Below are 69454 nucleotides of genomic sequence, written 5' to 3'. Positions count from 1 at the left end.
TCAATGACATTTTCCACAGAACTGGAACAGAAAATTTTAAAATTTTGTGCATGGAAACATAAAAGATTCTGAATAGCCAAAGCAATCTTGAGAAAGAAGAATGGAACTGGAGGAATCAAGCTCCCTGACTTCAGACTATACTACAAAGCTATAGTAATGAAAACAGTATGATACTGGCACAAAAATAGATACATAGATCAACAGAACAGGATAGAAAGTCCAGAAATAAAGCCACACATTTATGGTCAATTAACCTACGGCAAAGGAGGCAAGCATATACAATGGAGAAAAGATAGTCTCTTCAATAAGTGATGCTGGGAAAGCTGGACAGCTATCTATAAAAGAATGAAATTAGAAATTCTCTAACACCATATACAAAAATGAACTCAAATTGGATTAAAGACTTAAATGTAAGACCAGGTACTATAAAGCTCCTAGAGGAAAACACAGGCAGAACACTCTTTGACATAAATCACAGCAATAGAAATAAAAGCAAAAATAAACAAATGGGACCTAATTAAACTTAAAACCTTTTTCACAGCTAAGGGTACCATCAATAAAACAAAAAGACAACCAACAGAATGGGAAAAAATATTTGCAAATGATGCCACCAACAAGGGACTAATTTCCAAAATATACAAACAGCTCATACAGCTTAATGTAAACAACAACAACAACAAAAGCAAACAAAAAAACCCCAAGCAACACAATCAAAAAATGAGCAGAAGACCTAAATAGACAACTCTCCAAAGAAGACATCCAGATGGCCAACAGGCACATGAAAAGATGTTCAACATCGCTAATTATTAGAGAAATGCAAATCAAAACTACAGAGTGAGGTATCACCTCACACCTGTCAGAATGGCCATCAGTAAAATGTCTATAAATAATGAATGCTGGAGAGGGTGTGGAGAAAAAGGAAACTTCCTACACTATCAGTGGGAATGTAAATTGGAGAAGCCACTATAGAGGACAGTATGAAGTTTCCTTAAAAAACTAAAAATAGACTTACCATATGATCCAGTAATCTCACTCCTGAGCATATACACAGAAAAGACAAAAACTCTAATTCAAGAAGATACATACATACCCATGTTCATAGCAGCACTATTTGCAATAGCCAAGACATGGAAGCAACCTAAAAGTCCATTGACAGATGATTAAATAAAGAAATTGTGGTATATATACACAATGGAATACTACTCAGCCATAAAAAAGAAATAAATTAATGCCATTCGCAGCAACATGGATGGACCTGGAGATCGTCATTCTAAGTGAAGTAAGCCACAAAATGAAAGAAAAATACCATATGATATCACTCATATGTGGAATATAAAAAAAGTAAAAAGAAGACACTAATGAATTTATTTACAAAACAGAAACAGACTCACAGACATAGTAAACAAACTTATGGTTACCACGGGGAAAGAGGATGGGAAGGGATAAATTGAGAGTTCAAGATTTGCAAATATTAACTAGTATATATATGTGTGTGTGTGTGTGTATATATATACATATATATATAAAATAAACAAAAAGTTTCTTCTGTACAGCACAGGGAACTATATTCAATTTCTTGTAGTAACCTATAATGAAGAAGAATATGAAAAGGAATATATGTATGTATATGTATGACAGAAACATTTTGCTGTACACCAGAAACTGACAAAACATTGTAAACTGACTATATACTTCAATTCTAGAAAAAGGTTAAATTAAAAAATAAGCATTCACTTGGCATTTACTATGTGCCAGGTACTGTTGTATGTGCTTTACAGATATTACCTTGTTTTGTCCTCATACCTGTCCCATGAAGTAGATACTATTGCTATCCACAGTTTACAGATGAGGGAACTGAGGCACAGAGAGGTCAGAAGCTTACTCAAGATCACACAGCCAGGAAGTGGCAGAGTCAGGATTCAAATCAAGGCTGGGTTCAGAGCCCCTGCTTTCAGCCATGTACTTTGCTGCCTTCTTTAAATCTAAGCCTGGCTAAATAAACTGTTCTCACTCAAAAACAAAGACATTTGTAATTATAAATTTGTATTGTCCTTATATACCTTGGCTCTTCTAGAACCATAGAGAAAGAACTTTGTTATGTGCCCGTACCCTCCTCGTGAGCTGCTCAAGGTAGAGTTCACATGTCATGCGCTGGGGTCCTGGTGCTCACCATGGGCTTTGACACTCAGTAGGAGACCCAAAAATGTTTGTTAAATAACATCTAACTCACACAATCTCGTTGGATCAACTTTATTTGCCCTCCAATACATGTAACATGTCAACACGGCCATAAACACAAACAGGAGCAGTAACACAAGTGAACCTCTCCAAACGTCTGTAGGAGAGGTGCCTGAACTCACGCAGCCAACATAGAACCATTTTAGCCCATGGGTGACTTTAAAAAGTCACATTTTTTTCATGAAAATCAGGTCAATGCTGTGAAAGAACAAAATAATGGCAAGAGAGTTCCTCATAGAATGAGCAGGCTGAGCCAGTGTCCTCCAAGTGCTGGGGGGACAGCAGTAGCATTTACTAACCAGGCACAATAGGAAGGCAGTTAAACTTGGGGTGGAGGGATGGAGTATGCTACAGTACTCTGATGGTTACAGAAGTGTGAGACCGAGCCCTTTCTTAACTCAAATTTTTACACATCCAATTGCTTTAAATGTAATCCAAATAAGCTGATTTTTGCCATTTAGAGCCTACCTTCTGTGCTCACTTCGGCAGCACATATACACATATATTAAAATTAGAGCCTGCCTTCTTTGCATACCTTGCAAAAGTGTACCCAATACCTGGGGGTGGGGGCATAAAGAAGATAATCCTGGGGCTGTAAGACATCAAGCCACTGCTATCTTTTGGAGTTCTCTGACCCAGAGATTTCCCCACTGTGTTGATGAGTGACTTCACTGTCTAATTTCCCTATTCTCTGGGACTTCCCTTGTGTCTTCCCCTTCTGGATAGTGAGCCTTTGCCATTATCTCTGCAAGGTCTCTTGCTGTGTGGGACTTCCCTTCACTTGCCCTCATGTCAAAGTGCTGCCCATATAAAGCTTGTGGCATGTGGCTGCGATGTCATGGTCGTAATCAGCCCCTAAATCCTCAGACTCACCAACATTTATGTATGAAAGACTAGAATCAGCTTTAAAATAACACATACCAGATTGTTAATTGTGGTCATTTCTGAAGATGGGGCTGAATTTTGAAGAAACTTTGTAAAGGGAGAATTATGATTTGCCTGAAGTTTTAGAATTTTCTGCATGAAGGATACATGCACTATCACCACTGTAATTAAAATTCTTGTGGAACTAACAGAAATAGTAGCTGTGTATTAGTCAGCTAAAGTAGCTGCTCATTGACGCAACAGGCAAGTGTGAAATTTGAACAGCTTAATACAACAGAAGTTTATTTGTTTGTGCATATAACCTCTGACGGGTTTTGGTAGGGGCTCTCTGTTCTCAGAGGATCCAAGTTTCCAGGCTACTTCCATTTTCAAGCTCCACCATGGATTTGCCATGTTTGCTGCTGAGTGAAAGAGAAAGCAGAGAAGTGGCATACTGGCTCTGGATGTGACAATGCTTCTGCTTATATCTCAGTGGCAATGGCGAGTCACATGACTCATCCCAACTATGAGTGGACTGGCAATGTTGTGTCCCCTGTGTCCAGGAGGGAGGGAAAGGAAGACAAGATGTGGACAAGCATTTTTAGTCTCTCCCATACATTGTTACATAGTAGGGGCTCAATTAACAGTGACCATTATTTTTTATGACATTAGCCTTCTTCATTTCTTAGAGGAGCTTCTGAGAAGGTCAAATTTGACTTGATATCCTCTAAAATTCAAGTGCCTACTATATGATAGATGTTCTCAAACAAATATCACATCTAATTTTAAGAGGATCATGTAAATGTCAGCAGGGTGGATTTGCACTTCATCAACAGCACCTTCCTGCACTTCCCTTTGCAATACTGTCTATAGTACTGACTGTAATGTCAGTCGGCTGAGAATGTTCTCCTTCCTTTTGATGCATGGGTAAAATCTTAACCAGTGAGTCTCTGCTACCCTCCACACAACTGAACTGCCTGAACTGACTGTCTGAAGACCTGCACAGGTGCCCTTAGGCACACTGAGAGCCAGGACTTTCCTGTGGGGCAGGTGCACAGACAAGAGACAGTAGGAGGATGGTTAATTATTTTTTTCTTTGAAAATCTGAGCTAACATGTCCACCAAAGAACTATTTTTCACCTCCTAGGAGGATCACAGCATTTTCAAGAGTTCAACCTCAGTAGATGTTAGCTCCACAGTGATTTCCATGGTCCTTCCTCATCTACTACTTATGAGGGAGACTCTGGGTTTTGACCTCGTAGGTAAGCTTGTTCATCTGTACATGTGTTCAGTGGTCAGTTTCAAATAACATACACCCATTAAAATCCTACTGCAAATGTCAGAGAGGTTTCAGAAACCCTCTCTCTAATTTCAGGGTTCTATCCAAAGAACCAGTCAATTATCTGGCAAATCATGGGGGGAAGGGTATAGCTAGTGGTGGAGCACATGCTTAGCATGCATGAGGTTCTGGGTTCAATCCCCAGTAACTCCATTAAAATTTTTTTAAAAATAAATAAGCCTAGTTACCCCCCCCCAAAAAAAACAAAACAAAACAAAACAAAAATTATGTGGCAAATCAAGCTACTCACAAACGCCAATTGGAAAACATTTTGAGAATGTGTTGAAGTTGCCCAGATTACCAGGTGTCTAAAGGTTACTATCCAGTCAAAGGGGCTGCAAGTATCAGAGTTCCAGAGTGACAGATGGGACAGTCAGAGGACTTATGCAGGGAGAAGAAATGCTGTGTGTCAAGGAAAGGACAGGAGATCTTGTGCAGCCTTCAGAAGGGGCAGCAGTGATGACCAAGTCAGCAGGTCAGGTTCGAGTTGGCCAGGAGGGCCCCGAGGAAGGAGGAGACCAGGGCAGGGTGCTGTCGTGTGGGATAAGGGCTGGGACTGGACAGCAGTGCCACCACCTGGCAGGGTCAGCTCTCAAGAAACCGCAGACAGTCCTCACCCTGGCTTTGATTGTCACAGTCACCTTCCTTTCTTGGTCCAGCTTTTACTACCTGGGCCTCAGGATCCTACTTTCTGTCACCCGACAGACTCCATGAGGACACTGAGGAGACAAGTGGACTCTGGGTCAGGAGGCGGGCCGCAGGCTGCGATGGGTGGGCGCAGCGTGGGCTCTAGATGAATTCAGACCAGGGGTCTCGGCCCCACCCCGTCACTTACTAGCACGTGATCCTGGGAAGGTTCCCGAGCCCCACGACCCCAGGGTCTTCATCTGTGCAGTGGGCGGGTGTGAGGAGGCCCGGCCCGCAGGACTGCAGGGGTGCGTGCGATGTGCGCCAAGCACCTCGCGCGGGGCGCGCTGCCTGTTGGAACCGCGATGATTGGCAGTTGCTTCTGATTTTCTTTGGCCCCAGACCCTTCTGCTCTCCCTCTGGGATTTTGCTTTTATTGTCCTATTCAACGTAGTCTTTAGTCTCCCGCAGAGGTCTCTCATACTTTGCTGTTTAGCTTTTGCTGTTGATATCGTGTGTGTTTTAAAATGAGTTTCATTTTCCCTTCTCTAGTTTTTCAGGGTTGACTTTGGGAGCAGAAGACAGCAGCCTACACTTCACTGTCATCTTAGCAGCTATAGGTAAGGCACTAAATCTATAAATAATTTAAGCAGAATCAACATCTTTACATTTTGTTCCCCATAATTGACTATGGTATACTACTCGATTTATTTGGAACTTTTTTTTTTTAACCTAAATCTATCAGTAAATTTGCATAGTAGCCTCCATTAAGATTTTGTATATTTTTGTTAGGTAATTTTTGGATTTTGTTGCTGTTGTGACTGAGGTATTTTCTATTATATCTTCTAAATAGTTATTGCTTTGTGTGTGTGTGTGTGTGTGTGTGTGTGTGTGTGTGTGTGTGACTAGGCTCTTGATTTTGCTGTAGTGATCTTCTGTACACTATTTTTCTGGTCTCTTATTAATTTGAATACTCCATATACCTAGTTATTTGAATTCTCTACATAGATGACCATACTGTCACACAGTAGTATCTCTTTTTCAGTTTTCACACTTATTTATTTTGATATGCATAGTCCTGACTCTGTTTCAGTGCACTTTTTAATTGTAGAGGGGAGAGCATACATCTATGTCTTGTCCTTGTCTTTAATGGGAATGCATCTAACATTTCACAATTAAGGATGTTTGCTGTAGATGTTAGGAAATGGAAGTTCCCTTCTAATCTTAATTTTCTAAAAGTTTTTACCTTGTAAAAATGATGGGTCAATCTGATGGTGGCTGGAGTCATGGAGAACATGTTACCATTGAAGGAGAAGCCACTTGATGCAGAGGAAGAAGGAGAAAATCTCTGACTTTTCTGTCTTCCAGGGTTCTAATCTCTTGCTGGTGTTTCTAGGTAGCTGGATCAAAATGGCAGCCCTTGGCTACATTGGCTAGTTGCAGCCTGCAAGGGTCAACCCTTGTATAATTTAGAGCAGAGCAGGGAGGAATGAGGCACAGATCTGGGGTTGAGTAGGCCCAGAATTGCTTTATTACATTAACAGATTGAGAAAAATCAGATGTAAATTGATACAGAAAATTATCTAATGAAAATCAACATCCATTCATCATAAAAAAATGTGTTAATCCAAAGTATTCAACTGGGATTGTGGATTTGGGGGAGGAAGATCAAAGAGATAAAGCAGCATTCTTATCACATCATATCAAGGGCACATGTTATCAACATGATTTAGCACTGTTGATATTGACCTTGATCACCCAGCTGAGGTCGTGTTTGTCAGACTTCTTCCTCTCTTGATCTCAGATGCAGAGGTAAGGAAGGGAGGGAAGAGAGGAATCTGGCACTTGGATCATTTTCTAAATAACTAGCCCAGGAATCAATCCTAACTATGGCTAACTTGTCACACAGATTAAAACCTAACAAAAAAATTCAGCCCTACTTCCTGCAGTGTAACAGAAGTCTTTCAGCGTGGAAAACAGCAATTGGGATCATGGTGTGTATAGAGAAGAGTCCCTCTTAGTTGGGAGTCCAACTAAGAGGGGCCCTGAGTGTCAGAGTAAGGGGTGCAGACTTTATTTTATGGGTGGTGGAGAATTATGCAATAAAGTGACGTCATCACATCTGGGCTCTTCTCATCCTTCTCAGTTCCTTTTGGGAGTGAGGGTTGGATCTATTTTCTCATATACTGCCTCTCCACCCACCTCCTTTACTGGGTGTTAGAAAGGGTTAAAAAACTTCGGTTTGAGATGTACTCATGAATACCTCAAAATAAGGGTGTCATTTAAATTCCCATCTGAGAATAATACTTTGCTCACTTTGAGATCAAGGTGTTTTGATAAGAAACACATTCAATCCACGTGTTCACTTTATTGTTTCAGGTCAAGCTCCATCCGGTGGCTGCTCCACATAATGGCCCCAAACCCAGGAAAGCATGAAGTCTTGATGAGGAGCTAAAAGCACCAGCTGAGCTTCCTCATTGTGTATTATGAATTTTCTAGCCCATGGTCATGTACACAATTATATTTCCATCTGAATTTTGATTGTAGGCTTTTTTTTTTTTTTTTTTTTTGCTTGGATATCTCCTTACTGTCTTGACCTCTCTGTCGCTAGAACAGTGGAGTTGCTAACCAAACACAAAGTCTTAGGTCCTTTTGACTTAAGCAAAAGTGAAACTAAACTACTAAATATTGTTTTGCACACTCCCTTCTCTGTACTAGTGATCAGAATGGAAGGTTCGGAACTGGGACTGTGGAGGCCCTTGTTTCCTGAGTACTGACATTTAACATGCACACTAGTTGGGAGGGGCCAGAATGTTTATCCCGTTAGGAAGACAGTTAAAGGTCTCTGTCTTTTGAATGTGCCAGAGGTCTTGGTTTTATACTTCTGGAACCCTTCAGAATATTGTACCCCCACCCCCGCCGGCCAAACCTAAATTGCCTTCCTATTGTGCCTGGTTGGTCACTTCTTCCTAAATGCTACCACTGTCCCCCCAGCACTTGGAGGGCACTGGCTCAGCCTGCTCATTCTGTGAGGAGCTCTCTCTTGCCATTATTTTGTTCTTCCACAGCATTGACCTGATTTTCATGAAAAATGTGACTTTTTAAAGTTACTCATGGGCTAAAATGGTTCTATGTTGGCTGTGTGAGTTTAAGCATCTCACCTACAGACGCTTGGAGAGGTGCACTTGTGTTACTGCTCCTGTTTGTGTTTATGGCCGTGTTGACATGTTACATGTATTGGAGGGCAAATAAACTTGATCCAACGAGATCGTCTAATGTTATTTAACAAACATTTTAGGGTCTCCTACTGAATGTCAAAGCCCATGGTGGGCACCAGGACCATAGAGCATGACATGTGACCCTTACCCCCATGGAGGAGCTCACAGTCTTGGTGGCTTGGTTGCTGCAAACCTTTGACAGTTTTCCAGAGTTCTGACAAAGTTGGTTCTGACAGTTCCTGCTTGATTTTTTGATCTTTCTGTGCCCCTAAAGCTTTCCTTTTTAGAAAATTTTAAAGTATGATATCCATTCTTGAATAGTTGTACTACTATTCAGGTTATGAATTTCATCTAGGGTGAGCTGGATAATTTCTGAATTTTGAGAAGCTGTACAATTCCATTGAAGTTCTTGAATTTACATACATAGATTAGTTCTTAGTGTTTCCTTTTTATCCTTTTAATGTCTTTTGTGTAGGGCTTATAGACTTATAATGATGTTCACTGTTTCATTTCTGATATTGGTAATTTATATCTTCTCTTTTTTTTTAACTCTGGCTAGAGCTTTATCAATTTTATTGATCTTTTCAATGAACCAGTTTTGGTTTCCATGATTTTCTCTATTCTATTTTCTGATTTTAATTTTTTTCTCTGTTTTGTTTGTTTGTTTATTTGTGTGTGTTTGTTTTCTGATTGTTTTGGGTTAAGTTTTTTCTTCCTTTTCTATCTAAGTTAAGGTGGAAACATAGATTATTGATTTGAGGTATTTCTTCTTTCTTAATCTAAGCATTAAATGTTCTAATTTTCCCTCTTAACACTGATTTAGCAGCACCTCATAAATTTTAATATGTTGCACTTTCATTTTAATTCAGTCTAGTGCAGTTTCTATTTCCTTGAGACTCTCTTTGACCTATGGATGGTTTTAGAGTGTGTTGTTTAATTTCCAAGTGTTTTAAGTTTTTTCTTGTCCTTTCATTATTGTTTCATTTCTAGTTTGATTCCTTTATTGTCAGATAACATACTCTGCATCATTTAAATTGTTTTAAATTTGTTCTCATGACACAGGAAATAGTCTATCTTGGTGAATGTTCCACATGAGCTTGAAATAAATATGCATTTTGCTGTGGTTGGTGTAGTGATATTTCGATCTATACTGTTTGTGAATCACTCAGGGACAATTCTGACCCTGGGCAATGCTTCAGTTCGCCAAATTTCTGGTATCCTGTTTATGGTGAGATTCTTGCATACACATCTCAGGTTGAACCCAGGACTTCCTACAACTTGTTGGAATCCCTTGTTTATATTTGCTCCTCTCCACTGTCTCCCTTCATTCTCTGGTTACCAGGAGACTCCCCTTTTGGTCCTCTAACTAGGAGTGGGGCCTTTAGTCTCCCCCCCGTCTTTTGCATACTTCCCTTGAATGGACTTGCCTAGATGGCCAAGTGGTGGGATAATAGAAAAATAGCAAAGCAGTTACCACTTACTTTTCAGACAGAAGTTTTTCTTTACAGAGTGAAGTATTACCCTCCGTCAAAGTTTCAGGTGTCTGCCGTGCTCTTGCTGGGGCTCCCACTGCAGGCTTATAGATTCAGGCCTGTGGCTTTGGCTCCTAACTATGTTATAAATTCCTCAGTGTATTCATGCTATTTTGGTTTACACCAGTGGTCAACAAACTTTTCCCATAAATGGCTAAATTGGAAATATTTTTGGCTTTGTAGGCCATATTTTCTCTGAGATAGATAAATTTTATATTTTATTTTTATATTATAATCATAATAATTTTGTTTAATGTATTTATATTTAACATTTATAATTTATCAGTTAATTGTTCAACTTAATTATTTAATATTTCTAATATTAATTAATTTATATTGTATCTTTTTCTAGTTTTAAATGATTTTTAATTTTGTCCTTTCCAGTTGTTCAAGTGACCTGTATCGCTTCTTTTTTTTATTGAAGTGTAGTTGGTTTACAGTGTTGTGTTAATTTCTGATGTATATTTTATTTTTATATTTAGTTTTTACTTAATGTTCTTTTAAAATTATAAGATCACATCCAGCATACCACATTTCATATAGCTGTCATATTTCCTTAAGCTTTTCTTTGCAGCAACAATTTCTCAAACTTTCCTTTTTTTTTTTTTTTGATGATGTTGGCAATTTTGAGGAGTACTGGTTAAGAATATTGTAAAATATCCCTCTATTCGAAGGACATTGTCTTTTATTTTTCTCATAATTAGACTGTTATGAGTTTTCAGGAGGAAGACCAGGGAGGTGAAGTGTCCTTCTCATGACATCATATATATCAAGGGTACATACTATCAACATCACTCAGCACTACTGATGTTGATCTTGATCACCTGGCTGAGATAGTGTTGGTCAGGCTTCTCCACTGAGTAGTTACTCTCCCCTGCCTCATTTTCATACTCTATTATGTGCAAACCACAGCTAAGGAGTGAGGGTTATGTTCCACTTCCTTGAGTAGGGGAGTATTTACACAAATGATTTGAAACTCTTCAGCACAAAAAATTTGTCTCTTCCCCTCCATTTATGTATTTATTCAGTGCTTATAAAATCTTATTATGGACTCATGGATATTTATTTTATGTTTTAGGTTATAATGCAGTACAATTTTATTTAGTTGCTCAAATAGTTCCAAATTTGACCTTGGGAGCTCTTTCCATGTACTCTTGTGGCCCTTCGACATACCTTACATTGTTTTGTTTGTTTTTGAGCATGTCCTTGCTTTATGGAACAATAAGATGTCCCAGGCTTATCTTCTGTATTTCCTGCCCCAGTCCTAGAATTGTCCATTTCTCTAAGGATCCCTGGTTTCCTTGGGCTCCATTGGGAAATCAGATTAGAAAACAATGCCAGGTATGTCCATTGCTGCTGCCGTGTCCTTGCTTCTAGGCCCTCTCAGCTGACAGAGCAAGGAAATACATGTGTGTATATTCCACTTATTTTTCATAGTTCTCAGGTAACTGCTTCATGCTTTTTCCCCTAAGGTTTACAGTTGCTTTAAGTGGGAGGAACAAGGAAGAGTATGCTTAATCCACCTTGGACCTAGACCATTTACATTTAATGTAATTATTGAAATAGTTGGTTTAAATATACTATTTGCTCACTGTTTTCTATTTGTCAATCTGTTTTTCCTTTTCCAATATTCTTCTAATAAGCTGAGAATTTTTATGATTACATTTTATGCATACTACTGGTTGGTAGTTATGTATCTTTTGTGTTTTTTGTGGTTGCTCTAATGTTTTCAGTATTAAGTTTTACTTATCACAGATTATTTTCAAATAATATTGGACCAACTCAGGTAGAATGTAATATCCTTAAAAGAGGAAACCTCCATTTTCTCCCTCTCACCTTTTGGATTATTGTTATTACAAGTTTTACTTGCATGTATTTTATAAACCTTCAATATATTGCTGCTGTTTTCTCTTTGCACCAGAAGCCAGCACACTTTTCCCACAAAAGGCCACGTAGTAAATATTGTAGGCTTTGTGGACTATACAGTCCATAAAATATATGTCTTTAAAACCATTCTTATTTCAAAGACTGAACACAAACATGCCACAATCCAGATTTGGTGTACAGGCAGTCGTTTGCCAAACTTTACTTTAGACAGTCAATTATTTATTAGGGTGTCTAAATATAAGAAAAAAATATCTTTTATAATTACTCTAATTTTTACCGTTTATATATCCACATTTACACGTATTAGTATACTCCATCTGCATGAAGAACTTTCTTTAAAATTCCTTACAGTACATTGCTGGCAATGAATTTTCTCAGCTCTTGTTTTTCTGTAAAATTCTTTATTTCCCATTCATTTCTGAACAATATTTTCACTAGATATAGAATTCTGGGTTCAGAGGGCTTTTTGTTTTTCTTTTAACACTTTAAAGATCACTCTTTTGTCTTCTGAGACTCTGCTGTAATTCTTTGCTTCTTTGTATATGATTTTCATTTTTCTTCTTGTTGCCCTTCTTGTTTTCTTCTTGTAAATTTCTCTTTATCTTTGTTTTTCAGCAGTTTGGGTATTATGTGTCTTTCTTTTTATCCTGCTTAGTGTTCCATGAACTAATTGAATCTGTGTGTGTATGTTTGTGTATTTTGTCTTTTGCTAATTTTACAAAATTCTTGTCCATCATCTTTTTAAATATATCATCTACTCTGGTCTTTTTCTCTCTCTCTCTGTCTTATTCTAGAATTCCAATAACATACAGGCTAAGTCATTTGATATTGTCCCACCACTCTTGGATGCCCTATGCTGTTTTTCTCCTTTTCTTCTCTTTGTATTTTATCGAATAATTTCTAACCACTTATCTCAAGTTTACTCTACCTTTACTGTGTTCAGTCCGTTTATAATCCTTCTAGCAGGTACTATTTTTTAATTCTAGTATTTTCATTGAATTCTATCATATTGTTTAAATTTCTGTGTTGAAATTACCTATTTCTTTATGCGCATTATTCACTTTTTCCTCTAGATTATTTAATATGTTAATCAGATTAACATAATAAAGTGTCTTCCTAATATAGCTAGCATATAGGTCAACTTGGAATACAGTTCTATTCATTGCTTTTTCTGTTGGCAATGGGTTGACTGTTCTTGATGTTGGAGTGCTGTTTGTTGTAATATTTCTATTGAATTCCAGCCAGACATCATCTGTAGAAGAGCAGCAGAGACTGAGGTAAGTAGCATTTATACCTGGAAATTGACACGCCTCTTCTCTGCTACGTTGCTAGGATGCAGGAAGTAGTAAGTTTAGTCAGTGGTTGAGCTAGGTTTGGGTTTTGTTGTTGCTACCAGCTTCGAAATCTTCCAGTGGTGAGCTGCATGTATCTGTGCTGCCTGTGTGGCTTATGGCACCAGGCTTTTCTCCTCAGAGTCTCTGCTCCTCTTAGTCTTCAGCAGTCTCACCAGGCCTGGGCCATGCAGGGCTTCTCTGTCTGTGCTCTTGCCCCCATCACTTCCATTCTGTGGGGTGTCTTTTCATTTTCTTATTCTTTATTGAATTTCTTTTTTTTTTAACTTTTTATTGAGTTATAGTCATTTTACAATGTTGTGTTAAATACCAGTGTAGAGCACAATTTTTCAGTTATACATGAACATACATAAATTCATTGTCACATTTTTTTTTCTTCGCTGTGAGCTACTACAAGATCTTGTATATATTTACCTGTGCTGTACAGTATAATCTTGTTTATCTATTCTATATATGCCTGTCAGGATCTACAAATTTTGAAATCCCAGTATGTCCCTTCCCACCCCCCACCCCCTTGGAAAACACAACTTTGTATTCTATGTCTATGAGTCTGTTTCTGTTTTGTACTTATGTTCTTTTTCTTTCTTTCTTTCTTTCTTTCTTTCTTTCTTTCTTTCTTTCTTTCTTTCTTTCTTTCTTTCTTTCTTTCTTTCTTTCTTTCTTTCTTTCTTTCTTTCTAGATTCCACAATGAGCGATCTCATATGGTATTTTTCTTTCTCTTTTTTTTTAACATTCTTTATTGATTTGTAATCATTTTACATTGTTGTGTCAAATTCCAGTGTAGAGCACAATTTTTCAGTTATATATTTTTCTTTCTCTTTCTGGCTTACTTCACTTAGAACGACATTCTCCAGGGACATCCATGTTGCTGCAAATGGCATGTATTTCTTATTCATGTGTCATAAAATTTACCATTTTCAAGTGTACAATTCAATGGTTATTAGTATATTCATAGGTTGTGCAACCATTACCATTATCTAGTTCCAGGACATTTTCATTACCCCAAAAAGAAGCCACTCACCCATTAGCAGTGACTTCTCATTCCCCCTTTCTGTAGCATTAAGCAAGCATTAATCTACTATGCATCTCTGTTGACTTGTCTATTTTGGATATTTCATATGAATTCAACAATAAAATTGTGGTCTTTTGTATTTGGTTGCCCTCCCTAAATGTATGGTATTCAAGATTCGTCCATGTAATTCATTTACTTTTACTGGCAAATAATATTACATTGCATGAAAAGACCTTATTTTTATGCATTCATCTGTTCATGGACATTTGGGTTGCTTCCTAATTTTGGTTAGTATGATTAAGTACTGCTGCTATGAACATTTCTGTATAGGTTTTTGCATGGACATGTATTTACATTTTCTTGGATATATACATGGGAGTGGAATAGATCGATCATATAGTTGCACTCTATATTTAACTTTTGGAGAAATAGCTGACTGCTTTACACACTGGTTTTCTGTTCCCACTGGCAATATATGAGGATTCCAGTTTCTCCCTATCATTACCAATACTTGGTATTTTCTATCTTTTTCTTTCAGGAAGTGAATCTGAGGTCCTATCTCACTGCGGTTTTGAGTTGCATTTCCCTAACAATCTGTTGAGCATCTCCTCATGTGCTTATTGGCTACTTATATAGCCTGCTCGGAGAAATGTCTATTCAAATCTTTTCCCCAATTATTTATCTTTTCTCAGTTGAGTTGTAATAATTCTTTATATATTCAGGATACTACACATTTATCACATATATGATTGGAAAGTATTTACTGCCAATCTGGGGGTAGTCTTTCAATTTTCTTGATGATGCCCTTTGAAACACAAACAATTTTTATTTTAATGAAATCCAATTTACTTTTTTCTGCCATTTTTGTATCGGTGTCTGATATGGACTAAACTGTCCACTTCAAATTCCTATGTTGAAAACCTATCCCACAGTGTGATGGTATTTGGAGAGACACTGAAACTTGCCCACATTGACTCTTCCAAACCCCACTAAGACACCACCTCTCCTGAAAGGCAGCTGACACCCTGGAGGAGAGCTGGGATCTAGGATGGGGAGTATGAGGATGGACAAGGTTCCACCAGGACGTGGGGGTTCGAGGATTGGACCCCTGAAAGTGGCTCTTCTGTTCAGGCTCGGGCCCTGCTCTCTCATCCGACTGCCCACTCTGCTCCCCTCTCTCCCAGCTGACGGTGGCCCAGCGTTCTCCTGCAGGATCACTCCTCCAGCAGGCTGAACCTGAGGCAGCCGGCTGGCCAGTAGTTCAAAGCATAGCGACCACGGGGCTGTTGGGCTCTCACTGCATCCACACGAGGGCGAGGATCTGAGCCTCTGGGCCCTTTGGGTGCACCTCCTTCTGGGTGGCTCGAGCCATCAAGGTGGCTTTGCACCTTCATGCTGTCTTGTGAATATCGCTTGGCTTCACTCCCTGCATCACGACACCATCCCAGCCCTATCCTTGTGCCCGGCCCCAGCTCAGGGACCAGGCACAGGGAAACACTTGGGGCCCCTTATTTGCTCACCAAGGCCCCTAGAGCAGCTGCCAGCAAGACGTGCCACAGAGGAGGGTAGGCGAGAGCCAGGCAGGGGGTCTGCCCTTTGCCAAGGAGCCTGAAGTTCAGTGCAGAGTTTGGCTGGGGCGGGGGAACGGGGGCTTCTCAGGGAAGCAGGGCCACAGCTGAGAAAACTCACACCAGACCCCCAGGAGGCAGAATCAGGGCACGTGGAGAATGTCAGACCTTCTCACTGACGGGCAGGGGAGCCCCGGTGTGCTCTGCTCTGCCCTGCCCTGGTCAGGACTGGCTGGGGACCTGGGCGCTGTGGGCTCCTCCAGAGTCTGCTGGGGAGGGTGCTGCCCCCCTGGGAACGCCTCCCTGAGTGGCCCTGGGTGCTCTTGTCTCCCGGCTGCTGGTAGCCAGCCCGCCATAGCCTCCCTGGGCTGGCACTGCCCTCACCAGTCAGCTCACTTCATGAACGAGCACCAAGGGTCCCTCCTTCAACTTGGGTTCCGCACGGGGGTCTGGTCCTGGGACTTGCCCCAAGGGCACCCATTTCTTGATGTGTTCCAGGGCTGAAGCTCACCTCCAGCAGTATTTGCTCCCACATCCCTCCCCTGGCCAGGCAGGGGCAGTTCAGAGGGGATCTGGCAGGTGCTGCTCCTTCTTTGTCTCTGGGGTGGCTGAGCCCCTTCACAGCCTGCATCCCTGGTGCCCCCAAACCCTCTCCTGCCTGGCTCCTTTCCACATCCTCATTTGAATCTGTGAGTATCTGGGGACAGGGGGAGGCTCCTGGTGACCACCTCTGTCATCTGCTACAGCCTTTCCTCTGCTCAAACACCGTGACTGGGGACACCAAGGGTCTGAGCTGGCTCTGTGGGTGGCTGACAAGACAGCCCTCTACCTCTCACACTCAGGCTCAGAAAGCAAAACCTCATAGTCACATTCACAAGACCATCAGTTTAATCAAACATTTGGGCCTTACATGGGGAATTATTTGAAAGTAACTTGTAATCACAGCGATTCGTCCCACACTCACATGGCAATGGTTGTTGTTTACCAGGCACTAGGAGACTCACCCAGGGGCTACATCATGTCCCGTCAGCGCCACCTGAACTGCAGCATCTGTGAAAGGGATGCTCGTCCGGGACTTTCAAATAAAGGTGAATGCGTGAGCCCATCGGGACCAGGGCCTGAGCGGCTCTTACTGGAGGAACAGGCAGGGCAAAACCCCAGGCTGTACAGACTGAGGCCAGGTTCAGGAGAGAGTGGGCAGGGTAGGCAGCAGGGGTGATGGGGACTCGGGACTGGGCCCCACGAGAAGGACACCCCTAACCCCAACAGAGCCACTCGGCAGCTGGCTGCTGCCTTCCTAACAGGCTCATCACACCCTGTGGGGGCTGATGGGCAAAGCTCAGGGGCCTGAGGGTACAGGTGGCTGGAGGGAATTCCCGCAGCCACCTTCCCCTGGGGCAGCCTCTCTTTGGAACTCCTCCAACCCTGCCCAGTGTCTTCAAGGCACAGCGTCTGGCATCTCACATCTAAGGGTCAAAGGTGCAGGACTTAAGTCCCTGGGTGAGGAGACAAGAGTGGTCTGTGTCTGTGTTGTCACGGCCTGAGAGTTAATCCACGGCCCCGGTGCCTCTTCTATACAAATGGCCGTGACAACGACGCTTCTGCTCAAAGTTCAGTGGCAAAGGGCCATCACAGGACCCTTCCTAAGTAAAGAGGACCAGCAGTGCCGTGTCCCCACCTGTCCAGGGAGGAGAGGAAGCCAAGACGCAGACAAGCACCTGACGTCTCTCCAGTTCAACGTGGAGTAGGAGATGCTCAACAAAATGTACCGTTTATAACTTGTTAGGAAAAAAATCCCCTGCATTTCTGGGAGGAGTTTCTGAGCAGGTCAACTCTGCCTTGACATTCTCCATCTTTTTCAAGTGCCCGCCTACTTACTATGTGGCAGGTGCGCCCAATCCAGGATCACATCCAATTTCCACGTGGTTCTATGACTCTCAGCAGGGAAGGCTCGCCCACCCTCTTCATTCCCCAGCACCCGCCTGCACTTCCCATTGCAGTGACCTCGACAGTCTCCTTAGGCTGACAAGTTGCTCCTTCCTCTAGATGCAAGGTCACAGTCTTAACCTGAGAGCCTCTGCTTCTGGCTGCATTCCTCAACATGCCTGAAAACGGGGACACTGGCCAATATTGCATCTTTAGTGGCTGGTAGTTCTTTCTAGTATTATCCTGACCTCAGACCCTGTGCCTCTTGCCTCTGGAAATTGTTTTGTTTCCATGACATCTCAGAGAATTTGCAGCTCAGTAGGAAACTGAATAGAAAATCAGCCAAAATTGCTGTTCTGGGTATTTTCCTCCTAGAAGATATATTATTTAATTTGGGTGTGTGTGGGGGGGGAGGGGGTGACTTCCCCAGCTGGGAGCAGCTCACTCAAAGCTCCCAGAATTCCTTCCCACTTTTGCACCTTCCCTTCATTCAAACCACCTATTTTCATTCATTTCATCCCTCGGAAATCTAGACCTTGCTCACCATTGGCCAAAATAAACTCCAGATGGCTGAAATACATTGTCATATCTATATAGTTGGTACTGGCTTTCCCAGGGCAGGGAGCGGAGTGCAGACCAGTGAATCCTGGGCAGTACTTCAAACAGCAAGACCCTCACTTCTCCGGAAATCCTTGCAGATGACGGGTAGAAGACACCAAATTCTCCACTGTGCTCAACTGCGATGCCACAGAAACCCAGGACACCTTCTTTCCTGCTCCAGGAGGAATCTATCTCTGGTTTAGCCATGATCCAAAAGGATTTCTCAGAGCAATGCCCCAATTCAGACTTTCCTCTCAACCCAAAGACACATCGCCTGCATGTCTGCCTGCCGCCGCCACCACCACCCAGCTACTTTACCATCACCTCCCACAGAGGGACCCCCAGCTTCCCAAAGCCCCCAGCTGCCCTGGCTCCGGGCACTTACACCTGAGTGCTCGCTCCCGGACCCCCACCGCCTCACCCCATTTTCACTTGCTCCGTGGGACTTAGGGAACATCTCACCAACTTCCCGATGTGACTGCGGCTCCTAGACTGTCCTAGGTGTGGGCTGTCCTGCTTTTCCGAGTGTCCCCACTGCTAACACCGAGCCCTCCAGAGAGCAGAGGCTCGGTGAACGTCTGCGGATGAACTGAGATGGTGAGCAGGGATCCTACTGATCCAGGTTGATTTTCTCCTACTTTCTTAAATAGCCCGTGGAAATCAAACTAAACATAGATATTTTAGATTTATAGAAAGACAGAAAAGAAGGGGTAAGAAGCAAGAAAAGACTACTTTTACATTTATTTTTCTAATTCTTGCCCCAATCCATAATACTGCTAAGTACTTTCACATTTCCATAAACATTCTAATTCCAATTCCATGTTATTTTGCTCAGGATCACAAAACAAATGGGAGATTTCCTAATCTCTTTTACAAAATAGCAAAACTCTTGCTCTTAAACTGGATAAAAACACAAACATTGTGATCACCGTCATTCAAACTTAGACACTGAAGCTCGTTACGATTCTACGAAAAGGAACGACATTTGAAAATTTCTTACGGGAAACAACGATCAATTTCCATGTCATCATAAACGACAGGAGGAACCCAGAGATGCTGTACACCGTGTCCCTCAACAGGCCCGGGCTGTCACCACTTAGAAGGCTGACTGCTCGCTCTCCAAACACAGAGTGAAGGATGGACTCACTTCCTGCCCGGCAGGAGAAGCTGCTGGACAGGGGCCTGGAAGGAGCCCAGCCGCAAGCCTGGCTCAGGCCCCCTCTTCCTCATCACTAGCAGCCTCTTCTGACAGGGATGGGACCTGGACCAGGAAGGAACTGGGACCCCTTCGATTGACCCTGAGCAGATACTCCCGGACTTGCAACTTGCTGATCTCCGCGTGGGCCCGGGGGCCCCACAGGAACTCGTAGCGAGCGGGATCGCTGTTGGCCACCTGCTGGTACTCCAGGTACCCCACCCTCACCCACACTTTGGTGATGAGCTCCCTGGGCTCCCCATAGATGTAGTGCTCCCTCCCAGCACGCAGCCCCATCTTGCTCAGTGCTCCCCACACCTCCTCCTCAGGGAGGCGCTCTCCCTCCAGGTGGATCATGCAAAGGAGCATCACCAGGAGGCCGTTCTTGGGCATGCTCTGCCCATCGCCCAGCATCCCATCACAGGTGAGGCCCAGGGTGGGGACCAGGACATACCAGTGCCCCCTTGGGTCCACCTCCTTCACATCCACCCCAAAGACCAGCTGCATGCACTCAGAGGCCTGGCTGAAGACCACAGGGAAGTGGTGCTGGTATGCTCTGAGGAAGATACTCAGCATTTCTGCCCTGGTGGTCAGCTGCTTCCTGCGATACTTGAGGAGCAGGAAGCCCACCAGGTCAGTCATCATCAAATGCCGTGCATCTTGGAGCAGGGACTCGGCACAGGCAGAGTAGGAAGAGGAGACTGAGGAGGAGGAGGACCGGGGGGATGCGGCCCCCTCCTCCATAGCCTCCAACAGCTGCGCATCCACCAGGCCCTGGGCGTCTCTTGGGTCCTGAAGGTCTTCCTCACTCTGGGAGAGCTCACTCATCTGAACCAGAGGCATGATGACTGGTGTCGGGCAGCAGACAGGAGTGTGGACAGGGGTGACAGATGGGGACCCACGGGCCTGGGGGAGAGAGGGAGTGTCAGTGACCCGGGCTGAGAAACCCACCCTGGGGGGCTCTGACAAAGGCCACTTACTGGTCTCCTCTTCAGGGGTGCCCTCGGCCTCACAGGGGCTCTCCTCCTGGTGGACGGTCGTCTGTGAACCTGTCGGGGGAAGTGAGGCGGCTCCTCAGGGTGCAGCCGGCACAGCCCGAGGTTCTGGGGGTGACAGGGGGTGTGTGGAGTGGACACTGGCCTTGTGGGGTCCCCTCTGTTTCGGAAGCCCCCGGGTACACACTCAGGGCCCACACCTCACCTGGCACTGCCGGCCTCCTGTGCTCTGTGACCCGAGGACACGTGTCTCAGACCTAGGCCTTCACCTCCCGGTGTCTGGAGCCCCTGGAAGAGAAAGGAGGGGAGACCTCGGGTCTACACGGTGGCACAGCCCTGGACCCGCGTGCTGGCAGGAGGCCTGGGCTCTGGCAGGTTCCCACTCTTCTAGGGTGGGAGGTCCTCTCCGCACTAGCTCAGGGTCCTCACCTTGACTCCAAGCGGGACCTGGGATTCTGCGCTCCAACGACCTGAAGGGCCCTCCTTACATTAAGTCCCCGGTCTCTCTGAGCCCCGGATGCGGAAGTCGGGACACACCACGTGTGCTCATCCCGCCTGGGGGCCTCCCAGGGCTGACAGCAGGGGCAGGATCGGTTTCGTCCCCTCTGTTCTGGGGTCTCGGGTCCCCTCACTCCTCCCTCGGGTCCTCACCTTGACTCCTGGCAGGACCTGGGATTCCCCTCTCAGCCCACCTGAGGCCCCGCCCGTCATACCAGGACACCAGTCCCCCCGAGACCCTCATTTCAGGAACTGCTGCCTGAGGTCCTCCCGCCCTATGGCCTCCCAGGACTGACTCTGTTCTGGGATGCAGGGTCCCTCAGTGCTTCTTCGGGGTCGTCACCTTCACTCCCAGCAGAACCTGAGATTCTCGCCTCCGCAGACCTGAGCCCCCCGCCCCCGCCCCCACCCCCACCCCCACCCCGCCACTTGCACTAAGTCCCCGGTCTCTCTGAGACCCGGATGCAGAAGTCAGGACACACCTCGTGGGCTCATCCCGCCCTGGGGCCTCAGGACGGGTGAGAGCAGGGGCGCTTTTCTGTGGGATGGGATGGCCTCTTTTCTGGGGTCCCGGGTCCCCTCCGTCCTCCCTCACGGACCTCACTTTGACTCAGGCGGCATGTAGTCTCCCCTCTGCCCACCCGAGGCCCCGCCCCTCATCCCAGGACCCCAGTCCCTCTGAGAGCCCGGATGTCAGGAAATGCCGCCGGTGGTCACCCTGCCCTAAGGTCTCCAAGGTCCAACAGTGTCCCGGGGTGCAGGATCCCTCAGTTCTCCCTCAGGGTCCTCACTTTCACTCAGGCAGCACTGGCCTCCCCTTGGACCACCCGAGGCCCCGCCCCTCATCCCAGGACCCCAGTCCCTCCGAGACCCGGATGTCAGGAAATGCCGCCGGTGCTCATCCCGCCCCATGGCCTCCAAGGTCCGACTATATCCTGGGGTTCTGGAGCCCCTCTTTCCTCCTTCCGGGTCCTCCCTTGACACAGGCGGCATGTGGTCTCCCCGCTGGCCACCCGAGGCCCCACCCCTCATCCCAGGACCCCAGTCCCTCCGAGACCCGGATGTCAGGAAGTCAGGGCCCCACGAGTGCTCATCCCACCCAGGCCCTCCCAGGGCTGACAGCAGGGGCGGGGATCTGTGGGGCTCCTTCTGTCCTCCCTCAGCGTCCTCAGCTTCAGCCCTGGCGGGTCCTGGGACGCCCCCTTGTTGACCCGAGCCCACACCCTCACACCAAGGCCCTCACTGCCCTGACACCCCCAGGGGAGTCTGTGGACGCACATCAGGCCAACAGGCCCAGGGCTTCCCAGGACTGTGGACGCCAGGGGCTGAGATGGATTCCCCGGGGATCCCGCAGCCCTCCCTCTGCTCCCCACCTGGGCTCCAGGCTGGGCCTGGGCCCCTCCCTCTGCCCACCTGAGTTTGATCCCATTGTACTCAGACCCTCCCCAGGCAGGACCCCCGAGAGGGGAGTGGGGATGAGGGGGTGGGGATCTGATCCTCGCAACCCTGCCTGGGGTCTCCCAGGGGTGACCGCAAAACCGACCTGGATGCCTGCCCCCGCCCCCCAAGTCCCCTCACACGGTTTTACCTTGACTCCTGGCAGCGCTGGGCTCCTTCCCAGTGCAGACCTGAAGCCGGCCTCCCTCACCCAGGCGCTCACCTCTCTCACCTCGCAAGGGTGGGGCATCAGTGCACGTGACATCCGGACCCACTGCCCTGGAGTCTCCCAGGGCTGTCGGGGGCGGGTGGGGGTGCCGGAGGTGGATTCCCTGGGGTCCTCAGGCTCCTGTGTCCTCACCTGGACTCCTGACAGGATCTGGGAGCCACCCTCTGCCCTCCTGAGACTGCGTCTCTCAGACCCAGCCTCTGACTCCCCGAGTTCGCTGAGGAGGTGGGGGCCGGGGACTGCTCAGCCTGACAGCCCCGTCCGGGGGCCCCCAGGATTCCCGCGCGGGGCCGATTTGCGTTCTTAGGGTCCCTCTGTTGCGGGGTGGTTGGACCCCTTTGTCCTCATCCAGGAAGGTCCTCAGCCACCCTCGCACACAAAGGCTGCAGTCCCAGCAAAGATGCTGGGGGGGACCTGCCTCCTGGTGACCGTGAAGGGGCAGAGAGCAACACACCTTCCCTCGGGGGCTCCTCGCCAGCCAGCCTGACTTCGGAGACGGTCTGTTCGAAAGACTTACCTTTTCCTGAAGAGGCTGAGCAGTGGCAGGGGAGTTGCGGATCCCTTGCGTTGATGACTAGGTAATAGTACCTGTTCCAGAGCCGTGACTTTCACTTGTTAATTCTCATGCATAGTAAGAACTACATTTCTCATCTGCACCTACTGTGCGTGTATGTATGACACGTGTGCAGGCTGTGTGTGCTTATGTACACGTACATCCACGCACCACCTGTGTACGTACTAGCGCGTGTATCTGGGTGCGTGTTTATATTTTACGAGGGCTCGTATGTACGTGCAGACGGTATACATACCCAAGGCGCAAAAGTGTGCCTGCTATAACCACGTGTGAGGTGCTCTGGTACCGCCACCTTATTGTCCGTCTCTCCCTTACGTTCTGTTTAAGTGATGTGTTTTGCACAGGCCAGTCCTCACGCAGGTTTGATGTCAGGTGGGTATTAGCAGAGACTCAGGAGGGAAATGCCTCAGCTGACCCATCTTTCTTGCTGTCCTGGTAGAGCCCCAGGGCTGAGGCATGTGTGTCCGGGGCCCTGCCCCAGCTGTAGGCACGAAACCGCTCAGAAGCGGGAGATCTTCTCTCCTACCTGTCCTGCCCTCTGCGTCTGTGCGGCCCACAGCCCCTCCCCCACTCCCTGCTGCCCCCCACCCCCACCCCGCAACGGACGAGTCAGCTCCCCAGTCAGCAGTCTTCCCCTCGGGTGTCCTCACGTTTTGTTGTTCACCTAGCGTTGTTCATACCGTGTGTTATTTTAAAGTCTTTATTTTTATAGCACCTTTAGGTGCACAGAACAACAAAGAGAAGGTACAGAGATTTCCCATTTACTTCCCGCCCCCACACCTACGTAGCCTGCCTCCTTATCAGCAACCCACCGGAGTCGTCCATGTGTCAGAATTGATGGACCTACGCTGTCACCTAGAAATTAGAGTTTCCCTTGGGGTTCACTCTTGGTGCTGCACCTTCCCTGGGTTTGGGCAAACGTGTATGACATGCCCTCATCACTGGGGTATCATGCAGACTATTTCACGTCACTAACCACCCTCTGCTGTACAGCGCTTATTCATTCCTCTCCCCACAGCGCCTGCAGACACTCATCTTCTTAGCGTCTCCATCATTTTGCCTTCACAGAATGTCACATAGTTGAAATAATACCGTATGTTGCCTTTTCAGAATCACTCAGTTTGTAATTGCATCGAAGGTTCTTCATGTCTATTCCTTGCTTGATAACTCATTTCTTTTTTGCACTGGGTGATACTCCATTTCCTGCACATACCAAAGTGTATTTATTCACCGACTTAAGGACCTCTTGTTTGCATCTATAGTTTGGCAATTCTAAGTAAAGCTGCTATAAACATCCACGTGTAGGTTTCTGTGCGGACACAAGTTTTCAACTTCTTTGGGTAAATACCCATATGGTTTCTGGATCATACAGTAAGAGTTTGTTTACTTTTATAAGATCCTGCCAAGCTGTTCCAATGTAACTGTACCATCTTGTATTCCCACCAGCAATGAATGGGAGTTCCTGCTGCTCCAAATCCTCCCCAGCATTTGGTGTTGTCACTGTACCAGATTTTCCCAATTGCAATACGTGTCTAGTTACGATGTGTGTGTGTGTGTGTGTGTGTGTGTGTGTGATCATCAAGTGACTCCTCACACCTGTTGATCACTAGGTATCAAGCTGGGAAAGGCACAGTCAAGCTAAAGATTTGGAGAATCCTGCCCAAAGCATCAGGAGGCAGCTTCAGTCACGCTGTGTGTGCGCAAGATTTTGTCCTCTGGACATCATTCCTAGTCCTCTTTCTAGGAGGAAAAGCAGAAGAGGAAACTGGAAAGTTCAGAGGAAAAGAACTTTAGGATGGCTCTAGGTAACTCAGATTGGTTCCCACCTTCAGAGACCGTGTGTGAGCCCAAACGCTTCTGAAGCAACCACGTGGCGGGCACATCCTCCAAGTCCGAGCTGTGACCGGGAGAACTTGGAATGTGGCTCTGGGTGAGGAAACGTTTCCTCGGGGGGCCAGGGGAAAGGCCCACGGCAGAAACTTTCCCTCACACTCAGAGAGTCCCAGAACACCCTCGCTCACAGAGCTCTGTGGTGGGCTGTGTGGATCAGGACGGAGCACGTGCAGAGGTCCTGATGCCTCCTCCCCAGGGCCAAGCCCCTCAGCACAGTCCATTCCCCTGCGCTGGTCCAGGGCCCCTGAGCGTCACCCATGCTGGGTCTAGAACAAGCTATGTCATGTCTAAGCACTTCTGGCACGCGAGGGGTCCCATCCCCAATAACAGAGTGCCGGTGAGAAGAGGAAACCCACCTGAGTCAGTGGACCGGGAGATACACACTGGTTCAGAAGCCCCACAGTGTGGGGAAGGCACATCGTACACGCACAGTGACAACAGCTGCATCTACTGTCCACGTCCTTGGCCCAGACATTGTAGAGACAGGTCGCATCGTGTATAAACTCGCACCGGTGCTTTCAACGGGTACGACTACTATGCCCATTTGACGGGCAGAAATCGAGGCACAGACGGTTTCCATGACTGGCTCAGCTTAGCGGCCGCAGGACACACATTCAGTCTGAGCTTTGTGTGGGTCGAAAGCCCTGTGCCCCACTGGTCTGAGCCGACTCGCCAACACTCACGGGGGCCCCGGCTGTCCTGCACGCTGTCCTACCACCTGGTGCCTCATGCCACGTAGCTGAGAACACAGGGAAGCCAGGCATCGGTGCTCAGGAGAGCCTGACACCGGATTCTGCCCACGTGGCCTGTCCCAGCCCCGCGGGATCACCATCCATCCTGAAATGGAGACGGGGCCCCAGGAGGCGGGTCTGGGTCTAGGAGAGAGGGTGTGAGGATGGAGAAGGCTCCTGGATGTGGGGGTAAAGGCTCGGCCCTCTGAAGTCTGCTCTTCTGTTCGGGCTGGGGCCCTGCTCCCACTTCCTCCTGCCCACTCTGCTCGGCTTCTCTCCCAGCTGACTGGGGGGCCCACGTTCTCCTGCAGGCTCACTGCCCTGGGCAGATGGGGTGTCAGGCAGGCGGCAGGCCTGTAGTTCAAAGCATGGTGCCCTTGGGTCCGGTGGGCTCTCAGGGCTCCCGCAAGGGGGCGGGGATCCGCGCCTCAGGGCCCTGGGCAGGCACCTGTGTCTGGGGACGGCCCAGGTTTCCACATGCGGCACACGTGGCATGTTTGGTCCATGTGTGTGGTGTGTGGATGTACGTGTACATAAGCACATACAGTCTAGACATGTGATACAGATACACGCACAGTAGGTGCAGATGAGAATTGTAGTTCTTACTATGGATGAGAATTGACAAGTGAAAGTCACGGCTCTGGAACAGATACTATTATCTAGTCATCAACGCAAGGGATCCGCAGCTCCCCTGCCACTGCTCAGCCTCTTCAGGAAAAGGTAAGTCTTTGGAACAGACCGTCCCCGAGGTCAGGCTGGTTGTCAGCGAGTCGCCGAGGGAAGGTGTGTTGCTCTCTGCCCCTTCACGGTCACCAGGAGGCAGGTCCCCTCCAGCATCTTTGCTGGGACTGCAGCCTTTGTGTGCGAGGGTGGGTGAGGGCCCTCCAGGGTAAGGACAGAGGGGTCCAACCACCCGACAACACAGGGACCCTAAGAATGCAAATCGGCCCCGTGCGGGAATCCTGGGGGCCCCCGGACGGGGCTGTCAGGCTGAGCAGTCCCCGGCCCCCACTTCCTCAGCGAACTCGGGGAGTCAGAGGCTGGGTGTGAGAGACACACTCTCAGGAGGGCAGAGGGCGAATCCCAAGTCCTGTCAGGAGTCAAGGTGAGGACACAGGAGACTGAGGCCCGCAGGGAATCCACCTCCGGCCCCCCCCGACAGCCCTCGGAAACCCCTGGGCTCAGGGTCCAGATGTGACGGGCACTGATGCCCCACCCTTGGGAGGTGAGAGAGGTGAGGGCCTGGGTGAGGGAGGCCGGCTTCAGGTTTGCACAGGGAAGGAGCCCAGCGTTGCCAGGAGTCAAGGTAGAACCGTGTGTGGGGACTCGGTTTGCAGGCATCCAGGTCGGTTCTGCGGTCACCCCTGGGAGACCCAAGGCAGGGATGCAAGGATCAGATCCCCACCCCCTCATCCCCGCTTCCCTCTCTGGTGTCCTGGCTCTGGAGGGTCCGAGTCCAAGGGGACCAAGCTCAGGTGGGCAGAGGGAGGCACCCAGGCCCAGCCGGGAGCCCAGGTGAGGAGCAGAGGGAGGGCTGAGGGAACCCATGGAATCCATCTCAGCCCCTGGCGTCCACAGTCCTGGGAAGCCCTGGGCCTGGTGGCCTGATGTGAGTCCAGAGGCTCCCCTGGGGGTCTCAGGGCAGTAAGGGCCTTGGTGTGAGGGTGTGGGCTCGGGTCAACAAGGGGGCGTCCCAGGACCTGCCGGGGCTCAAGCTGAGGACGCTGAGGGAGGACCGAAGGGGCCCCACAGATCCCCGCCCCTGCTGCCAGCCCTGGGAGGGCCTGGGTGGGATGAGCACTCGTGGGGTCCTGACTTCCTGACATCCGGGTCTCGGAGGGACTGGGGTCCTGGGATGAGGGGCGGGGCCTCGGGTGGCCAGAGGGGAGACCACATGCCGCCTGAGTCAAGGTGAGGACCCCGAGGGAGAACGGAGGGATCCTGCACCCGGGACAGCGTTGCACCTTGGAGACCATAGGGCAAGGTGACCACTGGCGGCATTTCCTGACATCCGGGTCTCTGAGGGACTGGGGTCCTGGGATGAGGGGTGGGTCCTCGGGTGGCCAGAGGCTAGACGACATGACGCCTAAGTGACGACCCTGAGGGAGAACTGAGGGGACCCCGAACTCGGAAAAGTGGTCATCCAACACAAAGGGGCCCTTGCTAGCTGCTGTCCGGAGGCCCGAGGGCAGGACAGGCCCACGTGTCGTGTCATGACCGCGGCATCCTGGTCTCAGAGAGACCTGGCACTTAGTGTGTGATGGGGGGGGGGGGAAACCCTCAGATCTGCAGAGGAGAGAATCCCAGGTCCCACTGGGAGTGAAGGTGACGACCGCGAGCCAGCAGTGAGGGACCCTGGACCCGAAAACACAGTCGGTCCTGGGACGTGATAGGGCGGCATCACCTCAGGCAGCATTTCCTGACATCCGGGTCTCTGAGGGACTGGGGTCCTGGTTTGAGGGGCGGGGCCTCGGGTGGGCTGAGGAGAGAATCCCAGGTCCTGCCGGGCGTCAAGGTGAGGACCCTGGGGGAGGACTGAGGGGGCCAGAGACCCCAGAACACAGTGGGTCCCGGGAGGTCATGGGGCGGCATCACCTCAGGCAGCATTTCCTGACATCCGGGTCTCAGAGGGACTGGGGACCGGGTTTGAGGGGCGGGGCCTCGGGTGCGCTGAGGAGAGAATCCCGGTTCCTGCCGGGCGTCAAGGCGAGGGCCCTGAGGAAGGACTGGGGACACCCTGGACTCCAGAATCGAGGGGACCCCAAGATATCTACCCCGGCAGGCAGCCCTCGGAGGCCTCAGGCCGGACGAGCCCATGGCAGCGTGCCGGGACTTCCGCGTCCGGGCCTCGGAGGGACTGGGGCGCTGGTGTGGGGAGCGAAGCCTCAGGTTGGGAAACGCGGGGCTGAGGGCCTGTCAGGACAGTAAGCAAGGACTGTGAGGGAGGACTGCGGGACCCTGGACCCCAGTACAGAGTCGGTCCTGGGAGATCATAGGGTGGCATGACCACAGGCACATTTCCTGACATCCGCGTCTCAGAGGGACTGGGGACCGGGTTTGAGGGGCGGGGCCTCAGATGGGCTGAGGTGGGAATCCCCGTTCCTGCCTGGCGCCACGGTGAGGATCCTGAGGGAGGACTGAGGGGACCAGAGACCCCAGATCAGTGGGGACCCGCCGAACCGATCCTGCCCCTGCTTTTCTCCCTGGGAGGCCCCAGGGCGAGATGAGCACACGTTGGTGTCTCGACTTCCCCATCCGGGTCTCAGAGAGACTGGGGCCTTAATATAAGGAGGGGGACCTCAGGTATGCAGAGGAGGGTATCCCCGGTCCCCCCGGTAGTCAAGGTGAGGACCCTGAGGGAGGACTAAGAGACCCTGCACCCCGGAACAGAGTCGGCCATGGGGGGCTAGAGGGCAGGATGGCCAAAGGCAGCATTTCCTGACATCGCGGTCTCAGAGGGGACAGGGATCCTGGTATGAGGGGGCGGGGCGTCAGATGGGCAGAGGACAGAATCCTAAATTACCAGGAGGCAATGTGAGGACCGTGAGGGAGCCTTTGCCCTTGTGCTGGGTCTTGGAGGCCCCAGAGCAGGGTGACCAGGTGAGATGCTTTCTGACCTCTTAACTCAGAGGTCCTTGGGAGGTGAAGTCCCTGGTCTGAGGAGTGTGGCTCAGATGTGCAGAGGGTGGTCTCCCCGGAACCCCCAGTAGGACTGGGCAGACCCCCTCCCCAGGTAGAGGGGGCCTCAACAGAAACTTGCTCCTCTGCTCCTTCCTGGGAGGCCCGGGTGTGAGTCAGGAGGCATCACCTCCCCACTTTATCCTCAAACTCAGTGCGATGGTGGTGTCGGCCTGCAGGGGACAACCTCATGTTAGCTGAGGGGAGGGTCCCAGGACTTGCTGGGAGTAAATGTGAATATCTTGATACTGAGAGTAGAGAGTGAGCCCACAGAATCCGGCCCTGCCCCCTGTCATCCCTGAAGTCCCTGGGCAGGAGTGGCCAGTGGTGCTGCCCCCTCACCTCTGCCCCAGGCTCTCAGGGAATTCAGACCTAGTTCTGAGGTTGGCAGAAGGAGCCACAACCGGTCAGCAGCAGAAGGACTCACAGGATGTGCCAGGACTCAGGAGAAGGACCCTTTGGGTGGATGCAGGGCGTGAGGAGACCCTCACCCCAAAAGAGATGGGAACTTACAGTGTCCGGCTTGAGCTGTTTCAGCCCTAGGAGTCCCCGGTCAGGTCTGGCCGGATGGGGCCTGCCATCACTTCCGTCACGTGGTTGGGGGTGGGGTATCTCAGGGTGTGAGGACCTTGGTCTGAGGGGAAACATCAGGCCAGCAGAGGGAGGAGTCCTAGGATATCCCACGTGTCAAGGCAAGGACTCTTCATGAGGACCAAATGTACCCCGCCATCTCAGGAGAGGAAGGACCCCACCGGCTCCAGCTGACCCCTGTTCCCAGCCCTGGAAGGAACAGTCAGTGGTGGCCCTAAGTGCCGTGCTCACTTCCATCCTGGGTGGGAAGGTGGGAGTCTTCAGGGAGTTGAGGTCTGGGTCTGAAGGGCAGATGTCAACTCATCATCCCAGGTGGGGGCAGGGGGGAAGAGCAGGCCCTGGCGGGAGTAAAGATGCATGGCCTCCAGGCACTGAGGGCACCTCCGCCCAGGGCAGAGGGGCCGATCCCCGCTGCCAGTGCTTCTGGGTTTTTCGGGGGGAGCTGGGGGTGGATGTTGTGTAAATGGATCCTGGGACCAATTTCCACGTAGGGGAGAGGTTCCCCAGACCAACGACAGTTCTCAGACAGCAGCAGAGTGTTCAGGAATTCAACCTGCGTTCTGACACTGTCTAGCCAGAGATGGCATCGGACCCTCTGGTTCAGGCCCAGTCCTCCAAGACTGCCCTCCCCCCACCACTTCAGAAGCCCACCGCAAGGCAAGGTTCTTGCCTGTGCTGCTAAATGGCCAGCTGTAGGTTGGGGATTCCAACTCCCTCCTCCTTGGGTTTCCAACGCTGGTGACAAGTCGAGGCTGTTACGTGTCCTTCTGAAAGACCTGTCCTTCTGAAAGACCTTCAGGGGTTGCCACGCCCTCCTCCTCAGGTTTGGTTGATTTGCTAGAGTGGCTCACAGGTCTCTGACAAACATACTACTTCCTAGATCACCAGCTGAACATAAAGGGCATGAGTCACGAAGAGCCAGATGGAAGAGGTGCTAGGGCCAAGGTGTGCGGGAGCGGGGCCGACTTCCCCGCTCTCTCAGACAGCGCCACTTGCCCCAGCTCTCTACCTGCTCGCCAACCCAGAAGCTCTCCAAACCCATCCTTTTGGGGTTTGACGGAGGCTTCATTACATAAGCACGATTGGTTAAATCATTGGCCACTGGCAATTGAACTCAAATCTCCAGCCTTTCTCCCCTCCCTGGTGGTGCTGGGGAGGGGCCAAAAGATCCAAACTTTTAATCACATGATTGGCTCTTCTGGCAACCAGCCCCATTTTAGGTGCTTTGCAAACACATCTCATTCACATAAAAAACAAAAAAAGCACATTCATCACTCTCAACACTGAGGACATCCCAAGGGCTTTGGGAGCTGTGAACAAGGAACTGTGCCCAGAAACCAAAGTCAATGACCAGAGGTATCCTTGTCCTGAATCACAGCAGGAAAGGGGCCTCCTCTCCTTTCTCTCCCGCCTTTCAGGGAGGTGAGGACCTTGGTGTGAGAGGACGGGTCAGATCATCTGAAGGAACCACGCCTTGGCAACAGAGAGAAGAGTCCCGGGTCCTCCCAGGAGTCAAGGTGAGGGCCCGAGGGAAGGGTGAGGGGACCCGCACGCCCACAACAAAGATGGGACACCAAAGGAAACCTCGTTCAGCCCTAGAAACCCTGGGAAGGTCGATAAGCTTGTCCTCCCACAAGGCCACTGGGTCCCCACCTGTCACCCCGGCCCAGACTCCTGTCAGCTGCCAACACCTGTCATTATGTCCCTGGTTCAGATGAGTGAGCTCCGCCAGGCTGTGGAAGACCTTCAGGACCCAAGAGACGCCCAGGGCCTGGTGGATGTGCAGCAGCTGGAGGCTGAGCAGGAGGGGGCCGCATCCCCCCGGTCCTCCTCGTCCTCCTCGTCCTCCTCCTCCTCAGTCTCCTCTTCCTACTCTGCCGGTGCCGAGTCCCTGCGCCAAGGGGCAGAGCTTTCAATGATGGCTGACCTGGTGAGCTTCCTGCTCCTCAAGTATCGCAGGAAGCAGCCGACCACCAGGGCAGAAATGCTGAGTATCCTCAGAGCATACCAGCACCACTTCCCTGTGGTCTTCAGCCAGGCCTCTGAGTGCATGCAGCTGGTCTTTGGGGTGGATGTGAAGGAGGTGGACCCCAAGGAGCACTTGTACATCCTGGTCCCCACCCTGGGCCTCACCTGTGATGGGATGCAGGGTGATGAGCGGAGCATGCCCAAGAACGGCCTCCTGGTGATACTTCTGGGTGTCATCGTCCTGGGGGGAGAGGGGGCGCCTGAGGAAGAGGTGTGGGGAGCACTCGGTGTCATGGGGGTGCATCCTGGGAGGGAGCACTTCATCTATGGGGAGCCCAGGGAGCTCATCACCAAAGCGTGGGTGCAGGAGGGGTACCTGGAGTACCGGCAGGTGGCCGACAGCGATCCCGCTCGCCACGAGTTCCTGTGGGGGCCCCGGGCCCACGCGGAGACCAGCAAGTTGCAAGTCCTGGAGCATTTGTTTAGACTCAACAGTAAGGGTCCCATTTCCTTCCCGTCCCTGTCTGAGGAGGCCGTGAGCAATGAGGAAGAGGGGGCCTGAGCCAGACTTGCAGCCGCGCTCCTTCCAGGCCCCTGTCCAGCAGCTTCTCCTGCCGGGCAGGAAGGGAGTCCATCCTTCACTCTGTGTTTGCAGAGCGAGCGGTCAGCCTTGGAAGGAGTGAGGGCCCGGGCCAGCTCGGGGGGCACGGCGTACAGCATCTCTGGGCTCCTCCCGTCCTTTATGGTGACGTGGAAATTGATCTTTGTTTCCTGTAGGTGTTTTTCAGTGCTGTTCCTATTAATAGAAGATTTAATAAGCTTCAGTATCTAACTTTGTGAATGACATTGATCACAACGTGTGTGTGCTTATCCAGTTCAAACACAACAGTTTTCCTCTTCTGTAAAGGAGACTGAAATCTCTCTCTTTTTTTTTTTTTTTTTTCCTGTCATCCTGGATGACATAATATGGAATTGCAATTAGAATTGTTCGGGAAATGTGAGAGTAATTAGCAATAATATAGATGAGGGAAGATTTAGAACAATAAAAGTAAAAATATTAACTCGCTTCTTATCCCTTCTTGTTTGTCATTTTATACGTGTAATATCCCTATGTTTAATTGGATTTCCACGGGTTATTTAAGAAAGTAGGAGAAAATCAGTCTGAATCAACAGGATCCCCGCTCACCGTCTCACTTCATCCGCACACATTCACCGAGCCTCTGCTCTCCGGAGGGCTCTGTGTTAGTGGGGACACTAGGAAAAGCAAGACACACCCCACACCTAGAAGGACAGGCTAGGAGCCCAGTCACATCAGGAAGATGGTGACATGTCCCTGAAGTCCCACAGAACAAGGGAAAGAAGCGGCGAGGCGGAGGGGGTCCGGGAGAGAGCACCCAAGTGCAAGTGCGCAGAGCCAGGGCAGGTGGGGGCTTTGGGAAGCTGGGCTTCCTTCTGTGGGAGGTGACGGTAATGAAGCTGGGTGGTGGCGGCAGCCAGACTTGAAGAAGGCGTGTTTTGGGTTTCAGAAGCCACAGTTCGGATGGAAGGGCGGCTGGGAGGGGGCAAAGGTTGTTCCTTGACTCCCTTCCTAGGAGCTCGGTGTTGAGTCCAGCTGGGAACGCTCCCCCACCCCTCAGTGTAACCTAGCCTCTAATCGGGAGAATTTACTTAGTTCCATTTACGAGGCATGCTTTTTGGCTGATTAGCTCTTCCACATCCTACTGAGCTGCGTGTTCTCTAACATGACCTGGATAACAAACCAACCAGCCAAGTCCCAGAGGAGGGAGTGGAAGGGTCTGGGGCCAAAGAAAATCAGAAGCAACTGCCAATCATCGCGGTTCCAACAGGCAGCGCGCCCCGCGCGAGGTGCTTGGCGCACATCGCACGCACCCCTGCAGTCCTGCGGGCCGGGCCTCCTCACACCCGCCCACTGCACAGATGAAGACCCTGGGGTCGTGGGGCTCGGGAACCTTCCCAGGATCACGTGCTAGTAAGTGACGGGGTGGGGCCGAGACCCCTGGTCTGAATTCATCTAGAGCCCACGCTGCGCCCACCCATCGCAGCCTGCGGCCCGCCTCCTGACCCAGAGTCCACTTGTCTCCTCAGTGTCCTCATGGAGTCTGTCGGGTGACAGAAAGTAGGATCCTGAGGCCCAGGTAGTAAAAGCTGGACCAAGAAAGGAAGGTGACTGTGACAATCAAAGCCAGGGTGAGGACTGTCTGCGGTTTCTTGAGAGCTGACCCTGCCAGGTGGTGGCACTGCTGTCCAGTCCCAGCCCTTATCCCACACGACAGCACCCTGCCCTGGTCTCCTCCTTCCTCGGGGCCCTCCTGGCCAACTCGAACCTGACCTGCTGACTTGGTCATCACGGGGGGTGGGGGTGTGGAGAGAGAGAGAGGGAGAGACAGAGACAGAGAGAGAGAGAGACACAGAGAGACGGAGACAGACAGAGACAGAGACAGAGAGACAGTCACGGAGACAGACACAGGGACAGAGCGAGAGCCAGAGCGCGAGACTGGGCTTGAGACTGGGATTGGGATTGTGGTTGACTGCGTCTGGAAGGCCACATTCCTTATGGGATAACATCCCTAACGTAGACTTTTCAGAAGCTGGAGAAAAGGTAACACTAGGGAACATCCTGACACCGTCTCCCCGACCCCAGTGGGGGAGGGGTGCGGCTGTAACAGAGCTTGCCTGGGGCTCCTTTGGAAAGTGCATTGCACCCGACGGCCCCTGTGCCATTTGAGCTTCTAAGGATGGCTTTCCCGGGTCTCCTTGGCCTTGGACAACTACGAAATGAGTCATCACTGGACAAGGAAGACTCCCCTTTGCTGCTGTCCCTGCGGGGTGCAGGTGGCTTCCGGGCAGACACAAGGCCCCCAGTCTGGGCTGAGGCCGTGGGCTCGGGCGTCCGCAGTGGACCACAGGCCGGCTCTACTTCTCCGTCGGGCGGATCCTAGGCCCACGACTCCACCTTCCCCGGCCCGGCCCGGGCCTTCCCTGCCACCTGCCCCGGGTCAGACGGGAAGAGTCCACGGCGCTGCACCGCAGAGCGCTCAGCACCGCCAAGGGAATGCAGGCGCCCTCCCACCTGCTCGAGCTGTCGCAGTGACCGTGCACAGCTGCTTTCAAGGACACTAAAGCCAGCTCCTGGGGGACATACAAATTTGTTCGTTCCAAGATAGGCTGGGGACCCCGTTCACATCCTAGTCTGCTGTCCTCAAGGACCTCTTTCCTGGTCTGGAGGGGGAGGCAGATACACCCAAGGTCTCAGGGAGACAGGAGCACCCCATCTTGGGACTGGACATGCAAGGCGGGCTGTGGGAGCCTTGGGAGGGAGCCTGGGACCGGAGGAAGCCCTGACTGCCGAGGTGGCCTGGAAGCCGGGCCGGCCTTGAAGCCGGGCCCCAACATGCAGAGCGGCCTCTGGATAGAGACGGGCATCGCCACCCGACGAGGCAGCTTGAGGACACGCCCAGACAGGGGAGTTCTTGGCGGGTCCCAGAGCAGCTGGGGACTGGGTGCGGGTCTGGCCCAGGGCCCATGGATGGTGACGGAGAGCGCTTGGGTGGTCCTCTGGGCTGGCGGACACCAGGGGCTAAGGCAGGTGCAGCGGCCGGCGGGCCAGGCTGGGAAAGGCAGGCCTTGGACGTCGTGAGGGCTGGTATCGAGTAACAAGTGTCCTGAGCCATGGCTGAGAGCGACCCCTGGGGCGCTACACGTAGCCACGGCCCAGCCGGCCCCCCCACTGGGGGGGGGCAGGGGTGCGTGGGAGGGAGGGAGGCCGACCTGTGAGGGGGCAGGCCCACCAGACCCAGGGTGTGAGGGAGGGCTGGAAGGAGCGGGCGGCAGGCGAGGCCACAGGGCTGGGATCGGCCCACCGATGTCCCAGCCTTTGGGCCCCCTTCTGAGACGCCCCCATGGCCTCCACTGAAGTTCGAACTCTAAGGACACGTCCCTGCAGGAGGGAGTGACCCGAACAAGTGCTCTGTAAACCTGTTTAGAGGCACAAAGACCTGAGCCCAAGCTCTAGTCTCGGCCTAGGAGCTCCACGAAGGCTGACAGTCCTCAGACTCGAGGGCCCCTTGGGAGAATCTCTTTCGAACCCCTTGCCCTCCCCTTCTGGAACAGGGAGTGGCCCTCAGAGAGGACAGACGCCTCTCCTTAGCGGCAGAGCTGGGATGAGGACCTAGGAGCCTGGCAGACGGGCCTTTCCAGGTCCCATTGTCTCTCCCTGTGCAGTGACTAGGAAGAACAGCCACCACAGCGGCTACAGAACACGTGTCCCCCCAGACCACTGTCCTGTCTGTCCTGCCATCCGTGGTGAAGACGGCTCTCGGGCGGGATTTGTCCCATCCCACACCCAGAGCCTCATCTATTTTCAGTCACACGTGGACGGGCTTTCCGTTGGTCACGTCCAGCTCAACAAGTAGGAATTGTCCTTGGGAGTGAGTCTGTAGAGTAGGCCCCTTGAGAAGTACCGCACCCAGAGCAGGCAAAATTATTCAGTGTACCTGCCACCGAGGTGACGGCGGGACGGGGACCCAGGGCTGGGGGTGGGGCTGGCTCGGGGAAGGCCAGCAGGGCAGGCCTGGGAGCAGACCAGGGAAATGCTTGCTCTCAACACATCAGAATACATGCTGAACCCCCAGATCAAGGACTGCAAAGGGGAAGAAGCAGGGCAGAGCCGAGTTGGAAGCGGAAGGCCAGCAATCTGGCAGGGCAGGAGCCTAACCCCCCCCAGTGACAGAGGGAAGAGGGCCTTAGAGCAGCCTCAGGGGAGGCTGAATCCGAGGTCTGAGGGAGGTGCTCTGGCGCGGACTAAGGCCGGTGTTCTGAAAGTGAGTGCTCTCGGGCCACGAGGAGTTTCTATGGCAAGAAATGGACACTAAAGAGGATCCCATGTGCTCTGGAGAGGGGTGGGGCTGCGGACAGCGGAGCTCAAAAGGAGGCTCCAAAGCACAGGGGAGGATGCGGCCATCCACTCACGCGGCACGGGGGGAACCCTATGTGCCAGGTGCTTTGGTGACACTGAAGTGGGACGTGGGGAGTGCCCCCACACGCTCCCACACACAGCCCCACTCTGGGGACAGCTCGACCCAGGGGCAGGAGAACGGAACACTTCCTTACGGCCCATCAGAGCTGGACCGACCAGCCAGCAGGAACAGCTGGAAGAGACCAAGGCAGGAGCTGGTGGCGGGGTGGGGGGAGGGGGCGCTGCCAGCCAGCCCGGGCCAACCAGCCCACTCGGACCACCACTTCCGGGAGGTGCAGTCGCCCGGGGCCCATCTCACCCCTGCCGCCTTGGTGGTAGCCAAGCCAGGGCCAGCCAGGGCCTGGCCCTTGAACAAATCGGAGGCTGGCAACAGGCCTCCCCAACCTTTGGGGATGGAAACAGGATCATGTCTGTCCGCCCACTCAGGGCCTGGCCCCTGGGAAAAAGGTGCCTGGCAGCAGATGGGAGCCTTCTCCCGGGAACTTGAACATACCTTCCTACACTTTTAGAAAACAGAGAAGCTGGGGGCTCTGTACCCCTCGCCTCCCCTCCCCTCCCCTCCCCTCCCCTCCCCTCGGCCAGGGCTCCCTGTCCAGACCAACTCTGTGACCTCACGTGACACATAAAGAGGACGATGACCAAAGTCGCTGGTTGCCCTGCTACCGAGATTCTAGAATTCTGCGGACACTATTTACTGGGCGTCCCTGCTCAGATTGAAGGCACTTCTGCCCTGAGAGCTCAGTGATCTGGTCTCAGGGAGAGCGTGTGCCTGGTCTAGACTAGCTGCATGGCGAGTCAGAGCCCCGACGAGGAATATACGGCCACGGCGGCCCCCGCAGCTGATGGAGAGCCCCCAGCGGGGGCCCCATCGGGTTCATCCCCGGATCCAAAGGTGGATTCGAGGGAGATTTTGGAGAGGCCCGGCGACCAGGCCGAGAGCCAAGATCCAGGCTCCCAAGACAACCAGCCACCACAGGACCCAAACCCAGGTCCCGCCAACGTGGACGGAACCCATGGTGTTCTTGGGCTCTCCTTCCCGAGAAAGCTCTGGATGATAGTGGAGGACGAGGCCTTCACGTCCGTGCGCTGGAACGACAAGGGAGACATGCTGATCATCGAGGAAGACCTTTTCCAGCGGGAGGTTCTTCGCCGGCGCGGCGCAGACAGGATCTTTGAAACAGACAGCTTGAAGAGCTTCATCCGCCAACTGAACCTCTATGGGTTCAGGAAAATACACCTGCCCGGCACTCTGGGTCGCTCTCCGGGGAAGAAAAGGCTGATGGTAACGTAGACAGCCCTTCCGTCTCCCGAGTTCTCTGTTCCTGGAACAGCTTCCTAGTCCTGAGCGGATGAGTGATGTGCTGGGCGGGGTTCATTCCCGAGGGGGACTTTTTTCCTGTGAGCCAGTACTGAATGAAGGCTGAGGCAGTCCGGCGTGTCATGGAAGGCTCGCCCCTTAGAGATGCCCTGCGGGTGTGACCGAAGACCCAGGGGCCACTTCACGTCAGGGAGCTAGAGTGACACCTCAGCCCAGGCACCACGTAGCTTTAGTGAGCGCACACTCCAGGGCGAAACAAAACTTGCCAGGAATTTAAAAAGACCTTTTCTCCACAGTCAAACAAGACCTTTATGACGGAGGTGGGCGGGGAGGAGTGAATATTTCCCCCGAAATGACGAGAATGATTCTTGTCCTTTCAGATCTACCACAACTGCAACTTTCAGAGAGAGAAGCCCCTGCTGATCGAGAACATGCGGAGAAAAGGTGACCCGAGAGCAACTGCTCGGCCCGCTTCCAGCACAACCACCCCAAAGAGAAAGAAGCAAGCCGTCCCACCTATGAGATGCACCCAATTTTTCCATCAGAATGACTCCACCAATGATGCCGACAGGAAGACCCAGAGGGAAGCCCCCCGTGCTCAGGTGCCCAGCGGCTTCCGGGCCTTCGTGCTCCCTGGCGTCTTGTCTGCCGGCCGGGTGGCCAGGTTGGTGGTAGTGCAGCGTCCCTCCAGCGAGCAGGGCGGCCCGAGTGGGGAGGGCACCTCCAGGAATGTCACGCTAGTGCCCCCGGCTACTGCCGGAAGGGACGGTGCAGGGGAGCTGCCCAGAAGCCCCCCCGTTTGCCCCGATCCCAGCTCGGTGGTGTCCACGTGCAACACGGGTTACTGCATGCTGCTCGCGGCCCTTCTGCTCATGGCCCCCAACCAGGAGGCCCGAGGCCGATGAAGAGCCCGAGGGCTCTTCAGATTACAAGTGTGCTCTCTGCGAACAGTTCCAGAACAACCCAAAGCGCTGAGCTCACAGACCACTAGAGACACACGAAGAGCACCGTCCTGTAACCATGAACATTTTGGGCTTTAATAAAGAAAAGCAAAACTCCCCGGGACTAAATAAACAATCTGCGAGACCCGCGGGTCCGTGTTCTTTCTCGCGTTCGATTCCGCACACCTCTCACCAGATAAGCCCGCGGAGGCTGGAGACCCCGGCCGGGGGCAGGCTTTGGTCCCCATCGGCCTCTTGCATCTGAAGCTGTGGCATCTCGGACACCCGCCCAAGGAGGTGGGGAGCGAGCACTGAGGCGAGCCCAGGAAGGTCTGGTCCGCTGGGCCGGGCCTGCCCGTCAGGGGACAGACAGCCTGGCTTCTGACCTCGGGGGTGTCTCCCCCCCATTACTCATGCATCGCGGAGCAGGAGGATCTTCCTCCTGGGTCCCCCAAGGATGCCAGAAGTTTCTGATCAGCAGCTCAGCGTCTCCAGCTCACGATCCAGGGGCCCCCCACGGAGGCCCGCCGAAAAGTAGGGCCACCCCCTCCACCAAGGGCTGAGAGCACTGCAGCCTGGCTCCGAAGAGACGGGGGGTTGCAGTCAAACGCCTGGGGGGAGGCCCGTCACCCTCGAAGGTAGCAACCACTGGAAACCCTACTCTCAATTGACCAACCCCTCCCCCCCCAACAAATGTATAAAAGATCTCCCACCCAGCGAACACCAGCACTGCTCACTTCCATCAGGGCTGTAGTTAGGACCCTTTCTTGGGACGTGAAGCGGCCGTGCGGCACGTCTAACACACCGGCTCCGTGAGCCAAGGGACACTTTACAACAGGGCGAGAGTCATCTGCGAGGCAGACGGTGCTCTTTCTGAGTCCGACGTCCTCTTGCCCGGGAGTCAGGCCGTCGCTGGCTGGTGACTCCCTGGCAAGCACTCAGCGCCCGCTCCAGCCGTCCCACATCGTCTCCTGGATGCTCTTCAGACCCTCTAGGGGTTTTGACCAGAACAAAGGCGGGGAGAACACTCACCAGCTCTCTCAAAACACATTTCTCTACACAATCCAGAATCAGCAGGGCCAGAATGAGCAGCGGCCTGCAAGGCCGCTTCCCCTTGTCCTAGAGGTCCAAAGTCCTTGAGACTCTGTCACCGAGCCCAGGGAGGCATCTCCCTGCAGGGGTCCCGCTCCCCCGTCCCCGCGTCCCGGTGGACACATCTGTTTCCGGGAACAGCACAGAGTGGGGAGCGCCCTCCAGGGCGGCGCCGATTCAGAGCGAACCAGGGGAGCACGTCCAGGGCGTGACGGCGAGCTGACCGTGCCACGGTTTAGCTTGGTCTCTCGGTCACCTCCTCTCAAGAGCCCACGCTGCTCAGGCCTCTTGCCCAAAGGGGACCAGGTGCTTGGGGACGTCTACCTGGAAGATGCCCTTCCCGCCTCTCCTGGGCACGGGCTCCAGTAACCACCGGGGGTTGGAGAGCGTGGTCAGGTACTTCTGCTGCAGGTTGGTCAGGACGGCTCGATTCTCCAGTTCCACAACCTCCTCGGGACCTAAGTTTTCTGGGCACAGCAAAGTGTCCCCAACGTCAACGAGCCCTGTGCACAAAGAGAGAAGCACACAGATGTCTTCCCTTCCATAAACCAGGCCTGCCCCTAAGAGAACATGGTTATTCAAGGTCACAACCACTAGAGACGGAGGCGATATCAGCACGTGGACCCAGAGTCAACTGGGTCGCGCTGGCTGAGCACTTCCGAGGAACCGACGTCCCTCTTCAGGGCACTTGGGGCGAGGCCGAGGGAGTGACCCCACCCACGTCAGTGCTGAAGGCCGCAAGTCACGATCAGAAGGGGACCCTATGGGCAATCAGGTCCCCAGGCAATCCGCCAGGTGACAGGTGCTGATGCAGGACCACAACCCATGAGGGTTTAGGGGACTGGCTCAGGTGGCTGCAGCGTTAGGGGACTGGCGCAGGAGGCCGCGGGCAGCAGGGGTGGGCCAGGCGTAGGAAGCCTGGAGGGCAGCCTGAGTCCACAGACCCCTGACCTGCTCTGGGTGCTGCGCTGTTCATCACAGTCTCTGCGGTGCGCCCACACATGTGCACTGGCACGCTCACGCTCACACACACACACATGGAAATGGCACACGCAGTCCTGGACCCTCCTCTGCCTCTTAGAGCCCAATGGGAACTGAGGCCCCGAGCAGCGGTGAGGGAACTTCGGCCCGCCAACCGCCAGCCCGTGGACTCTGGCTGCCCCTCTGAAGGTGTCTTGCTCCAAGAAACCGCAGCCCACACACCAAGGTATTTGAAAGAAAACAAGTCACAGAGGCCCTGCGGGAGAGCCTGGGGGCCGCCCTCGGAGGCTCCGGAGCAGGGCTGGGCACACCACCACTTGCCAGCTATGACTCCGCGGCCAAACTTCTCCCCATCCTGAAGCAAGGCCTGGATCTGGGCAGGGGTCATCCCCAGCCTCTCCACCAGCAGTTCCCTCCAGGCAGTGTCCTCCCAGTCCCTGTGTGCGATGTGCACGGCCAGGGTCCGGTGCCGGTGGCCGCTCAGCAGGGGACGCCAACGCGTCTCCAGGGTCTTGACCCCGTTCAGGACGAAACCTGCATAAGGCTGCCGGAAGGAGAGGCAGCTGAACTTCATCTCCTGCAGCTCCCCTGACCTCACGTTGCTGGGGAAACACAGAAGCAAGTGTCAGTAAGCCAGAGGCGCCGGCCCTCTGAGCTCACGGCCCGTGGACCTGACCTCCCCACAATGTGCCCCGGTGCCCTGACCCTCCACTGACCTGGACGGTGGGGGATCAGAGGGCGCTGGCTCCTTCCCTGTGTTCACGCAGTCAGCTCACAGGCCCAAAGGAGGAGCTTGGTCACTCGGAGGATCTGTCCATCAGATGGAGTCTGCGGGGGCTCACAAAGGAGGGTGGGCACAGGGAGAGAAAGGCGTGTGGTCAGTTCTACAACAGAGGTCCCCGAGCCCGGGGAGCACAGAGCAGGTAGAGAGGGCCCCTCGGCTTCACAGCCGTGTGGCCAGGCTCTGGTCCTCTCCCAGCACAGACAGGGACAGTCCTGGGCTTTGCTTCTCTCCCCACCCCCGCCCACCCCCCGCAGCTCCCCGGCCCCAGCATTCCCAGTGCCCTGCAGATGCCCCATTACCACCCTTACCCCTGGGCTGCGGAGCGCAAATCCTTGCTACCAACCTCAGCCCAGCCCTGGGACGCCCTGGATCTCAGGTGTCTCCTCCACACGCCTCTGGGTGCCACCTCCTTCACCCCTTCCGGCACCCCTGCCCTCCACTGTCCACAGATGCCCCCGCCTGGAGCCCAGAGAACCGACAAATGAGAGCAGGAACCACCGGCACTGGTGTAAGCTCCGTCTCCATGCCGGGCCCTGGCACGACCACCATCCACATCCAGGAATCAGAGATATCGATCCTCCAATATCCCAGGAGGGGGCAGTGCTACCGTCACCCCACTCCACAGCTGAGAAGGAGGCGCCGAGGTAGAAAGAGATGGCACGTGACTCCAGAGGGCCTGACCGCATGCACCGCGTCCTCGCCTCCTTGTACCTGGAGGGGAGGATGGCTCCGCCTCCCTGAGGACACAGCTGTGCGGCAGGAGGAGCAGGGCCCCAGGCCCGAACCTCAGCTGGGTCTCGGCACCTGGCGGAGCCCCAGTTTCCACGTGGCTGTGAGGACGGGGCACATGGCCCCAAAGGCACCCAGCCCAGTCCCTTCTAGGGCTTTGCTTCTCCAAGCGGAACAGGGGCCCACGAGGCCCCACATGCTCTGGCTCCTTCCCTGGCTGCCTGCTCTCCTCTCCCCTTTATTTACCCCCTGCAGCCATGAGGGCCTCCCTTCCAGGCCTGGAACATTCCTAGTGTGTTCCTACTCAGTGACTTGGTGGGTTATTATGGGGTACACTGCGTTCCCCGCAAATTCATGTGTTGACGTCCCAATGTCAGGTACCCCAGAGCATGACCTTACAGATAACAGAAAGGGCTTTACAAAGGTCATCATGTTAAAATGACTTCCTCAGGGTAGACCCTCATCTCATAGGCCTGGTGTCCTTATAAAAAGGAGAAATTTAGAGGCAGGCACACACACAGGAGAACTCCACGTGAAGACGAGGCGGGGCTCTACAAGCCAAGGGAGGCCAGCGACTGCCAGCCAACCCCCGGAAGTGCGGGAGGCACGGGACAGATCCTCCCACAGCCCTCAGGAGGGCCAAAAATCGGCCGCCACCTTGATCTCAGGCTTCTAGCCTCCGGAACTGAGAGGGGAGGCATTTTTGCTGTGTAAGCCACCCAGACGGTGGGCCTCTGACACGACTGCCCAGGACAATGGACACCGAGGGTGGGTAACTGTAAAGGGAAGAAGGGGGCGGAGTGCCCTCCTGTTGATGCAGAGGGTACCTGCTTGGCCGCCTCAGGAGGAAATGCTCTTCCACTTGGCTCAGCTTCCTCACCTGCAGGGGACGAGAGAGATAAGGAGAGAAGGTCATCAGCTAGAAGACAGCAACATGAACCACAGTGTCTTCTCCTCAGCAGGGACTGGAGACCACCGGGACCCAGAAGGGCCCGACTGAGGAGAAACACACATGGCATCTCACTCGGGGCTGCTTCTGCTCTTCAGGGCAGTGGGTCTCTCGTCCCCCAGCTGGGTCAGGGTCCCCACGATGCCTCAAGCCCGCAGCAGAGAAAATCACTTCACCTAAGTAGATCATGTTCTCACCGCCCAGCAGACCCTAGATCCAACAGGAGAAGTCGACACCTGAAGGATTTGGGGGCCCCACAACACGTTCCCCTCCATGGAATCCCGGGTGTGCCTTTCCACCGGGAGGGGATGGGAAAGGGCGGCCTCGGCTGCCATGCCGCTCCCAGCCCCACAGCCCGGAAACCAGTGCCCCGAGGAGGTACCATCGGAGGACACGGCGAGTCTCGGCTCCCTCCGGGGCTGGGCGGGATGGGTCCTGGCTCCGTGAGGGCGGCGCGAGTCGCGGGGACTCTGGGACGGCCCGGCGGCGGCCACGCGGCTGGACGGTCTTCCCCGTCCTGGGGACTCCGAAGTACTGACAGGGGACAGCGCCAGCTGGCCCTAACCGCGCTCCGTTCGCAGACTCGCTGACGCCCCTTATTTCCGGGTGTACGGAAGCACGTACCACGTACGCACGCAGCACGCAGGTACGCAGTTACGTAACACGCGCTTAGGAACAAGGACTCGTTCCCACGTAGGCCCCGCCGCTAGGAGGCGCTGTTGGAGCCGCCAGGCCCTGTGGCCCGCGGGACGACCAGGCCTGAAGGAGGTTCGCAATCCAAGGCCGGGAGCGGCACCGGAGGAGGTCAAGGAGGTGGGCGGGGCGGAGAAGGGGCGAGGAGGGGCGAGCCGAGGGGCGGAGCTGCGGGGAGGAGGCGGGGCTGGGAGGAGCTGGGGGAGGAGTATCAGGGGCCGACCTGTGGTAAAGAGCTGGGGAGGAGGAGTTGCGGGAGGGGGAGGCGGAGCCTCGAGAAAGCGACAAGGGAGAAGCCGGGGCGGAGCTGTGAGGAAGCTTGGCGAGGAGGAGCTGTGGGAGGAGATGGGGAGAAGCAGGGCGGAGCTGCGAGGAAGGAGGCGGAGCTGCGGGGAAGGAACTTGGGTTGGAGGAGTTAAGGGAGGCGCCTGTGGGGCAGGTGTTTGAGGAGAGCTGGGTGAAGAGGCAGGCAGAGCCGGGGAGGAGCAGGGCGGGGCTTCCAGGAGGAGGAGCAGCTGAGGGAGGAGAAGGGTGGAGCTGCGGAGGAGTGGGGCGGAGCTGAGGAAACGCTGGGACGCAGTGGGCTGGAGCTGGGAGGAGCTGGGGGAGCAGTTTCTGGGACTGAGACGTGGGAAAGAACTGTGTGAGGAGGCGCTCCTGGAAGAGGCGGCAGAGCCGGGGAGGAGCAGGGCGGAGCTTTCAGGGGGAGGAGCAGCTGAGGGCGGAGCCGAGTGGAGCTGGGGAGGAGTGGAGCGGAGCTGACAGGGATGGAGCTGTGGGTCTTGGGAACCCATGGAGGGTGGGCGGGGACAGGCAGTGCCCTTTTGAGTCTCTTGACATAGGCGTCCAGTCCAGGCCGCAGCAGTCGGCCAGAGTCGCAGTGGCAGCCCCCAGCGTTGTCAGCGACCTCATCGGACCGTCGGAATGGACCTCAGACGACAGGGAGGCGGAGAGAGGGCGGAGCCTCTGGGCTGAGTCCTGCATCTCAGGGCTGAATGCTCAGGCCAGTTCCCCTCCTCCAGGCCGCCCTGGGACTGCTGGCCAAGTCCTGAGGTACAGTCTTGGTCTGGCCTTTCTGCAGGTGAGAAGGAAAATCCCCACACTGTTTCCTGCTGCTCCGCGGACCTGGGGTCCCACACAAAGCCAGCTTCCCTGTCAGAGCCCTTTTCTGTCCTCTTCCTCTCCCCTGGGGGCTCAAGCCACTCGATGCCACCCGCCTGGCTCTGCTCCTTTGGTTCCCTTACCGTCGCCCTCCCTCCCTGTTTCTTTGATGACCAAGTCCTGTGTCCCTGCCTCCCAAGTGACCGATCAGAATAAATGCTTCTCTTCCTGTCCCCACTGCCCCTTCCGGAGTTCAGGCCTCATGGCCGGGGCCTGTGCTATTACCTGAGCCCCCCACCGGCCTGGACGCCTCCTGTCTCTCCTCCTCCAGGGGCTGCTCCACACGTGTCTAACTGCACATGTGTCCTTGTCAGCCCCAGACTGAAAACCCTGCCAAGTCCTCTCTTGTTTAAGCTCCAACACCTCGGGGCCCAGGTAGGGCCTTCCAGTGGCCCCAGCTCTCCCTCCTGGCCACCCAACAGTCTAGGTCACTGGGCTGTCCCTGCACAGTGAGCGCACTTGCCCTACCCCGACTGGAGGCTTTGGCACGCGCGGTTCCACACCTGGAAGGCTGGCTCCTCTTGTCCTGACAAACGCCTGTCCTCCTTCCGGGCGCAACTGGAAGCTCCCCATCTCCGCCCGCCCCCCGGGCGCCAGGCACTCTTGTCTGGGAGTTCTGGTAATGCTGCGCCTTGCTGCTGCCATCCTTCCCTGGGCTTTTCCTCCTGGGTTGTAGCTGCTCTCCAAGAGTCCGTGGCCCGCTCAGCGGCGCTGGGTCCCTTGACGGCGAGGACAGTGTCTTACTCATTTCCCTAAGCTGGGTGCTCCGACACGGTGGGGTGGGTGCTTAGGAAACTTTGGGTCCGCAGAGGACTGCTTTGTCTTCCAGCGAGCTGCACCTGCTCTCTCCTTGCAGAAGCCCGAGGAAGCAGGGATGCTGGCCCTGAGGTGAGGGGGCGGAGGGTTGCCTTCATGGGATTTAGGCCTCCGGGCTGCGGGGGACCTTAACAGTCACCAGATCCAACTCAGCCCATGCCGGCATCCCCTCCTCGGCTTCTTGCGCCCATAGAATGGTTACCAGCTGTGTCCTGACACCCCAGAACCTCCTCCTAGCGGTTTCAAATCATGAGGGACGGTTCCCGGAACGCTGGGCTGCTGCTGGAGCTCCTCCCGAATCTTGCTTGAAGCAAGAGAACTTGCCCAGTGAGCCGGAGACGTTTGATATGTGGCTGCTGGTGGGGAACAGCTGTGATGGTGCTGCGTAAGGACCCCCTTTTCTGGCCCTCCCCTCTATGCTGAGAAGCAGGGTGCCCCAGGTCCCCGAGGAGGGGAACAGGAAAGGGAGGAGTGTGGTCTGATGTGGGGACAGTTGCAACGGTAGTGGCTGCCGGGCCGGTTCTCTGCCGGGTGTGTGGGCCCAGGAAGAGTGGCCTGGCCCTGTCGCAGGTGGGCGTGGGCTAGTATTCGGCTGTCCCTGTGAAAGGCACCCGACTGCAACTCAGTTTTGATTTTCCGTACAAGTCAGTGGGCGCCGATCCTTACTACAATCTGATGTCTGACTTCCCGGTGAGTTTCTTCACCTGCTCCTTCCCGTGTCCTCCACAAATGAAGTCCTGGAAGAGCGGGCCTCCTCCCCCTCCCTCTCTGGTCATCAGGGTGAGTCAGCCTTCCCTCCCAGACTGGGCCTCCCGGCCTCCCCCTGCTTGCGGATCCTGCTCCCTCCCTGCCACTGCCCCTGGACCGCACCCCACGGGACAGGAGCGAGTCCCCTCCTCAAGCTCTGCTTCTTCCCCAGATGCACCCAGTCTTCCCTGTTGGACGTCCTTGCTGTTTTTGCCATTGCCCTTTGGGGGTGACAGTGGCCCCGGGACATTGCCTGTTCTCTGGAGCTCAGGGCACCTGTTCAGAGTCACCTTCCCTTTCTGGTCCCTCCTCCCCAGGGCACCTGTAGAGCTCGGTGTCTCGGGGGCCCTTCTGAGCACCTGCCTTTGCAGTTTCCCCTCCTTCTCATCCCCAGTGACCTTGGTCCATCCTGCCCCCGGCTCAAGCCACCCCTGGGAACTCGCCACCGCTGTTCTGTCCTGCTCCTCTCCCTGGCTCCGCCATCCCTCTGTTTGCCCCAGAGGTCCTCCCAGCCGTCCTTTCTGCCCCCTGTGACTTCCCAGACCCCCGCCCCTTCTCTGTGCCGGGCACACGCCCCCCTTTTTCGCTGAGAGGCGCAAACCAGGCGCAGACCACGCCGCGGTAAGTGCCGCCCCACCGCACGCGCCTCTCGCAGGCCTGAGCGGGTTCCAGTTTGTTCCTGTGGCAGGTTTCGGGGCACCACAGGCCTGGGGCTGGCTGGGCCCAAATTCTCCGTTTCCCTCCTTCCCGGCAGGGCTGGTTTCCTCTGTGAAATGCCTTTTGCCTGTCTGTCTACTTTGCTGCTTGTCCTTTTTGTGCTGAGTTGTGGGGGGTCTTTTTGCAACCTGGGTGCTCATCCCGCCCTGGTTGTTTGTGTTTCAGATGCCTCCTCCTGCCCCTCGGAGGCTGGTTTCCTCCTGTCTTCGTAGGCCAGCTTTGGACTCAGTATTGGCCTAGAGGCTCCAAACTGTATGTGACCCCAAAGGTCAGGGAGTGTCCCGCCCCCCCCCCCAGGCCGCCACCCACCCCCAGGCCCGCCACCTGGGGTGAGGATCCCTGAGGGGGAGGTGCCCCGGTGTCCAGGGCTCTGCCCGTGAGAAAGGGCTCCTTCCTGTCTGTGTAAGTCAGTCGGTTACCGCCTGGCTTCAGTTCCATGCCCTGGACTCACGCGGGAGAAGCCCGGGGCAGCCGTGCAGCTGTAGGAAGACAGCAAGCCTTGTTTCTTCTGCCCCAACTCTCCTGGTTTACCTCCCGCCCCTCTGGCCCGTCTCTAATCTGCAGGCCCTGTCCCCGGCTTCCGCTGTGTCCCCTGGCAGCTCCAAGCTCCGGTTGGCCAAGGCCCTCTTCACACGGCCCAGATTGTGTGGTCCAGCCTGAGATCTGTACGTATTTCTGATTTTTGTCTTCATGACTCTCCAAGGCCTCGGGGAGAAGCTGCACCACAGGGGACCTGCCGATGTGGGCGGAGACATTGCCGCTGCTGGTCCCGTGGTGCCTGCACACGGACCCTGGCACACAGAGTGGGAGCCAGAGGCGTGTCTGGGCACTTCTGGCGCTGCCCCGCCCGCACTCATGTTACAGACCATTCTGCCACCTCCCACGGAGGCGGGAGATGCTCTTTCTGTGTCTCCATCACTCCTAAGCTCTCCTGACTTCGTGCTCCTTACCGTCCTCGGTCTCTGAGCAGAGAAGCCCCAACCCGGGTGCCAGGCCCTCCACAGCCGGACGAGGGGCTTCCTGACACCATGCTGCGGCCAAGCAAACGGGCCCAGCTTACTTGTTTGCTAGATTCAGTTGGGGTGGGGGTCTGGAGCACGAGTTGCCGTCCCCTAACCGTGGTTGCAGGGCTTGCACGAGCAGACTGATGTGCTCTGGGCAGAGGACCCGTTCAGCCACCTCTTGAGTGTATCTGTGTACTCGCCATGGGGACTTTGCAAAGTGCAGAAAGGATGTGAAGAGTCAGGACCAAAGACGCTCATAAGGCATCGCCCGGAGGCAGAAGCGTTCACAGTTGGGGCATATTTCCCCGTTCTTTTTCTCGGCATTTTCCCTTTACTCACTTGAGTTCATGCAGTGTTAACGTTCTCTCTTACGTTTTTTCACTTGGCATCAACTGTTATCCCAAGTTCTGAAAGGTTCCTCAGAAGACATCTGACTAACCCCACACTTCATTCTGGAGGATGTTGGATTCCAGGCTCTCTTGCTCAAGACCACGTGACACATCCTCGGGAATGGCCCAGCGTCCCTCAGACAAGTGACACCCGCTGCTCAGAACCTCCAGCACGGGTCCTGGGGTGGCTGCAGAGACAGAGTTGATTGAGTCTCCCATACCTGTGTTGAGTTGGGCCCTGTGTCCAACGGCCTCGAACTATCTGGTTGTCCCATTTCCCAGTGTTGGGTCGCCCGGTGCAGAGCCCGAGGTCCCTTTGGGAAGGGCTGGGGGGTCATTCCTGTGTCTCCTGCCACAGTACTGTAATGTCCTTCCCCCGTGGACCCGGCCACCTCCCTAGTCGGTTCCAGGTCTGAAAACTGGCTCAGGGGCAGAGCCTGGGCAAGGGATCACAATTCATTTATTGGGGTGACTGCCCTCAGCCTCCCACTGTCCGTTCTTGCTCTTTTGAGTATCCGTTCTGGGCTGTGCCTTGGTTGGTTGCTCCTCCCTCGAGCCCCCAGGAGGCCGTGTTGTCCTGGCCACCTCCCCTGCTCTGTGGGTCAGGTCTCCTGGTCACTGGTGTCCATCATCATAGCCCCTGGCTTCTGGCCGCTCAGTGTCACCTGGAGACCCCTGCTGCAGTTCCTGCGGGGCAGGGGCCATCCCTTTCCTCCCTGACCCGGGCCAGCACCCCCACCTGTGCTGTGCGGTGGAGGCCTGGCATGCGGGTGACCACCTGTTCCCGGTCTTCCCGGTGTCTCCTGGATGTAGCGCTGCAGGGCCCGCAGCAAACCGGGGCAGCTGGTCACCCCGTCTCCTGGGACGCAGGGCCCCTGTGGGGGAAGACGCGGGTCCTGTTTTGCTCCCTTGGGGGTGAGGTGGGTGCACGAGCTCCGTGGGGGGTGGACTGCTACTTCCGGCGCAGGAGTTTCAGAGACACTGGGGAGTCAGGTCTTCCGGGACCTTCTCCTAGGCTCCCTGTCCCTTGTGTCAGGGGTTCAGGCTTTCCCAGGCAGCTTCTGCTGCTGGCCTGACGGTCCTGCCTTGGTCGAGCGTTCAGCCGTCTTTGAGGTTCGGCCCCTTCTGTCAATCGTGGGTTGGACATATGGCTGCTGCCTGAGACGGGGCTGCTCTGTAAGCTATGGAGGAGACTCTGGGGCACCCTTGGTTCCCGCCGTATCCTTGCCCCTCAGCTGCTCGTCCCTCTGCGATCGGCACAGCAGAGACGTCGCTGTCTGTTCCCGGCACATTCCCCACATCTGGGCCTTCTCACCTGCCGGGACATTCCTCTCCACCTGCCAGCCCAGCAAGTGTTCTGACGTGGAAGTTCTAGCAGCTGGGCTGTGACCTTGTGCCCAGGCCTCTCTGCACACCGCCTCCCCCCAGGATGGGGGTCCTCATGACCAGTGGGGCGGGGGTGACAGTCCCTCACCAAGACCCCATCTCCCCACCTGTTCTTTGGACCCCTCCAGAACCAAGCATCTCAGGCTGGGCCCTTCGGGAAGCTGGTCCTCGGAGGGAGTTAGGATGCCAGCGGCTCGCTGGGGACCTGCATCCACTGAGGGGGCAGGGTGGGCAGGGTGTCCCTTCAGCCTGCGGTGTCCACCTGACATTTCCTGTCAGCCCGTGCGGGAGCTGCAGAGCACGGGTGGGCATTAGAGGCCCCCGCAGTGGGCCCAGTGGTCAGGCCCTCGCAGTGCCCGAGGCCTTGCAATGCAGACGGACCGACCGGGAGAACCAACACCCAGAGTCGGTGCCCGAGGCGTGGCTGCGTGCTAAGCGGAGCGCACAGGGCTCTAGCCACCTCTGCCGGGCGCAACGGCGCTCTGCCCTGCGGCCTGCCTGGAGGGAGGTGCTCTGGCCTCTGGGGCATCAGACAACCGCTGGGTTGGGAAGGGCTTTTGCTGCCAGCCATCTGTGAGCGTGGGTGTGAATGCAGCCTGATGGGAGAGGGCAGATCTGGGCACCAAACTTCATAATGCAAAGCACACTGAAGTCCGCGGATGCCGGTCCTGTAAGAGGCTTCTTGATGGTGCAGTTCACAGGTGTTCACTCACCTCTGCATCGCTCAGGGCTAGGGGGTGTGGGGCCACCTTCCAGGAGACCTGTAAACCACAGTCTGAAACGAGACCGAATAAGGTTTGGTGAACGTGAAGAGTGGGGAACTGCTGACAGAGCAAGGGGCTGCGGAAGGCCTCAGAGATGAGGGCCGTTTGAGTGGGTTTTGAAGTAAAAAGTGTCTCCTTAGCTGGGAGATGGGAGAAGGACCAGACACACTCAGGGAACTGAGACAAGATGTTTGTGGAACATGCCCATGGGAGATGTGGCTGGGAAACTAGATTGGGTCCAACTCAGAGACCACTCTATAGAGGCAAACTTCTCTTCCCTGAGAAGAATTCGATGATTCACTCATTTGGTTAGTGATTTGACAATCCTGAGTGTACCTACCACTGGCCAGGCAGCAGGTAGACCAGAGGGGTGCATGGGTGAGTCAGATGTAGCCCTGTGTGTCCCAGAAACTGCCTTCCTTGTCCTTGCTGAGCTGCGCATATGCGTCCCACTCTGGAGGCCGCCTCATTCTCCTGGCTTGTGATGAGGTTTCCAATTCTCCTTCCTGACTTTAGAAGGAATTTTGGAGAGATGACGTTAGGTCTTTATCTTTTGAGGATTACTGCTGGGGTGGGGGTGAGGGTGAGGGCTGGCTCCCACCAGAACATAGATTTGCCCCCTGTGGCACCCTGAGTGGCCCAGATTGAGCAGAGTGGCTGCTATTGACAACCCAGGGAAGGAAGACATGGTGCGGATTTGCCCAGACCAACTCCCCGATGGCCGGAGCTGTGACAGCCTCCAGGACCAGGAGGGGTTTAGCAGTGTGGTTTCCCTCGCCTACTGCCTCTGGAGCTGCTGCCTTTGAAGGAGGCGGGTAGGCAGTGAAGAAAGACAATGCTGGAAGGTGGCCTTGGCATGTTGTATCGCCCAGCTTGAGTGTTCCCAAGATACTTGGAGAGGGCTTTAGGAAAGGGGCCAGCTTCGTGCCTGAAATGACACTAGCTAGCTAATTTGATGCTGCTTGCTCATTGTGCCATCTGCTGGCCAATTCATCCAACTTCACCTTTTTTTAAATTAAGGTATAGTTAATTTACAATGATGTGTTAGTTTCTTATATACAGCATAGTGATAAAGTTATACGTGTATATATTATATATATAATAAATATATTATATATGTAAAATCTTTCTCGTATTCTTTTTTGTTATGAATTATTACAAGATACTGAATGTAGTTCCCTGTGCTGTAAAATAGGACCTTGTTTATCTACTTTATATATAGTAGTTTGTATCTTGTAATCCCAAACTCCTAATTTATCCCTTTCCCCGTTCCCCTTTGGCAATCATAAGTTTGTTTTCTATGTCTGTGAGTATATTTTTGTTTTGTAAACAAGTTCAGCTGTCTCATTTTTTTAGATTCCACATATAAGTGATATCATATATTATTTGTCTTTGTCTTACTTAGTATGATCATCTCTAGTTCTATCCATGTTGCTGCAAATGGCATTATTTTATTCTTTTTTATGGCTGAGTAGTTTTCCATAATATATATATATATATATATATATATATATATATATATATATATATATATATATATATATATATATATATATATACACTTTTAATTAAAGGTGATCGGTGATGAGAGCACCCATGGCAGAAAGCTCCATGCACTATGAGTGTAAAAATGAGGCCATAAAACTAATATGTCGATATATTGTAGAGTATTTCTTCTTTTCCTCCTCTGACCATCCCTGCCTTCTTGATCTTTCTAACTTTCCCAAGTCAGAGAGATGTCAGATACATAACAATGGATATTAAGATAGATTCCTAATGCTCACTACCACAAGGTTATAGCAACCGAGTTTGCATTTTCCACGCATAGGGCTTATCCCTAGGCACTGGCATGGGAGCTCAGTGTTTGTGTTCCATGGATCTGCGAGGGTGGATGTGCTCCCTTTCTTGAGTGGCTGTGTGTCCAGTTAGCTCACAGGCTGGGTCAATGTATATGGCACACAGAGGGGCTGTGGGCTGTGTGCTCAAGAAGGGGTGGAATGAGGGGGTCTAGAGCCTGGACTTTGGGACCCAGGATGTGGGTTTGGAGTCAGCTCTTCTCCTCCTGTGTGGCCTTGGCATTTATTATGTGTGTGTTGTCTGTCCTCTCCCGAAAACCAGGTGGCACAAAATGCTGCTCACCTCCCAGGGCTTTGCCAGGGCTCAGCTTTGCACATCCTATCCTCTCCTGGTGGGGCCCAGGCTCTCAGTCTTTGCTTCTACTTTTGCAGGTTGGAAGCTATCCAATCAGCACTGACTAGGAAGCTTTTTCTTGATTCCCAGGCTTTGTAAATTTCAGAGTTCTGTAACCGAGATCAAGGGATTTTGAGGCAATCTTGGTAAAATTCCCTTATGCTCTTTGAAAGATCTCAGTTGTGTCATGTACACAATTAGATAAGTGGTCTAGAATAGTGCTTCTCAAACCTTTGTGGCCATGGAATATCTTGGTCTGGCTGGAGTTTCAACCTCCCAAGCAGATCAGAGGCAGGCTGCCCGCCTAAAGTAAAACCCGGTCCCCACTCCCCTCCTTCTTCCCAATCTCTTCCTTGCCCATTCCTCATAGAGGCTCATGAAGCCTGCCACAAGACATAGTTTGAAAACCAGGGATCTAGGTCTCCAACCTTAAGGTGCATTCAAATCCCTCAGTGATCTTGTCAAATGCAGCTCCTGATTCAGAAGTTTCAGGGTGGACCTGAGATTCTGTACTTCTAACCAGATCCCAGTTGATGCCTAAGTGACTGGTCCATGGATAGCCTTTTGAAGAGCAAGGGTCTGATCACAGAATGCCTTTTAACTTTCTCATCCTTTAATTTTGAGTTCTTTACTTACTGATACTGTGATTATATCATACATTGAACATTTGTGTAAAATGAATGTTTCTACTGAGGGCAAAATCCTCAATTCTGCACATGTGGAAACTGACCTTCTGGGATATGAAGGAGACAGCAAGTATTTGTTCCAACTCTGAGTATCTGGCATCTGTAAAATATTTTGTAAAGAGCACAATTTGGGTTAAGAAGCTATTGAATTATCCATGCAATTAAGGGGGGTTCCACTTTGGTTCGGCTGCAGTCTGAATCATAAGGAGGTCTAATTTTGAGAGTTAGTGGACACTTTTCTAAGGGAACTTCTGGCAGAAACAAGTGACCTGCTTTCAAACCCTGGCCAAGGCCTGTCTCCACCACGTTCTAAGTGAGAGTTTAGAATTGTGGACAACTGTCAGTGTGTCTGGGATCGGTGTGCTTTCTTGATAATCTTAATGATGTGGTAGCTAGAAAGAAGCCTTCATGTAAATGGCCTCCATCCTTTCTATCCAACTTTGGGTTGAGTGTCCCAAGTTCATTGTTGGTAGAGTGCTCTCCCTTCTGCACTCTTTGCTGGGATGTGTCTCAGAAGACCAACTGCTTTGACAGACTATAGGGCTTTGCTTGTCAGTCTTTTTCTGTTTCTGTTCAGGAATTTCATGGCTAAGGTGGGGGGCCCATTCTAGCAAGGAGACAAAGAACTCAGTTGCTAGAGTAGCCAGTGTGTTTAAGTGTCATGTGTCCTACGTGGAATATGGCAGAAGAGTGGCAGGTCCTTTGTGGCTTTGCCCAGCCCATCATTAAGAAGGATGAAAGTTTTCCCATGGAGGCAGAGGTGGCATGTGCATCTGTGAAAGCGAGGAAAGACTGAATGCCAGGTAGGCTGGTTCAGAACACAGAAGTGTTCCTTTTGTGCTCAATTGATGAGAACAGTCTAGTAGATGTGTGTTCCAAGGGCTCGTCAATGGGCTTCTTTAGCATCAGGCATGTGGGAAACACAGAAGGAGTGTGCCCAATGTTCCCCTCCTCTGAAAGCTGACAGTCTGGTGACTGGTCTTTCAATAACTGTCAGTGGCTATTGGTGGCCCTCATTCCTTCTTTCATTCCTTGATCCCTTCACTCTCTTGTACCAGGCACTGGGTCTACAAAGATGGAGAAGACAGGCAACTTGCTCACAGACTCACAGACAGGTGGAAAGTGCAAGGGGCCTCAAGAAAGGCACAGCGCCTAAGTTCTGGAATCTCCAAGAAGGGAGGCATAGCTTCTGGCTAGAGATGGTGAGGCTGGAGCCCAGTGTTGGAGGAGGCCTGATAAAGAATGCACTGCCTTCCCATCACTTCCCCAGAACGTTCAGTTCCCCACAGGTGCATCTAGAGGGTCTGTGTATGAGCCTTCCTCGGATACCTGTTACAAAGCACAAGAATCTCTTTTCCCAGCCACCCCCTCCCACTCAGTTCCCCTCCCCAACCCCTGGTACCAAATCAGCAGCGAGAAGTAGAGCCACAGATAGACTCTTTAAGGAGAAGTTTCTGGAAGACTATCCCTTTCTTCTGGTGTTTCCTGGGCTCTCTTAAAGCTGGGACCTTTGCTCACAGGACACAAGCAGATTTCTAACCCCTCTCCGGCCCCCTTGGGCCTTCCCTGTAGCATAACCACTCTTCCTAAAACACAGCTTTGCCCAGGGCAGCCCCCGGCTCCCAAAGGTTGGCATTCAAGTGCCTGAACCTCTCTGGCCTCAGTTTCCCCATCAGTCAAACAAGGACAATGAAAACGGTCCTCAACCCACTGCTTTTATGACTATGAGCACTGAATGGGCCCGGGCTCAGCCATCACTCTGTATGCCTCATGAGGCTGTAATCCTCACACAGCCTTCCTCAAGGCAGCCCTCCCTGGCCTCCTTGGTTGTGGCCACACCTTCTACCCCCAAGCCCTTCTTCCTGACAACCTTCCAGAACCCTGTCTATAGTACTCTTTCTGTGCAAGGTCACCTTGGGCAGTTTTTGTTGTGTGTAAATACGTGTGTGCCTTGTTACCCCAGCTAGACTGGAATCCCTCTGAGGGTAACGACCCTGGTCACCTTTGTGCTGTCCCCAGAGCCTGCCTCTGCCGGAGGAGACACTGACTAGATGCTGACTGCTGATGGCGATAAACTGTCCAGTTCATCTCGCATTCGTCGGCTCTCTGCCAGTCTGGACTTGGCAGATGGATGAGACAGGCCCTGCCGTGGAGTCAGCGTGTGCTGGACGGGTAAGCAAGACGTGTATGTCAGTCATCTCATTTGAGGCAGGACCAGACACTCTCCGCAGAAAGAGCTGTCTGAAGTGCTGTGAGTCCTCAGGAGGGTCCGGGATGCGTCTCTCTGGGATATCAGGGAGGCTCTGGAGGTTGGCCGGCAGGCTCTGAGCTGTGCACTGAAGAGTGGGCGGGGTTTAGAAGGTGGTGATACAGGAGTCCACTCTCAAGAAGCCAGCTTTCGGTTGAAGGACAGAAGGTCAGTGGTGATGAGGAAGAATAGTCCAGGCAGAGGAGGTGGAGCGAAGGTGCTGCCCACATCTCTCTTTTGGTCCTTGAATCAACCTGGTAAGCAGGGGCTGTTATAGCCACTGGACAGATGAGGACACCGAGGGCACAGAGGCTGAGGGACTTGGCTGACCTCTTTGAGTTGGCTAGGGGAGAGCTGGAATTTGAACAGAGGTTCAGCCAACCCAGAGTTGGCATGGTCACCAAGCAGAGTGGGAACTCAGGACTGGCACCCTGGTGCTCAGGCTGTGGGCCTGCTGCCCTGAGTTATGCTCCTGAGATGCAGGGCTGGACCTGGGCCCTGCGCGTGCTCTTGGCCAAGTCTCTTTGCTACGTGTCTTGTCCCCTGTCCACAGGGCAAGGGGCTCAGCCTCGTTGCTTTGACCATTTTGGCCCCTTCCAGCGCCAGTGAAGTGTGACTCAGGAGTTCTGAATTGTGTTGTTTGTCTGTGAGCAGGTCCACATCTTCCTTCAGATTACAGGGGGTACTGTCGCACTAGAATCAAGAGTATCCATTTCACAGGGTATACTTTATGATGGCAACCAGAGTCAGCTCTGTTCCCTCGCCTGCGGCCGGTGCTCCATCCAGTGTAAGGAGAGTCTGAGTGAGAGGGGAGATTAAGGGCCTGCTGTGTCGCACAGCTGTCCAAAGGCACTATCTGGAAATTGTCATCCCTAGTACTGGCTTCCAGGAATACTACTGCTTCCTGTGCCAACGTACACAGCATCAGGACAAGAGGCTTGAGGCTGGAGGGTACACTGTGGTGTCACTGTGCTTTACAGCACTAGGTACCAGAAGTATGTTGACACTGGAGGAGAACCAAGGTTCACAGTATGTGGAGCTAGAAACTAGTCTGTGGGAAAGTCTAGTCATTGAGTCAGATATGTCAAATCAATGACAAGTTTTCATGTATGATTCTAACTCCTTTCCTTAGGAATCAAAGAATCTTTGATCAGCAAACCTAAATTTTAAAAAAACTTTAGAACTTTTTAAATGGAAGTATACTTTGCAAACAGGAAAAATTCACAAATATTAAGTGAACAGATTAATGGCTATTCACAAAGTTAACACACCGGTAACCAGCATTTATATTAAGTAATAGAACATTACTAGAACTCCCTTGTGATCCCTTCCAAGTTACAACTTCTGCCCAAGGGTAACCACTATTCTGACATAACATCTTTGATTACTTTACATAAACAGAATCCTGCAATATGTACTCTTATTATTGTCTGGGTTCTTATACTTCATATTGTTTGTGAGATTCATCCATCTTGTCATGTGAGCAGTATTTCCTTTATTCTCATCACCACACAACATTCCATGTTATGACTGTGCTTTGATTGATTTATCCATTCCACTGTTGGCAGACATTGGCATAGTTTCCAGGTTCTTGCTATTACAAATAAAGCTGCTATGAATATCCTTGTATTTTGTTTCTTTGGTAAATATATGTTTCTGCTGCATGTATGTCTAGAGGTGGAATTGATGATTTATAGGATGTACATATGTTTGGTTTTAGCAGATATTTCCAAGTAGCCTTCCATAGTGGCTGTAGTAATTTACACTACTACCAGCAATGTGTGAGTTCCAGTTGCTCTCCATCCTTGGTAGCACATGCTGTCACTTAGGCGGGTGTGCAGGGAGATCTTATTTTGGTTTGTTTATTTACTTATATAGAGAAAACTGCTATGGTGTACAATTTCATGACGTTGGGCTAAGCACAGAGTTGTGTATCCATTACTACAATCAAGATACAGAAGAATTCCATCACCTCCCAAATTGCCTGGTGCTGCCTCTTTGTATTCTTCCCCTCGCCTATTCCTAAACCCTGGCAGCCACTGTTCTGATTGCTATCCCTGTAGTTTTACCTTTTCCAGATTGTCAAGTAAATGAAATCGTATGGTGTGTAGTGTTTTGGGTCTGGCATCTCTCACTTAGCAAAATGCCTTTGAGATTCATTCATGTGGTTGTGTGTATCAGCAGGTCACTCCTTTCTGTTGCTGGGTAGGAGTCCTATTGTATAGATGTACACATTTTGTTTATCTGTTCACCAGTTGAGAGACATTTGGCTTGTTTCCAGTTTTTGTCTATTATGAATGAAGTTGTTATACATATTTATATACAGGTTTTTGTGTGAAATAATTTTTCATTTCTCATGAGTAGATATCCAGGAGCAGGATTGCTGGGTTACCTGGTAAGTGAATGTTTACCTTTATAAGAACCTGCCAAACTTCTGCAGAGTGGTTGCACCATTTGCATTGCCACCAGCACTGTGTGAGAGTTCCAGTTGTTCCACAGCCTTGCTAGCAGTTGGTGTTGCTAGGTTTTTAAATTTTATTTTTATTTTTTGGTTTTTTTTAGCCATTCTGAGGTGTATAGTGGCATCTCATTGTGGTTTTAATTTGCATTTCTCTGATGATTAATTATGTTGGGCATCTTTCCATGTACTTATTTGCCATCCATATAACTTCTTTGGTGAATTTTCTGTTCAGATCTTTTGCCATTTGAAAAATAGTTGTGTTTCTTTTCTCTTCTTTTTTCTCTTCTTAAGCAACCATGAATGGGCATGTCTGTGTTCCAATAAAACTTTGTACTTCTCAAACTCGAGTCTAAAGGTGCTTTTTTTCTTCTTTTAATTACAACTTTTTTGAAGTATAGTTGATTTACAGTGTTGTGTTACTTTGAAGTCCTTATTTTCTTATTGTTAAATTTTTAAACTTTATTTTAAAATAATTATAGATTCAGTGGAAGTTGCAAAGAAATCTATGAAAAGGTTGCATGCATCCTTCACTCAGCCTCCCCCAGTGTGAACAGCTTGCATAACTAAAGTAGGATGTTAGACCAGGAAGCTGACATTGGTACAATTCACAGAGCTTATTCATATTTCACCAGTTACACATGCTTGATTTTGTGTGTGTGTGTGTGTGTGTGTGTGTGTGGTTCTATGAAATTTTATCACATGTGTAACTTTGTGTAACTTCCACCACAATCAAAGTTCAGAATTGTACCATCACTACATGATCATCACACCTCACTGGTACCCTTTTATACTGTATATAGCCTCCCCGCTTCCTACCCCACATCCCTTACCTTTGGAATCCACTATTTTGTTCTTCATCTCTGTAATTCTGTTAGTCTAAGAATGTTGTATACATGGACTCATACTATAGTATGTAACTTTAAAAAATTTTTATGGAAGTGTAGTTGATTTACAATGTTAGTTTCAGGTGTACAGCAAAGTGATTCAGTTATACATATAGTATGTAACTTTTTGATACCGGATTTGGATTTTGTTTTTTTTACTCAGCGTAATTTCCTGGAAGTTTATTCAAGTTGTTGCCTGTATCAATAGTTTGTTTCTTTTTACAGCTAGATAGTATTTCATAGTATGGATGTAGCACAATTTAGCCATTCGCACCTTTTGGTAGCTTCCAGCTTTTGACTATTACAAATAAAGTGGCTATGAACATTCAAGTTTCTGCACTGACATAAGTTTTCGTTTCTTTGCAATAAATGCCCCAAAGTGCAATTTCTGGGACATCTTGTAAGTCAATTTTTAGCTTTTAAAGAAACTGCCAAACAATTTTCCAGAGTGGCTGTGCCATTTTATATTTTAACCATCAGTGTATATAAGTGATCCATTTTCTTGGCGTCCTCACTGGCATTTGGTGTTGTCACAATTCTTTATTTTAGCCACTTTGATTGACTTGTAGTAATATCTCATTGTGGTTTTCATTTGTATTTCCTGTATGGCTAACAATGTTGAATATCTTTTCATGTGCTTATTTGTCATTTATATATCCTCTTTGGTTAAATGTCTCTTCATATCTTTTGCCATGTGCTAATGGGATTTTGTTTTTTAGATGTTGAGTTTTGAGAGTTCTTTATATATTCTAGATACAGGTCTTTTGTGGGATATATAATTTGCAAAATTTTTTCCCAGTCTATAACTTGTCTTTTCATCTACTTTACAGGGTCTACAAAGCAAATTTTTTAAGATTTGATGAGGTACAATTTATCAGTTTTTACTTTTTTTGGGTGATGCTTTAAATCAATCGAACATCTTTGTATGAATCTGTTTCTATGTTCTCTATTCTGTTAATCTGTGTGTCTCTACCTCTTCCAGTACCACACTGTCTTGATTATTGTGTTGTTGAATTTGGAGAGTTATTTATATATTTTGAATACAAGTCCTTCTTCAGAAATGTGATTTACAGAGAATTTTTTCCCCTGGTCTGTGATTAGTCTTTTCATCCTCTTAACATTGTCCTTTATAGATATCTTTCTTTTATCGATTTCCAGTATGGTCTGAAAACATACTTTTAATGATCACTATTCTTTAAAATTCATTGGAGTTTTTTTCTTTTAATGGCCCACAACATGTTTGATCATTATGAATGTTCCACATGCAATTGAGAATAATGTGTTGAGTGGAGTTTATACACACACACATGTGCATGCACACACACACGTACATGTGAATTAGGTCAGATTGGTTGATAGTGCTGTTCAAGTAAACTACAACTTTACTAATTTTCTGCCTATATGTTCTATCAGTTACTGAGAGAAGAGTGTTGAATTCTCTGATTGTAACTGTGTATTTCTCTTTTTCTCCTTTCAGTAGTACCCATTTTTGTCTGATTTTTTTTTGATTCTTTATTTTGTTTTTTGTTATTTTGTTTGTTTTATTGTCAGTATTATTTTTTATTAAAGTATAGTCAGTTTCAATGTGTCAATTTCTGATGTACAGCATAATGTCCCAATCATGCATATATATACATATATATTCATTTTCATATTCTTTTTCATTAAAGGTTACTACAAGATGTATTTTTAAGCTCTGTTATATAACTTATTGGAGAGTTGACCGCTTTATTGTATAATTTTCCTCTTTATTCTGAAGTTTTTGTCTGGTGTTACTATAGCTACTCTGGCACAATATTTTGCTACTGTTTTTGCTTTAGACAGCCAGTTATCTTTTAGGTCAATTAAATGTAAGAAAAATCAATGTTATTTTACCTTCATTTATTTCTTTTTAGCATTCTTGATTTGTTTGTGAAGATCCATGTTTCATCCTAATATATTTCTTCAGCCTGAAAAACTTTAATTTTCTTGTAGAATATGACTATTGGCTATGATTTCTATCATTCTATTTTCCTGAGAAAGTCTTTATTTCTCTTTCATTTAAAAAGTTAGCCTTATGGAGATATAATTTACATGCTGTAAAATTCACCTTTTTAAGGGTGCAGTTGAGTGATTTTTAGTAAATTTACAGAGTTGTGCAACCATCACTCAAATCTGCTTTTAGAATGCTGTCTTCACCCCAAAGATCTCTCATACCATAAGTCAATCACCTTCCCACCCTCAACCCCAGGCAACCACTAATCTACTTTCTATGCCTATAGATTTGCCTTCTTTGGAATTTCATATACAATATAGAGTGTTTTGTATCTGGCTTCTTTCATTTAAAATAATGTTTTTGAGGTTCATCCATGTTGTAGCATGTATCAGTATTTTGTCCCTTTATATTGCTGAATAGCATTCTATGGCATGGATGTACCATGTTTTGTTTATCTGTTTCCTTGTTGATGAGCACTTGAATAGTTGTCACTTTTTGGCTGTTATGGATAATGCTTTTATGAACATTTGCTTATAAGTCTTTGCGTGGACATGTTTTCATTTTACTTATAACCTAGAAGTGAAATTTCTAGTTCACATGGTAAACTTATATTTAACATTTAAAAAAATGTTTCTTTAAACTATTTTAGAAGAGGTTGAATAGACTATTTAAGATACAGTATTTGTATAATACTATTCATTCTCTATTTTGTTCAAGGTGATGCTTTTTTTAAAATGTGAAACTGCTCCCATGTCATCAGGTTACTATACCTTTTACATCAGAACTAGAGTGCACTGTGTTTTACATTTTAAGGAACTAACTACCAAAGTGTTTTCCAAAGTAGCTGCACCAGTTTACACTGGCACCAGCAATGGCACCTTAAAAATTTTTAGATATCTTCTGGGTATAGACTTCTGAGTTGCATGGTTTCTGATGAGATATCTGATGTAATTTTTAATTTTTTCCCTCTATATAAAGTTTCTTTTTCTCTCTGGCTGCTCTCAAGATTTCCTCTTATCTTTTGTTTTCAGTAGTCTGATATGCCAATGGGAGGTTTATTGGGGGCTTTGAACTTCTTGTATTTGTGATTTGGTACTTTCATTTAATTTTGGGAAATTCTCACCCATTATGTTGTCATAAAATAAAAAATAAAAATGAAACAATTTCCAATCCCTCTGTTTTATATTATCTTAGATATTCTTCTAAATTTTCTTTGTGTTTCAATTTGGGTAATTTCTGTTGACTGATTTTCAGGTTCACAGATTCTTTCACTGGCTGTGTTGGGATTACTGGTGAGCCCATTGAAGGTATTATTTATCTCTGCTACTGTGCTTTCTACTTCAAGCCTTTCTATTTTGTTGTTTCTTACTTTGCATTTTTCTACTGCAGTTACCTGCTTGTCTAGCATAATATCCACCATTTCCATTTGAGCCTTTAACATGTTAACCATAATTATTCAAAATTCCTTGTCAGGTAGCTCCAGTGTCTGTGTCATATCAGATTCTGGCTCAGATGATCACTTTGTTTCTTGGGAGTGTGACTTTTCTTGCCTTTTTGTGCGTTTTTACTTCTCATTTGTTTGTTTGAAGCCAGACATCTTGTGTAGGATAATAGAGACTGAGGTGAAAAGTTTTTATGCCTGGAAATGGGTATATATTTCTTTCTGCTGGGTCTTTAGAGCAGAGTTTTGAGTTAACCTTGTTAGGAGTTGAATTGGGTTTGAGGCTGTTGCTCTGTCTACACTCAGGCTTCGAATTCCTGTAGTGATTCCTTGTGCTTAGCGTTAGAGTTGGTTTTCCAGAGCAGTGTCTTTTCCACACTGAGCTTTAGGTCTTCCCTTGATACTGTGCCTCTGATGGTTTTTTGCCTGCTCTTCTTCCTCTTCTGTTATTTTCCTGGTACTATTCTGTTGTTACTAGTTACTTGAATTTGTTTGCTTAGTGAAGTGGGGAATTGGGAGGGGGGCATTTTCTATTGTTCTTCTTATTAGTCTTAGGTGCCAAGTCCATGATATGGCCTCAAGTCTTCCCTCTTGTGTGATTCTGGGCCCAGTGCATATTTCTGCCTTTCCCCCAGGAGTAGTTTTTTTCATTTTACCTTCTCCCAGCTGCAGTGAATCTCTACAATTGCCCTAGAGGTAATGGAGTTGGTGTCCTTTCTCCACAGAGAAAGTCTTTTCCCCACTCTAGGGGAGATAGGGGAAATGCATGGGGTAGAGATTCTTATCCCTCCTGCATGGCTAATGTTTCTCTCTCCAAGATCTGCATCTCAATGGTCCATTCTTAGGGCTGTTTCTAATCTTTTCAGAAAGAACCCAGTAGAATTCCTGGAGAAAAAATCTGCAATAGAGTGCAAACTCCCCCAGTCTCTGAGGCCCTCAGAGGCTTCAGACTGTCCTGCCAGTACACGATCTGCCTCCACCAATTCATCAGTGTTTCTAGCTGAACTCTTAGTGTTTTTTGGTAAGCTTACCCCAGGTAAGTGATTACTCATAGCTCCTCTCCTCCTTTAGGGACTGTATCTCATCATATTTTGGGCAAGTTTGCTGCTCTGTAAACTCTGCTCTCCAATGCAGTAAAAACATTTATGCATTTGAAGTTAGTCTGGCTTGTTTTTGTCTTAACTATGGGAATGATGTTTCTTCCATCTTACTGTATCCCAGAGTGGAGGCTATGTCTTAGCTGATGAATTGGATTTCCTTAAGCTCAGACTGCTCAGCCCCTCAAAACCTTTGTAGTTACTCATACACTGGAGTGTGCGGAATGCTTCCTTCTTGTGACTGTTGTTCCTAAAATGTTCTGCTGTGTTCTGTAGTAAGTACATGTTGACTATTTTGGGATATTCCTATTTTCTGGTATTTCACATGCTTTTATTTATTCCTTCCACTTCCTCTTAGCAGATGTTGACACTATACTGTTTTGTAGCTATTACTGGATTATCTCTATCTGGTCATGTTTTGGGTTTCATTACGATACCTTTTTACCTACTTTTGCTGTAGATGTTGTTTATGTGTGTTTGTTCTATTATTCTAGCACTTTATCTGTTTAAAGTGGGGGATTCAAATTTAGGGAGATTCAAAACTATGATGGTACTGCTGCCTAAAATGTTGCCTTCCTTTTTTGAAGGATATTTTTGCTGGGTATAAAATTCTAGTTTGGCAGTCAACTTTTTAAAAAAGAAGTTCTTTGGTTAATGCCGTTTCAGAGTTCAGTAAATATCTTGAGTAAAAAACTGGCAGAATATCGGGCTCAGTTTCCCCTCTTTCTTTCACCAGAATCCTGGCTTTTTAAGCCTCTAATATTTTTTTCTCCATCTCCAAGAGACTACTCAATGCTCTGCTCATTTCTCTCCTCTTAGTAGAGGCCCTCAATCCATGCTCTTGCTTATATCCTCGCCCATTTATCTCATACCCAGAATCAGCAAACATTCTGAGGAAAAAAAATGGCTGCAGACTGTCATTGCCTCTCTTTTCTGAAGTCCTTGTTGTCTCATCACGCTCTAGTGACCTCAAACAGACGTTTTAAAATTTTTATCTGGCTTTTCTCATTATTCTCAGTGGCAGCATTAGTCTACTACAAGCCACTCCATCACATTCATAATCAGAAGTCCACCTTTACCCTAAGTATTTGCAGACAATCTCTTCTTCATGAACTGAAGTAATTGCTGAAGGGAGATGTTTTAGAAGATTCCTTTTCAGATAGACTTGTAACTGCTCTTCAAGAAGAAAAACTCTTAAAGGTGAACAAATATGACTGAAACTGAGGGAGACTGTTACATTATTGCATCATTTCCCTGATGTCTGTTTTATGGTAGACAAGATAAGGAATTATTTAAGTTAGTACCAGATTAATTAGGTTAGAAAACTAGTTTTTCATAGATACTGCAAAGACAGAGATCAATCCTAACTTCTGTACTTTGGGGGTCTGAATGAATGAGGTATTGCTACTTTCTGGTCGTTAGAAGCCCACAGTAGTGATGCTACTCAAAATTATTTCCCCTTGTTATGTTAATTGTTCTAGTAAAACACAAATAATCCTTCATTTACTTCTCAAAGACTCAGACATATGCACTCAAAATAAATCACAGGAGCCATGTCCTTCTTTGGAGATAGAGAGCTCCATGCTGAGGAATCTACCAGGGAAGAGGAACTCCCTCAAGAATACAATTTACTCTTCTAATTATCATGCTTTCTGCCACAGTGCCACAGACACCCTTAACTGTATGTTCCACAGCTGTGCAGAAAGTTGCAAGAGAAAATCAGATTGTGTCTTCTGCAAGGTCTTCATCCTGGAGGCTCTCCAGGAAGGGTGATAGGGCTGCAGAAAAACAGAAAGCTATCTTCTGTTCACAGGCCCTGCATTTCCATAAAAGGAGTGTTTGGATCTTAGCTCTACTATTCACCAGCTGCATGACCTTGGGCCACTGCCTCACCTCTCTGCATAAATTTCCTCATCTCTAACATCATCCTAACAACATTGGCTTCATAAGGCTGTTGTGAAGATCAACTGTAATAATGGGAGAGAAAGTCATTTGTAAATTTCAAAGTGCAGCATACTGGAAATTGGTGTGACCTCGATCATTTCATCCTCCTTTACTCTTTCTGGAGTCCCAGGGCTGGGAGAGATCTAATCCCACATTTCATCTAATACAGTAATCTTTTCAGTGTCCAAGACAGATGGCCTTTTAGCTTTTGCACTTAGAGCTCTTTCAGAGATGGATAGCTTTCCCTTATGCTTGTCTGCCAGCCGATACACTGAGTCCTGGGATACCCAGAACTTCTGATCTCCTATGGCTGAGGAGGGAAGAGCAATGAAGTCTTCAGAAGTCTAGAGCTATGCTGTGTGTTTAGTCTTGCCCAGCTTCTGATATGGGAAACTTGCAGCTTCCTGTTGGGATATCTTGTCAGCTCTGAAAATAGGTTTGGTTTAATCTAGACCCTCTCCTCTAAACACATGGAATTTCCTAAGGAAAACCAAGTGTTGATCCACCCCTCCAGGGCTTCTTTGGGTCTTTGGCATGGTTCTTCCTCTGAAAGGTCAAAATTACTTGCGATTCTGGTAAGAGCTGGAGGCATCTAGTCATCTAAGCAGTCACTCAAGAGGATAGGGAAGAAGAAATACTTAAGAAGCAGGAGGGACTATTTAGCACTATCAGGTTAGCTAACTGACTAATTATGCTAACCTTTTTTATGTGTAAAAATTAGTCATAGAATCCTAAAAAGTTATTTAATCTTATTGGGATTGTACACATGTATTATTTATTTCACATTAGTTGTTTTCATCTGAGTTTAACAAGTGATGTCTTAACATTAGGCCTACCTAAAATTAGCACAGACCTTTGTCCTCTGCAAAAGTGCTATTGCAAATGATCTCTAGAGGTCTTTTCTGGCTCTAAGATAGGTCTACACTTCTTGGATTCCTTCCTGTAATCCTTTTGGAATAACTTGGGCTCTTTCCCAGTCTACCTGGGATGGGCTTCTTGTACAGTCTGGAGGCAGGGCAGTAGCATGCATGGTCTGTCACCTTCCCTTTGGTCTGAGACTCTGGTGACTTGTAGAGCTCTTATTTGTAGTCACAGTTACAGTCTAATATTGGAATTATCCACAGACTGCTGCTTGGAGAAATTCAACCTCTTAGAGACAGTTGCAATGAAAGAATTCTATCAAAAATAATTTGCTGAATTGTGACTGCAAACAAAATAGCTTTGTGGGGACAAAATGTACTCCTGACAAGGGAACCTTATGCTTGTTTTCCAGCTTCTCCTCCTAGCGCTTCACTTCTAATCTCTCTGCAGAAAGAAACATTTCAACAGGGAACCAAGTTGAAATTGGGACAAGTTATCTTCTCAAAGTCCTGCATTCTCACCCCTACCTCAGAAGGAACTCCTCTGTTCACAAGCTAAATCCAGCCTGAAGTCCACTTCCTTCTCAGGGGCAATTCTGCTTGGATGTTGGATGCGCACCTTCCTAAGCTTTGTGGTCTCCAAATGTAAAGTTCAGTAACATAAATGTCTTTCTGCAGCCTGAAGAAACTTTTTGTTTAGTCAAATAATGCGATGGTGTCTCATATTTTGTTGGCAACATTTAGAATGTTTACTCTTCTAAGGGGATTTTGGGGTTATGGCTAAATTGTTTTATCTGGGTTATTTTTGACTCCTTCATTCTGGGGAAAACAAAGTTCTTTGTATATAGCATGTATCTCATAATATACAGCCTGAGAGACTTAGGAGAGAGCAGGAGCATCATTAGTTCTCATTCTGTAGGTGGAAATAATAAAGCATGGAGAGGCAAACATATCTGCCAAGACAGTGATTCTCAACTCCATTTTGGGGGCATTCCAGGGTGTCTCATGGGATCTTACAAAATTGCTCTAAAATTCTCAAAGCAAAATTCCTCTCAATTGGCTTTATTTTTTTTTTTTTGAAGTTCTAGCATTTTAAGGTTAGGGTCACTGAGTTTTTATCAATTTCTTAAAAAAGTAGGACCAATGAAATGTCAAAACTACAAAAACATTTGGGAAGCAGTGGACTAGTCAGTACCAGGACAAGCATTAAAATAATTCAGGTCAGGTACTGAGATGTGTAAACTCTTGCCTCATCCTCCATGGATCTGTATTTCCAAAGACAATGTTATGTGATGGCACATCTGAGGATGCTTCTCTTCTGGGCAGGCTTTTTACAGCACTTGGGAATAATCCTAATGGCCTTTTGTGGTGACTTGATTTTTTTCACAGCTAGAGAGGTGAGAAAGTATATGTACACTTGAACAGTGAGCCTGGAGCACAGGCTCATTGTGAGAGAAATACTTCAGTTATGTTTGAAAAGGTTGGTTGGGGTCACATGTTTAAGGACCTTGAATACTACACTGAGGTATCTCAGTTGTTTTTGAATAGGCAGTTTGGAAGCAGTGAAGGCTTTTGAACAGTGGTTGGAGGAGAAATGGGCATAAGAAATGGGCAGAGTTAGACTCCAAGAATATTAACATGGCTAGAATGTGTAGGTTTGGACAATTGGGACAAATGAGGACAGAGTGATCAGTCAGAAACTTGCCACAGTCTGGATGGAAGATGTTATGGAGGTTGTCCAACTATATCGTGAGCTGTGTCATTGTGCTGGTGTTTGAAAGCACATAACAGTGTTACCTCTTGAATTCCACAGGCTTTCTTGTTATGCTGGCTAGGATTTTGCCTGGCTCAACTGAAAAATAAGTTTACTTTGCCTTTCAGAACGGTTCAAAGGTATTTGTTAAGAATGTGCTTCTCAAACTGTGTACAGTACTCTTGCCATCATGAAGTCTGTGTAGTTACATGAAGCTCCACGTCAAGTTTGACTATCTCCAGTTTATTGAATTGAAAGCGAGGGCGTCACTGGCATCATACAGACCAACTCAGCAATTTAACCCACATATGCTTTCAGATGTGCTATGTGTGAGCTTGAACAATGGGGCCTCCTTCCTTTCTAATGTTAGAGGAAATAGAGTATTTCCCTGTAGTGTTTGCCACTATTTGGCTTATATTTAAAGAGGTAAATATAAGGGTAATACAATTTTGACTTGAGTTTTTGTGTACCTAAAAGCTTTTTTCTAAGAACACT

The 69454-nt window shown here is 50.3% G+C and overlaps 3 protein-coding genes, 1 long non-coding RNA gene and 1 pseudogene across 16 annotated transcripts; 3 read left to right on the top strand and 2 right to left on the bottom strand.

Annotated features, from left to right (window-relative positions):
• Nucleotides 1-18879: 18879 nt before the first annotated feature.
• LOC102521884 (melanoma-associated antigen 10) lies at nt 18880-21519 on the bottom strand. Of its 3 annotated transcripts, none has more exons than XM_032475689.1 (4): nt 21335-21519; nt 20560-20642; nt 20340-20408; nt 18880-20265 (listed from the first exon to the last, which is right to left on the bottom strand). In XM_032475689.1, the coding sequence occupies exon 4, from the start codon at nt 20200-20202 to the stop codon at nt 19375-19377; it is 828 nt and encodes a 275-aa protein (XP_032331580.1). In that variant the 5' UTR covers nt 20203-20265; nt 20340-20408; nt 20560-20642; nt 21335-21519; the 3' UTR covers nt 18880-19374. The 3 variants fall into 3 exon arrangements, with proteins under 3 accessions (XP_032331580.1, XP_032331582.1, XP_032331581.1); XM_032475691.1 differs by lacking the exon at nt 21335-21519 and adding an exon at nt 21149-21225; XM_032475690.1 differs by lacking the exon at nt 21335-21519 and adding an exon at nt 20784-21101.
• A 6662-nt stretch (nt 21520-28181) lies between these two features.
• On the top strand, nt 28182-32730 carry LOC116661887 (annotated as a pseudogene).
• EOLA2 (endothelium and lymphocyte associated ASCH domain 2) lies at nt 31100-44361 on the bottom strand. 5 transcript variants are annotated; one of them, XM_032475694.1, is made up of 6 exons: nt 44126-44361; nt 43622-43674; nt 42409-42524; nt 41998-42109; nt 41603-41883; nt 39278-40803 (listed from the first exon to the last, which is right to left on the bottom strand). In XM_032475694.1, exons 5-6 carry the CDS (start codon nt 41853-41855, stop codon nt 40580-40582), a joined length of 477 nt encoding a protein of 158 aa, XP_032331585.1. In that variant the 5' UTR covers nt 41856-41883; nt 41998-42109; nt 42409-42524; nt 43622-43674; nt 44126-44361; the 3' UTR covers nt 39278-40579. The 5 variants fall into 5 exon arrangements, with proteins under 5 accessions (XP_006173318.2, XP_032331585.1, XP_032331586.1 ...); XM_006173256.3 differs by adding an exon at nt 31100-32749 and having other exon boundaries at nt 40625-40803; nt 41998-43674; XM_032475695.1 differs by having other exon boundaries at nt 39278-40199; nt 40625-40803; nt 41998-43674.
• Nucleotides 37658-39376, top strand: LOC116662206 (heat shock transcription factor, X-linked member 3-like). The gene is given in 3 exon segments (XM_032475697.1): nt 37658-38231; nt 38648-39154; nt 39156-39376. Coding segments are annotated over 3 exon segments (1089 nt in total). The 5' UTR covers nt 37658-37736; the 3' UTR covers nt 39243-39376.
• Nucleotides 44362-44525: 164 nt separating the features above from the next.
• On the top strand, nt 44526-49747 carry LOC106729145. 7 transcript variants are annotated; one of them, XR_004318203.1, is made up of 6 exons: nt 44526-44556; nt 45459-46485; nt 46607-46798; nt 47059-47193; nt 48043-48145; nt 48442-49747. It is a non-coding gene; the product is annotated as an uncharacterized LOC106729145 (long non-coding RNA). The 7 variants fall into 7 exon arrangements; XR_004318204.1 differs by lacking the exon at nt 44526-44556 and adding an exon at nt 44600-45077; XR_004318205.1 differs by lacking the exon at nt 44526-44556 and having other exon boundaries at nt 44608-46216; nt 46427-46485.
• The last annotated feature ends 19707 nt before the right edge of the window (nt 49748-69454 follow it).

The sequence above is a fragment of the Camelus ferus genome, chromosome X (genome assembly GCF_009834535.1).
Source record: "Camelus ferus isolate YT-003-E chromosome X, BCGSAC_Cfer_1.0, whole genome shotgun sequence".
NCBI classification, from domain to species: Eukaryota; Metazoa; Chordata; class Mammalia; order Artiodactyla; family Camelidae; genus Camelus; species Camelus ferus.
Note: the sequence above shows the minus strand (reverse complement) of the source record. Positions and strands in the feature narration are given on the sequence as shown.

Coding starts and splice junctions, on each gene's coding strand:
- LOC102521884 (XM_032475689.1), bottom strand. CDS start 20,202: ATGCCTCTGGTTCAGATGAGTGAGCTCTCCCAGAGTGAGGAAGACCTT.
- EOLA2 (XM_032475694.1), bottom strand. CDS start 41,855: ATGAAGTTCAGCTGCCTCTCCTTCCGGCAGCCTTATGCAGGTTTCGTC. Junction 40,804..41,602: donor TGGCCGCGGAGTCATAGCTG/GCAAGTGGTGGT, acceptor CTTTGTGCACAG/GGCTCGTTGACGTTGGGGAC.